General features: G+C 39.3%; 1 protein-coding gene across 1 annotated transcript; it reads right to left on the reverse strand.

Moving 5' to 3' along the window:
- Window positions 1-13,954: 13,954 nt before the first annotated feature.
- Window positions 13,955-56,318, reverse strand: LMO7 (LIM domain 7). Its single transcript, XM_010291678.1, has 30 exons — window positions 56,290-56,318; window positions 55,768-55,881; window positions 55,203-55,401; window positions 53,817-54,069; window positions 53,000-53,299; window positions 52,362-52,652; window positions 51,943-52,143; window positions 50,764-51,480; window positions 49,217-49,246; window positions 46,735-46,852; window positions 45,445-45,587; window positions 43,700-44,141; window positions 42,600-42,923; window positions 39,537-39,651; window positions 33,749-33,910; window positions 32,186-32,370; window positions 31,481-31,541; window positions 30,372-30,428; window positions 28,228-28,253; window positions 27,809-27,913; window positions 26,674-26,766; window positions 24,913-25,283; window positions 23,094-23,159; window positions 22,709-22,774; window positions 20,775-20,827; window positions 19,017-19,236; window positions 17,826-18,098; window positions 16,354-16,462; window positions 14,512-14,614; window positions 13,955-13,998 (listed from the first exon to the last, which is right to left on the reverse strand). The coding sequence occupies exons 4-30, from the start codon at window positions 54,029-54,031 to the stop codon at window positions 13,955-13,957; spliced, it is 4,890 nt and encodes a 1,629-aa protein (XP_010289980.1). The 5' UTR covers window positions 54,032-54,069; window positions 55,203-55,401; window positions 55,768-55,881; window positions 56,290-56,318.
- Between the last annotated feature and the right edge of the window lie 11,537 nt (window positions 56,319-67,855).

Raw genomic sequence — 67,855 nt, forward strand, 5'->3', positions numbered from 1 at the left:
CCCCCCCCCCCCCCCAGATGTCAACATATCAGACACAAAGGGATTTGGGCCACAAGTTTATTTTTTAATATACCCAGGAAATGATCTATTTTCTGCCATACACACTCCTCCATATATCTCTAAAAGTCCATCTTGCCTCTACTGTCATGTTTGGAAGACTAGCTCAGACCTCATTCTTCAAATGGTCAGAAATCTTGTTCTAATTTCCAGTCTAAATTTATGACCAGTGTACAACACTTTGATCTCATGCCAGTACTTCCTCTTAACTTGAAAAGATTTTGTCTTCTTTTTACTACCTTCCCTTTCCTGAATACATTTATACATGAATCATCATATTCTCTTTCAACCCTTTCCTAGGCCAAACTAATCTAGAAGCAATGGGACAGAGTCATGCACAGGGCATTTTGAATGATTTTAAAAAATTCATGTGAGGGTCAGATAGCCTCACATGGCATCTACACGTATTATAACAACCACCTAAGATCTATAACAAGTTGCATTTTGACTATAATTTAAAAGACTTAGTCTACTCCTCTTTAATTTATTAGGATTCTATGTGTATGCAAAGGAAATGCAATTTATTATTATCTGAATTCAATCTAAAAGCAAAACAGGACTCAATCTTAGCAAATTAGACTGGTTGCAAATAAAATAGAAACTGGTATGTTCACTTAACTGAATATTAATCTAAGTTATGAAAGCAGTTCATTAACTCCAATAAAGTTTCTCAGCAATTAAGTATAATGTCATTTTAAAGAAAGATCTTTAAACTCATTCACTAAATATATTTAAATGGCATTCATGGAAAAAAACATAACCTTTTATTAAATGGTCTTAATGCATTTAACCTGAGCAGATGAGATTCACGTTGGCTGACAAGATTTTTGAGTGGAAAGAAGAGGTGAAAAGAAGGTAATCACATTGTGCCAAAAAATGTATAGCAGTTTGTGTTAATGGATGCAATCTTGTAAAATTATTTTAATATTAAATGTTTCCATACGTGGCCAGTATGGCTCTGTGAGACTCTTTGGGCCTGGATTTGTGATCCATAGCTTCTGAGTTTAGAAATGGACCAGAGCACTTGGGGACAACAGGGAACTCAAAGTTTGGATGCATTTTGCAAAAAAACGTCCATGTACGCTAGCCAGTTGTTAACCAAACTAGAAAGACTGAATCAGTTGTAGTTCTCAAACATAACAACAGCTGAAGCCAGCTCAGAGCAGAACAAAGATATCAGTTTTTTAGGACTCCCTCCTTTTTTCTTCTCCACTTCCTCCATTTTAATTAAAAATTAATTAAAAGGCATATCTAACTCTTTAATCATTGTATGGGTCTGCAAAGCCAGAGGCATTGCCTCAAATGCCACAAGGGAAGCAAGGTCAAACCTACAAAGAGCTTGGATGTGAAACCTGAGAGAAAATCTACCTCCCAGGCAAGAAAGTGCCAATTATAGATGGTTTAAAGCCAACATTGTTTTCATGAAACATAGAAAAACTGCTCAGTATTTTTCAGATAAAAATCTCCATAATTCAGGTCTTTCATTGCTCTACTGCCAGTGGATCAGCCACGCTTGTCACTGAGTCAGTCCCAACTAAACTCTTCAGAGAAAGGCCTGTCAAAATGGTTTCTTTGATTGAAATACAAAAAGAGGGGTTTATCACAGCCTAAAAAATAAGAAATTAAACATATGATACCCTCTGTTGATGTAAATAGTTTTGCATCCCGTTGTCCACCATGTCATGCAAGCCATATTTCCATCACATAGTCCTCCAATAGAGTGAGGTTTTCACTGAACTGTTTGCAACCTCTTAGAAAGAGGAATTAAATGCATCTGTCAGAAAATGCCAAAAAAATTGTTTAACATCATGTCATTATCCCTTTAAGTTCTAATTTTTTTTTCTTTAATGATCAAAGGCACAGCTCAAGATATGATAAGGGAAACAGTTTTTAATGACTGCAACCAGTGAATTTGAAAGCTGCCTTTCTCTATTCCGGTCCAGCCCCTTCCTGTTGTGACCTGCCTTCATTCAAATGCCTGCAGTCAGCATGTACCATCACACTTATCATAGTCTCATCTAAACCAACATGCTCATCACAGTACCACCTAAAACAGGAGGCAACCCTTCGTACAGTTCCCCGTATTTTTGCTCTTCTTGGGGATGGGATACGAGTGATGAATAGCTCCCTTGCTAAACAGCTCAGTCTTGTACTCCCTTTACTCTAAATTTATACTGTTCCTCCAGTACCTGATTTAGACAGTCAAATGGGCAAAAGTACTGCTCCCTGGGAGCCTCCTGACAGCAGAGGTAGCTTCTGCTAAAAATACACAACTTCCATTGCGTGGTGGCAGCCAGATATACAGCTGATGGAAATTGGGAAACTCCAAAAATGCTTCGCATTTAAAGGAGGTGATTTATGAAACCTACAACTTGACGAAGTTCCCCTCAGCATACTGAATGCAGAAAAGGAACCCGATCCCTGGGTGAATCTGTAAAGCGCTGCTGAAGCAGGGCTGAAGGAACGAAATAATAACTTAGGTACCAAGTCACGCATGGGCTAGCTGCCAAAGAGACGTCACTCCTGCCCGCAACACAACTGTCAGGAGATAATTGCTGAGCCAACCTGACAGTGCAGCAGGGAAGTGAGGAGACTGCCACATTTCACACTGCAGCACGGCTGTGAGAACCCCAAGGCTTGCTGCTTGGTGAGCAAAACGCTAATTACTGATATTAGAGGGAGAGGCTGATAGAGGCTGAACATCAGGTTTCTTCCTGTTTCAGCTGTCAGGAATGCAAAAATCTGACTTCAGTGCTGCAACGTGAGCATGGAGAAGAAAAAAACAGCAGCCACAGTATGGGAGTGCGTCCAACCCTCTTGGCCAGAGCCACCAGTGAGGAAAACGCACTGGAAAGTGCTGTTCTGCTCAGAAAGGTGACCACATAAACACACGAAATTCTGCCCAATGCAACCCACAGGGCAAATCTCTACTGGCAGAAAGAAGAGTCCATACTCCAGCACTGGAGGAAGTGGGACAGCAGAACTTCCCCAGCATTTATCTGTCCTCGCTGATATCTGCCCAGTCCTGTATTGAAGGGTAGATGAAAGCCCTTTCTACCCACTACAGTTTGTGTTGAATCAGGTCTCAGAGGTTCAGGCTTTAATATCTGGGCAGAAAAAAGAAACAAACACTACTCCTTCTAATCTGACCCAACACATTAGAGAAGGATTTGTCTGGCAAGAGATTTGAGTTTCAAAACCTTCTACCACTGCTGGAGATGATACATTACAGTGCAATTTCCCATCCTCACTGTGAGTGTCCTCACAGCGAAACAGTGTGCCCAAGAGGAAAAAGTTTAGATCTTGGCTGAACTTAGATCTAAGATTAAACAGAAAAATTTATCATCCTTCTAAGCTTTCTCCTCACAGGTTGGTTAAATGAATACTGAAGCTTACTAGCAGCTGGTGGGTGCTACAAATATGTCTGGAAAATTTAAAACTTAAGTCCTTGTGTGCAAAATAATGATCAGTACAGCTACACAGACCTATGTTACAAACATCTAACTAGAAAAGTGAGAAAATACTACCCACAGACTGCTTTTAAAAGTAGTGGGGGGATCACAAACCCATCACTTGATTGTCCAGGATGAGCAGATTGTCTGAGATTCATTTTGTAACTTAAGAAAGAATTCAACCTTAGCATTTCTTTTGGTGAAGCAATCATCCATCAAGGGCTCTTCACACTCTATTTCCTGAAGAAATGCCAACAGAAGTTAATTTTTTATTGAACTATCTAGTTTGCTATCATTGTCGTCTTCATTTAAGGAGAAAAAAGGTCTCCTGGCTTATAAAAATTACCATTTAATTAGCTTGAAATCAGAGGCTTCATGAACATCACAAAGGAGATTTCTAGTCCAACAAAATAGGTGAGCACTCAACATCTTTACAGAATCATAGCATATTGTTTTTATCACTCAAATCTCCAGCTACTCTCTCAAGCTTCCAAAAAAACCCACTCCTGTACATCTGTACAAGATCTTTACAGCACCTATAGAAAAACTAAAAGCAAAGATAAGAATTACAAGGTAGTTGTATGCACGGTGCAGATGAATTTACATGCCCAGCTGAGGCAAACCAGTGCAGTTCTGCTCACATCAACAGAGCTAATTTTCCTCACACTGTGTTGCTACACAGCCTTTAGTAGTTAGCTTGGTCAAGGTTATCACTCCACAGCTTCACTAATGGGCCTTGCTGATCCGAGTCGTATTCCTCTTCTGCCTGGCCAGCAGAGAAGTGTATCTCCAGTGGTGCAGGCTCTCCTTTCACTGAAGCCACTGGAGTTCATTGTACAGCAGAACACAGCCACAGGTAGATGGGGGAAATCTTTTTCTCAGGCTAGAGAATGACAGTGCTGTTACAAAGAGCCTGTTCCGTCACGGGAGGCAAGATTCGGGCAGGCAACTCCCAGGCTTGCTTTCCTTGAGTGCTCTGCTTAAAACCAATCAGGCACTGTGGGAATCAGAGAGTTGCAATCGATCTACGTGCATGAGAACAGCATTATAAACGCAACTGTTTTGCTGCCTCAGCATGAAGCCAGATCAGAAGATAAACATATTTGCTGAACAGCACAAGCATTGTTGTTATCATGGAAAAAAACAGCGAAGCAGGACTGATGAGAGAAAAAAATACTACTTTGACTACGAAAATCAGTGAGTGTAAATATCTGCTGCTTGGGGGACTGACTCAGGAACATTTTTGCCCTTGTCTATTGATACTTCTATGGACCTAATTCCAAGGTCACAGCCTTGAGACACTGAAGGGAGTAACTCAAATGCTCTCTAGTGCTAGGTGAAGGGATGCTTTGGTTTTACAACCTTAATGAAGTTAGAACCGTCAGTATTTTATACACAATTCAGTCTTAAGAACAATTCATGATCTGGCAAGGAGATTAGGATTAAAAAAATATGAAAACAGCATTTCTGAATAGGCAGGTTTCTTTGTTTTGAGTCCAAGATGTTAGAGAAATAGGATTTCAGAGAATAGAAGTGCATATGATACTAAGAACACACTATGTGATAACAGTGTATCTTCAAAGTGCTATAGGGAATAATCAAAGAGAGCATTAGCATAATAAGGGTAAATGGGTTGTGTAACCTGTATATCCCCTCTTGTTTAGCATCTACTCATCTTTCCAGTATCAAACCGCTGTTTATCTGCTCGCTTTTTTACTTCCATTTAGCACTACTTCATGAGAAGAAGCAGATGAAATGAAAAGATTACATGATGGAGAAACCAAGGTGGCTGGTGTAATACAGAATGTTCTGGACCACCCAATCACCTTTGTACATTGACAAGGATGACCCTCAGACCAGAACTGCCTTTCTTTTATTGCTGAGTTGACACAGCACTGAGGGAGAGGGAACACAAAATCCTGAGGTTTGCAGGTGTTAGACATGTTATGAACTATCATGGGCAACAGAAAACTCCAAAGAATACTGAGTCCGCCAGTCATAAGCAGGAAACATCCAATTATCCCAATAGCAAAGGGCAAAGAAGTAATTTGTCACATTTTTATTTGCTGAGGTCCAAAAGTACTTGTAAGCATTCAAATTCTTTATAGAAATGCATGCTCATTTGTACCACTAATTTTGAGTAAAATATTCCGACTAGCATAGCTTGGGACTGCCACTCCGCAGTGTGCTGTGCTGTATGGCCACGGTTTATTAAGACAGTAGCTGTATCTAGCTGAAGGCTGCTTGTTTACTTACTTGCTCCATTGCAAACAGTGATTTTCCTAAACCATTTTAAGATTCTCCTCTGATCTGTGCAGACAGGAGTTCACTGGTACAACCACCGGCATTAGTAATGAGATGCCGCACATACACGTCTCATAAATGCAGTAGGTTACCTCGGTAGGAATGAAGGCTATTTAAAATGAAGTATCACTTGCAAGTAAAATGGATGTTTCCCTGCAGGAGTCTTGCTTACATGGGCATCAAAAAGACAGTAATTGTTATCTTTGCAGAGCTGGAGTTGGATGAAAGGTTGCAAGCTGGACCCTCCCTTATCAATACCTGCCAAACATAGCAGGAACTAACTGTATATTTGCAGCTGACACTTCATGCTGAGAAATAAAAATAGAATGTTATCTTGTACCCTTGTCAACTGAGACATGTCAGCATGGGAATCTCTTACAGGTGCCTCCCTAAGACAGGAAAATTAGCAGAGCAACACCGGAATTCAGGCATAGTCATTCCCACAAAGACGGTTCAACACCTTACTAAATATGCCAGAAGATTTATGCAGCATAATTCTCTTCTGGACATAAGCTCTTACTTCAGATCTATGCATTACACAAAGAAATTCTTGTAGAGCTTCAGGTTTTTTTGATGCTCTTAAAGGTTATTTCCCCTCTGTGTTAGATATTGTCCCGAGAGAGTTCTGTGTTGCAATTCATTGGGTGAGGACCAGTCTGTCCACAGTATCCTCTCATGGAGGTAATCTTGCATTTCCTGACTGATGTGAGCAATAAGGCTTTATGTACAGGTATAAGAAATAAAACTGGAAAAAATGGGGATTGTATCAAAGTCATATGTACAATCTAGGAGAGAAGAGGAAAAAAAGAGTTAATCCAATGCCAAGAGCCTAAACCAAGTTAAAGGAATGAAAATAAAATCATAAGCTAGAAAGCTCATTAAAATAAAATAGCTAAAAATAAAATTAACAAGAGCACTAATTAACCACTGGAACAATTTATGTTGACATGTGGTAGATTTTCCATCATTTGCATTCTTCAGATCTACAACAGGGCTTCTTTCCAACAGAGAACACTGCTGTTCACACAGAAGTTATGTGTTCAATACAGGAATTATTGGGTGAGAGGTTCTGATCTTTGTAGGGATATAGTCGGATCAAATGATCGCAGGAGCCTGATCTGACCCTGAAATCTGTGCATTTCCATCCCAGAAGGGCCATATGCAATCGATGCACCAATAAATGGCACAGCTGATGGACTGCCTAGGGGCAAAAGTAAATTCCAGCTCAGGGAATCAGAAACACTCGCTCTGGCACAGTTACTTGTAGAACATGGCATGTTGTGCCTGCTCTCGGTGGCTTATGTTTATGAACTGTCCAGTCAATTGCCCTAGCTTTTTCTTTCTTTCTATTATGATTAATCAAGAGAAACTGTATGTACACACACATTTTTTTTTTCTTTCGTTCTTTGTACAATATTGACTGTTAAGGCAAACCTATAGAAGCCAGTAATTCCCATTGAATGACGCATCTCTTTTGAGTGTTTGTTGCCTACGGCAGCTACTTAATTGGCAAGCTTTTTTCCAGTAGGTTGAACCAATTAAAAAAATTCTTCAGCTTTAATAAACTGATACCCTACTACTCACCCTAGAGTATTCCTTTTGTGAGCAAGTACTCTACATCATCCTCCAATGTTGTTTTATGTCAGTGCCCTTAGCTCCCAAGAAGCATGGAGCTAAAATGAAAATGCTGAAGAGCTTCCAGCATGAAGCTGCTCTTTAATGTAATTACACCCGCTGCTAATAGCCTCCCATTACAGCCACAGCACAGGTTTTGCTAATCCATTACAAATGGTTGGTTGGAATTGAGAACACCACTGCAAGTGCACCGGTTTTCATGTTGAGCTCAAATTGTCAGTTTTCAAACCTTTTTACCCTCTGTAAGTGACAAGGTGGGCCATGTTACAACAGCTATTACCTAAGGGAAATGTTGAACTTATCACTTGGACCCTCTTCAGGGTTCAGCTGTGAGGTGCCTTCCTGTAAATAATGAGACTGGCTCTGCCCATTTCTGTTATCAGCGTGAGCGCTGAGTTCAGACACCAGGCTCTAACAAAGGGCTTGCTGCATAAATCTCGTCACTAACCAGCATTGCCTGCGGTGCTGCAGCCTGTGTGGAGATGAATGCCTAGGTAATTGAGCTTGAAACTTCTGAAAAATATTCTATAAAAAAATTCTTCAAGAAGTCTCAACAAAACAAAGAGCATATGCAATACCTTGAATTTCACTCCAAGATGCTTGTTTGTTCTTACGTATTAGAAAAATCCTGCAGTAAGCTCACACTGAAAGTTACAGAAAACATTTTCCAATTTTGAAGTGACATTTTATTTAAACATTGCCCTCTACCAGAGCCGCTATCCGCAGACCACTCAGTTCCAAAGCCATATTCAAATATACATCGCAATTAATCAGCTGATAGCCTGTAAACCTAAATATAGGGTAGATGAAGGATTTATCTGAATCAAAGTTTCTCAGGTATTTTTGGAAGAATTCAGTCAGCATTAAGATAGGTAAACACAGGGATGAAAAAAGGCAGGTGCCTATGTGTGAGTTAGGGTCCACGTGCCTGTTAAAATCAGTGAAGCTTAGACAGCCAAGCACCTCACCCGACAGGAGATACTGTTCACTGGTCCATGAAATCATACCTTTGTCTGTAGGGAGTTGAGCTTGATTCAGATGCTTGCTCGTAAATCTCTGCTGCCCTTTCAGATGCTCTAAAGCACCTCACGAGACCTGCACCAGCAGCTGCATGAGTGTCTCCCAGACTTGCACCATATCCCGCGCCCCAGCCCTGGGCAGATGTCCTAGACACTCAACAACATCCCAAGCAGCACCAGACGTCCAAGAGCAAAGAACAGAGCTGAGCCCTAAATCCAGCCAGATTTTAACACCAGTGCAGAGGCCTAGCTCACCTGTAGATACCTGCATTTAAGGGTTTTAACCTTAAACAGAGTGTCTAAAGCTGATGAATGGAGGGAGAGCAGTTTGTTCTTCTTCCTTGAACAGCATCTTAAAAAAATATAAAGAATCCAGGAAAATACACCAAAACTCTCCACTAGAAATCATCTAATTTATTTTTCTTCCTAGGAAGTGTTTTCTTTACTTCTTTCCCTACTCACTATAGGTTTAAGGAGCAGTTAATTGACCAACCATCAGCCAAAAATCAAATGAGATCTCTGCAACTCTCATTACATTGCAACTTCAGTATCACTTAGCAAATGTGACCCTTTTTACACAAGATTACATCCACAGAAAGAGCTTTTTATTGCGTGAGTTGCACTTACACACTGCCATCTTGTGTTGCTAGCGGATAATCGGTTTCCCTGAACTTCAGAGCCCAACAGGCTCCAAATACTTGAGCAAGGATCAAAATACAGATACAACATTTGTAAGGTGGGTTTCTCTGCCTGTTCCCCCCCAGGGAAGGGAGAGGAGGAAGCAGTTTTCTTTGCTCACATCTGCTAACTCAAATTAGCAGATGCAGCTTTGAAGGAGCCCAGTTAAACCAGGCCTTTAACAAGGGTGAGAAACTCAGCGTCAACTCTGTACGTTTCAACTTCAGTCCTTTGAGCCCCATTAATCAAAAATCCCACTCGCTGTTTGCTCACAGGCAAGCAATTTGATACAAGCCAACAAAGTAACCCAATTCTTTTTTTCAGCTATTTTGTGGGAAAATGAACTTGAAGCCTGCACGGAAATACTTGACACCACATAGGAAAAGCCAGCCCAGCTCAGAGTGCATCACTCCAGGCTGCAGGACACCAGTTGGGCAGCTCTAGCCATGCAGCAGACCGCAGGTTGCTGAGCTTTCTTCTCCCCTTGCGTTCTCCACTCCCAGCCAATTTCCAGGCCTAAATGATTCCCAGCAACAGGGCAACAACTGGGCTCAAGATGCAGAAGATGGCATGGCCATCCCTGACTTTTCCCACAGGTTTGCTCCATAACACAACACTGCGAAAGGGGAAATCATGGATAGGCTGGGATATATTCACTGATGCCTTAGAGGTTGAGAAACTTTGAACTGTGACAAAAAATTTTGTCTCTCAGTGTATTTCAGGGCTGGTGATGGGGATTGTGGGGATACCCATCCTAGCCTACACACCACACTACCATAAAAGAAGGCTGAAAACCACAGTGCAGAGAGGCATCTGCACCATCTCCGTTAGGTATGGGTCTTAACTGAGGGCCAGATCTGCACAGCACCTGCTGTGGGTTCCTACTGTAAATAGCTCTCAGGGAAGCGGTCTTCTTCCACAAGCAGCAGGGAGGACCCCAGGCTCTTGAGGGCTGTGAGAGCAGGCAGTGTGAATATCCCTCTATAGTCTGGATTTGGGCACTTCATACCCCAGAGTTCTCACTTGTGGTACTGTGTCATTACTTGCCACAGCAGTGGAAACCAAAGCAAATATCTTTATCAGTCCACTTCATAGGAGACACTTTAACTGAATACCAAAGCCAAGGCCAAGTCACAAAGGTGGCTGAACAAGGAGCTTGGCAACTTCGTGTTGATGAGGCATTTTAGATTTTTTTTTTTTTTAAAACAGAATCTGAAAATATTTTTTTGCGCTTTGTAATTCAGCATTTATTAGCAGGGAATTCCCTGGCGCAAGGCAGGACCCATCTGCTCAGGGGATCAATAAAGCAAAGTAAAACAGGAGACAGGCAGAGGAGTTACAAGCAGGAGGAGTTACAGGAGCCCCATGCTGGTGAAGTTCTCCCACTACACCGAAACAGCATGATCTTCCCTTGCTGCCCCCAGCTATCACGGCCATGTCCCCTCTCCCCAGCCTGCTAGCTCTCCTTATGCATCCCTGAGATCCGCTGAGAGGAATCAGCACCCTAAGCTGCTTTGGCACCCTCACTGCAGCTCCTCATGGTGCCATGTACCAGCTCAAAGTCAGAGCCCCACCACCCCCTTCTACACATCCCAGCTGTCCTCTTCTTCTTGTTTCATCCGCAAAATGGTCCCCCAAATTCCTGTGATCCCCTGTTTTCTTCACTGCTTCCAATGATGCAGGCACAGAAGAGTACCTAACTGGGGATGAAAGGGTTAGGGGAAGCCACTGACCAAAGCAATTTGGGAGCCATCGCTGAAAAACACATAGTGCACATTCCAGCTGCGTTTTCAGAAGGAGCAGAACCTAAGCCAAAATATTTTCAGCACCTCATTTCTAGCCACAGCAGAGAAGTTTCGGGGAACTTCCACCTCTTCCAATTGTTGTGCTTCAGGGATGAGCATACAGGACAAAGCATCAGTCTTGCCATTTGTGTTGAATGCTGAAGAGAAAGAGCATGAGGAGCTCAATGGGAGAACTATATACAAAACCTGAAGTCTTCTGTGCAGGAAAAGAAAAAAGCAAGGTTCTTACATATATTTAGGTGAAGATTTTAATCCTTTCATAAAAATAATTTCGCAAGATGAAATGCAAACAATTTTATATTTCAGCAAATCACATTAGACACAGTTAGCTGGATAGAAAGAAAAAACCCCACCTTCTAATAATGCAACATCAGAAATTTTATTTACAAATATACTGTAATTCGACAACCATTCTCCACTCAGTTTGTGGAGGAAAAAGTGACAGTTACATTCTCCAAATGGGAAGAGAGAACTCTTCCTCTTAAATGGATTCCACAGAATATTATGCCAACACCACTGAGCAAACAGATTATTCTTTGTATTTAAGTTTCAAAAAAGCACATATTTTTAGAAACCAGCATGTGGAAAGCAAACATATTTGTGTGCATTTAAATGCAGCTTCATATTAATCTAGAGAATTCACTTTCAGTATATGTCAAAAATAAAGACAGCAATTGCAAATATATATTTATATTAACTATTCCTCTAATGCTCATTTCAAGAGCTTAGAAACAAAATACCCTCTTCATATACCATTGGAAAGTCAACTAGCTGATTATAAGCCTCAAAAATATTTTGAAGTTATTACTGAAAATATACTTATTCTCCCTTGTGCTCTCAGTACTTGAAGCTGGAAAAGTGAAAGTATTTCCCCAGATATTTCCTTACTGCAATTACTTTCTTATAAATAAAAATAGTTGTATGAAGAATACAATGCATTACTATGAAGACTAGACAAGCAAGAGTTACTCTTAGAAAAAACACACATACACACAATATATATATTTATAGATCTACATCAGCAGCAATCACCTCTTCTTTTATCTGCAACAGTGGTTTCATATCTTCATTTGCTTCACATGGAGGTTGGTTGTCCAGCTGTTAGAGACAGAAGAAACTGTAATTAAAGTCTAGCTACTGAAGTATCTTAGTAACAGAAATTAAAATTTCCAAGTTTAAAAAGTTTCCAATACCTATTGAAAATGGTAATGCAAACTAAGGTATACATTCCAAATCTAGCAATCCAAGTTTAATGAGCAATACAAATTTGAGTTTAATCCAATTATAGCACTGCAGGTTATTTCAGGCCAAATAATATTCCACAGAACATGCACCTTACCAAGTTTTTAAGAATTACTTTTAGTATTGGCACAGAGTGGCAGTTTTTCTAAATTTACCCTTCACTAATCTAATTAAAACTTGCTAAATAAGTGTAGCAATATTAAAAAAAAAAAATCTTTTTTATCCTCTCTCTACATGTATTTCTGAGCATCTGCCAATACACTGGTGTTTCGCTACAATGCTACAAGCTTAAACCACAAAATTAACCTAAAAATGTGAAAAAATATCACACCACAAAATTACACAGTGAATATTAACAGTTCTACATTTTATCAAATCTTTTAGCCAGTAAGTTCACCATCCCAAACTAACGAATAATTAGCCAGGCTGATGTCAAATGCCAACTGCAAACAAAGTAATCTGCATTACAGACCAGTGCTGTGCTATCAGTATGTTTTCACTGCAGTAATCACATAGCTGGTTTTTGTATTATTCAAATAACTAATTTACATTTCTAATCACTAATTTCAATGCTTTATTCTGTACCTTACAGTACAATAACTTAGTTCTTACAGTTCCTGATTCACTCGTATATCATAAAATTATGTTTTGAGGTGCCCACTGGCCCAATAAGATGCAGTCTGAAGGGAAGGGAATAGAACCATTTCTCACAGATAACTCTGCTTCTGAAAGGCACTACTGTGACTTTATGGGCTGTAATGTCAAAGAGAGACTAAATAGCAATTTATCCACGATAAAATTTTTGCTTACTTTCATCACCAAATTCCTGAATACTGTCTTGCCAGGAAATAATTAAAAACAGGGTGTTTTTTTTCAGTACCAAACTTTAACAACTCATCCAGCAACTTTGCCCACTAAAAGAAAAGATAAAGCAAAAATAACATCAGTGGGCTCACACTGAATCTCCCACACATTTGGGTGCTTCAAATATGAACATGGTCACTTCGGTGTAGTCTCATCATCGAGCAGGAGATAAATTCTCCAAACGTTAACTCGGAGAGTTACGACCCAGTGCTCTGGATCACCTCCAGACGGAAGGGAGTGATTCTTTTCCTCCTTCCACTGAACACAGCGGCACCCTTACACCTAACATTAGCCTCTGTGAATTCACTGTTATCATCAAGGAGAAGTGTGGGGTTCTCTGTTTTTAGCACAGGCACCACACAACTATTTCACAGAATCACGGAATCTTTAAGGTTGGAAAAGACCTTTAAGATCATCAAGTCCAACCATCAGCCCAACAAATTCTGTGTGGTGCAGGTAGCTCTTCCTAGAAGCCAAAGAGAGCCTGAAAACAGAAACAGCACCAGACACAGAGCTTCTGTTTTTCTGGGCTAAGCTTCTCAGCCAGCAGATGCCCAAGTCCTGCTGATGTGTTGTAGCATGAGTATCACCTTCCCTTCACTGCCTTCTGTTCCACCATGATAAAAACGTGCTCGGCTCATGAAGAAACGTGGACATGTTTCCCACAAGTAATTCAGAAATGTTTTCCCTTAGCTGAAATTTATCATCCTAGAGATTCCATATTTGCTATATAAAGCTCCTGAAACTTGTCAAAATTAGGAGGTTGTCTACCATCATCTATGACAGCAGAAAAAAACCCCTCAAAACTCAACACCATTATTCAAAGCCTTAACATCATGCTCCAGTAAATCAGAATTCTGCAAACCATAATAAAAGAAAAAAAATTATACTGCACCTTTTAATTAAGATCTGTAAGTAAATCAATTCCTCCTGAACTTGTACCTAAATGAATAACCAATCACAGACCTATAATTCAAATAATAATAGCATTGCAAAAAGAAACCAGCATTTGTGCCACCTGCACAGGATAAACTACTAGCTTTCCAGGTATGTGTTAGGATTGAGTACATACATATTCAGACTACTTTATTAAAAAATATAGACAAGTTTTCAAAAAGACTTCTCTCTTATCAAGACAAGCCTGTTCAGCAACTGACAACTCCTAGACACCACTTGCTCAGATTTATGAAGAAAGCAGGATGACTATACCACATTGTCTGCTTGAAGGTGCTTAATAACAAGTTGGTAAGATCAGCTACCAGCAAGTTAAAAGTTAGGAATGAGTACCCTACAAAAGACAGAAACTGTCAATCAGACCTTGCTGAACCTATTCACTAATGAACCAACTTAAAGCTAAACATGAAAGCTATCGAGTGGCCCAGCTGAGCAAACACTTGAAGTTGTACAGCACAGACAAGAACTATGGTCATGCACACTGCAGTTGGATTGCCTTACTTTTAAATCTGATATAGCAGTCATTGCAGAAGAGTTTGTTGTTTCGGATCCTAACTTCAGCTCCAGAGCGGGATCCCCCAAGGTCGCATCCACAGGCAACACACTGTATGATAGGTGAATAATTAGCAACTCCTTACAAAATACTGAGAAACAAAAATGCTGTTCAAAAGCAGCTTGGATTAAGCTCAACAAAGCTTGAACCATAAACCCACAATCACTAGAAGCAAATGTGTAACGATTAGTAGACCAAAATGCAACCAACCCTGAGAAAGTATTTTAAGGCAACGACTGAACAACAAATAGCAGAGATACACCAACTAAGCAAACATAAAGCAGATGGTTTTTAGAGCTTAGTTCATTAAATCTAACTTGAACTTCAGTTTCTCTGAAAATTAAAACTGGCTCAACACAAAAAAAAATTCGGTCGCTAGATGGCAACAGCAATTTTGGCACAGAACACCTGGGTGTGCTACTTGCATATTTCCAGGCAGCACTATACACTGCTGGTGTCCTCAGCCCTTTGGCACTCAAAGCAGCAAATACTCAGGCACCCCAAATGTCCTGGGCTTGCATCATAGAAAAAACTTCTTATTTGGAGAGGAGCCGATTTCATTTTTCTTGAATAAACACATGAATAAGGGGCTTGGTAGTTTTCATGCTAACATTAAACTATTTAACTATGGTGGCTGAACACATCTTTGCTGTCAATATAAACCACCTCTGGAAGGAATGTAACCCAAAACATAACACTCTCCTTACTGAATTTACAAAGCAAAGCTGACTACAGGAGGACAGATAGTTTGCCTGCTTAAATGAGTAATCAATCTTTTGGATGGCAGTCTGTTCAACAGCTCATTAGTCTTCAGAAATTCGAAAAACAGAAATCTGGTATTTTATTCTGTAGGTTAGGAGCTACAGGTGGACTCCCTCACACAGAATACATGTTCTGCAAGAAAAGGAATGATGACCAGTTCCCACGGATTACTCCTGTCCCTCCTGCTCAGGCAGGCAGGACCAGGAAGACCTTTGAGTCAATCCCTTGTAATAGTCCAGGTAATGAATTTGAGCTGGGCACATAAGACAAGTGTTCTGAACCAGACTCAAAAGTCTCTTTCTGAAAGCCATGGAAGAAGTAAGGTCCAACGGCACCTCCAAATCAGAGTCTAATTCCTCATCTGGTGTTAGGGCAGGGAAACTAGGAGTGCTTTTACATCTTTTGCAGGCAGGCGTTTATTCTTTCAGCTCTGTGTACGGCCCAAGCTGACTGGAAATCATGTAACTATGTCTCAGTGCTGAGCATGAGCTAATATACCTAGCTTCTCACCAGGGTTGAGTAGCACTAAAGACAGCTTCTGGTTTGGTGCTGGGTTTTATCCTGCTAGGTTGAACACTGACAACATGCCTTTGCCTGGAAAGCACCACACAAATGCTGTCTGCTATGATTAGTTTAGAAGTGATGGGTCATCTTAGATGATTCAATTGCCAGGGTCCAGGCTGAGATTTCAGTTTTTTAAGGAGCTCGTTTCTCTGGGAGAAGTGGCTCAGCACCTTCTGATTTTTTGCTGCCTATTTGAAGAAGGAAGAACTTAGATCTCACAGTCAACGGGCCCATCTTACTTGTCAAAGTTCTACTTGTTAGCTCTGGCATTTAAGAAATACTTCTAGAGTTGAGGGCTAAATGCCTGCAGATAGTACTGCCTCACGGAAATATGCATGCACCACGCTGTCAAGAGTAGAAGGCAAAGCAAGTGATTAGTAGAGCCCCAGTGAGCATAACACTGAGTAGCCATGCGTGCTCCTGATTAGTTCCTGTTCCTTCACGATGTGACTCCCAGCTCTCACCTTAAAGCACTGTAAATGATAACAAAGACCAAGAGACTCAATGATCATGGCTGCTCCTTTGCCCAGAACGTTATTACAGTATGAACAGATTTTCTTCCCACTGACTGACCTAAATATAGAATGAAAATCCTTAAAACCAGCTTGAAAAGGTTTAAAAGACAAAGAAAAGTTATCAAAGACTTTTTGAGACTAAAAATAAAAACACACTGGTAGAAAGTGGACTATTACACTGCTTGGGGAAAATAAACTGAAAATTAGTACTATTTACAGTAGATCTGAAAGCTGAAGTGTTATACTTTAGATCAAAGTTACATAGGAACAAATGAAGAAGTTCTGTCACATTCTTGGGAGATACTTCCTTGTACAAAATACCTTCTACAAATAAACATAAAAAGTATATTGTTAAGTTTGGAGAGTAAGAACACAGGTTTTGTGCTCCTGCCTTATTTCTTACTTGTGGGGAATCATCCTGAAGGCTAAGTTTTAGCAAGCACCCCTGCCAAGTCCCACCATCTGCACCTTGTTAGATAACAGAAGGCTAGTCCTGGACACATAATATTATGTTAACTCTTCTAACATAAGCCATACAGAGGTCAGTTTCCATGTATCTACCAAGACGTTAGCAAATGGAAGTGAGAACAAGATAAGCAAACATGCTTAAGAAGGTAATTTTCTTACATTATAAAGAATGTGATAAATTGACCCTTTTTTTTTTTAAAAAAAAGCTAGGTCCCTACAAAGTGCCTGAGAGTGTAAGAGCTAGTGAAGCCGTGTTCACACTGTTGTTATATATAATAGAAGTAATTGTATGGGGATGATTCTCTATAGTCTTATCCCAAAGTATTTTTTAAATGTTTCAAGTACATAAAACAGCACACTTATCTACCCTACCAGAACTGAATTCCATTTTTGTTTCAAAATATGTTGCAATTCTTTCTTTCTCCTCCTAGATTAAAACCAACATCCTATTCTGTAATTCTCCAAGGTCACAGGTTATGAGCATTCCTGAGTGCTCCTTGAGATGATATTGACCACATGCCAGGAAGGGGGGAGGAGAGACCAAGATGAGGGCCATAAAGTGTGGGTTTCAGGAATCTTTTATTAAAACAAACCTAAGAAAATAAATGTCAGAAATGCCATCTGGAGTAGGCTTTTACTAATCATCCTGGTAACCAACATACGGCTTGGAGACGGGAGATTTATTATTCCAGTTCCTTTGTTTTTTTAACCAATGTCAAGCAGTGATGACAAACCTGGGGCATTTTCTGAGTGACTGGAGTAGGGAGGCCCATATACCAGATATACCAGACCATATTTCCACTGTCCTGTCCAGCCAGAAAACTCCAGGTACTTTTCAGACTTGTTAATCAATGTTATGGGCAAGACCACTGCTGTAGACCACCACATATAAAAAGTCTGCTCCTACTGCAGCCTGACATTTATACATTCCCAGCAGAAGGGCACCCACTCACCTGCTGCGTGTCTGAGACCCTGGCTGGGAAGCAGAGAGGGGAGACTGAGCCCGGGGGGCTGCCTGGGACATGGAGGGGGCTCTCGCAGAGGTGGCCGCAGGAGGTGCTTTGCTGGAGGAAGGAGTGCACATGTAGGCTCGGTTTGAAGTGGACACTGGGCGACTGAAATCTTGACTAGAGGACAGAGATGAAGAGGAGGCAGACTGGTTCAGCCATGAATGGTGCCTCCAAGAGCTTGTTCTTGAAGAATCGAGATTGTCCAAAGACTCCCCCCTGCAATATAGGTACACATACAAATGTAAATGGCAGTACAGCCGGAGCAGAAGAGCTACTACTTTCTTATTTTTTAAAAAAGGAAACCATTATTCTAGCATTTTTAAAATTTTCTAGCATGAATATGTTTGTCTGATCACCCTGAGCAATATTCTTCATATACCGATTTAAAATGTTTGAGCCACAAATTATGCTTTGTGTCCAGTCCTAGTCTCATGGGAGAAAAACAGGCGAAGCAAATGAGAGGTGGCACTTAACCACTACAGTGAATAAAGGCAAAACACTCTTCACTCCCGCCTTATCAGGGTGAACCATATCAAAATCCGCTGTACTGCAACGGACAGCAGATACCAGGTTTGTTTTTGTTTTCTCCAAGGGATACCAGAAGGAAATAGCAATCCACCCAGACTGGATAGTATCATCTAGGTGCAAGGTGTTGGCCCAATAGCCAAACACTCTCCTGACTGATAACTCAGCTGTTTCCTAAGTGACAAATCCAACATTCATACACTACTTAAAGCAAGAAAACTCCAGACTTCCTGATGTATTTCTATGTTAAAAAAAGAGTATACTCTTTAGCCATAATAATCCATTTCCACAACAAATTGTCATGCTGAAATTCTTAAGCACATCTGTCAGTGACATGGCACACTTACTGATTTCCATTGCTGGTATACTGACCAAGAAATAAGCAGCTCGAGTTATTTACAGCTCACAACCACATTCTTTATTTGCAAAAAAAATATAATCCCAGGCTTAATACTGCTAGTTTCTTCTATCTGTGCTGCTATTCAGTTTACCTTACAGTATTTCACAGACTCAACTCGTTTCTGTGCTTTGTAATACAAGCTGAAGTTTAGAATAACCAAACAAAAATATTTGACAAGAGACAAAGTTAATTTTTAACGTGATTCCTACCTCCTCATGCTATTGCTGTACAGATTAATAGGCTCTTTATGTATACTGGAACTGCGCTGCCTAATCCAGCTGCTGTCCGTGTGTAGAGATGTTTTCTTCCTCATTTCCTGAAGGATTTGCTGTCTCTCCAACTCTGCTGCAGAAAGGTTGTGCTCCTTCTGAGACTTCTTCTGCGAGTCACCCGTGTTCCAGGACCTCTCTGAACACTTGCTCTGAGTACCTGTTTGGACAACATGCGCAAACTTCAGCTAGACACCTTAAGCCACAAAAGCAGTTATCACACATCCAGTACTCTGGCTGTAACTCCAAAAGCAGTCATTCATCATCACATTCACAAGTTTCTCTAGTTCCTTTTTACAGTGGAATGACCAGTATCAAACTTGGCAATACATCATTATTACAGTTTTTTCATTTGCGTTTCCATTTAATGTGGCCTTTTACATGATGTTTAACTTAAATATTAGGTATTTAACTTAAATAAGTAGGTATTTTCCTTCATTTCCCAAGTGTATATGCATATTGCTGTAATATTGACTATTGACTATGTTGACTATTCCTGCAATACAAACCAAAGCATATACGGATTATATAATTGAATGGTTGGATACTTTCTTTCCCTTTAGGAGTTCATACTCTCTTTTTCTATAAATTGTCCTTGTTTTCAAGAATTCTTTCCTTATTCAAGGCACTAAACACATTGCTTTACATGAACATGGGGGGGATGGGAGATGACGACAAGAGTGTGTAATCTTACAGCCTTTGAAATTTTGGAAGGGGAAACAAAGAAGCCATCCTTCTCTGATGTGTTGACATGTCAGAAAGCAACATTTTCTTCTTTATTTCCTAGATCCAGCAACTATTTTTTATAGTAAGACTAATTAAGAAAATTACTCAGTGATAAGTCATTCAGTTGAAATTTCAATCCCTTTAAATGCTGCTCTGACTACAGATTTGCTCTTGGTTTTATTGTTACAGATTACCATTATAAACTATTATGGAAGTTTACTTGCTCATTAGTTTCAATGATCAAGCTTTAGTGTGTGAAAGCAGTGTTGTCAATCTGCAATATTTCCTCTAATACACCATTTACTTTTCTATGACTACTTATGATTACTTTTCTTAACCATGATTTAGACAGACAAATAGCTTTCGGGCATTTTCTACTCTAACATATTTATAAATATGGTTGGTTTGTTTGTTTTACACACATTCCTCTAAAAATGCAGTAATGTAACTGAACAACAATTCAAGAAAGGCAGCAATGAAGTAGAGTCCAGGATACAAGCCACTGTGATGGTATCAAGAGCAGCTTCTAGCTGTGTTATTCCTACACTAACAGAAGTTAAAAAGAGTGAACAGTTGTATTAAATAAATTAGCATCTTGGTATGTGCAGCTTTTTTTACTGACAGTCAACCTATCAAGGGCACATACATCTTTGATGATATACCTACATGATTGGTTTAATCTCATATAAACATCAGTCATCTAAAATATAAGCATCTAAGATTTGTTTGTAATCACTGCTATGGCACTTCAAGACAGCAGTTAATCATATTTGTCCTAGGCTTATATGTTACTGTATGAATTTCCTCTTGTTGTTAAAGCTTCATAAAATCATGGCATGGTATGAATTTGAATTACAATGCAGCTATCAAAAAGCACTTTGACAATTAATTTTCTTAGGATGGCTATGTCCTATACACCTTTTTTAAAAAAAAGAACATTTTAAAAAAAAATGGAAATTAAACAGTACTTACCATTTCTGATTGTGTTGAATTCATTCAGTTCTGAAGTTGACTTGGACTTATTCCTAAGGATACAAAAAACATTCATTTCTCTGTCTAAACTAGGAGGCCTTGTCACACACAAAGATATTATTATTGCAGATCAGCGATACACAGCCCTTTTTCACCATCCCTCCCATCAACAACTTACGCTGTACTTAAAACAAGAGGCAAAAATACACAAAGACCAACAGGATATAAAGGGGAAAAAAGATGTCAATATTTAGATGTCAATAGGTAATCACAGATTAAAAGTTAAAATTTTGTATTGAAGGTTCCCAGTACTTCAGGTATAAGGGACCAATCATTCTATTTGCTTCAACAAAATCATGTAAAAACCAAAGTCCTTCCCTGCAGAGGCTGTGTGAAGACTACAGTCAGACAGTCAAAGAAGTGGTAACTTTCAAAGCAGGTTTATAAATTATTTAACTTCATGAGAAACTTAAATCATACTTCAGCACCGTTACTAGACCATAAGCAAAACACCTCCTCAAACACTGCATGTAGATTGCTCTTGGGAAAATTTATTATTCACTGATTATACCCAGCAGCATAATTTTTTAATGAGTTTTAGCCAAGAAATGTCATTCAATATATAGGAAGACAAATGGCAAAAAGCTGGTTTTCTGACAGTACAGAGCAGGAGCTTCAGCAACACCTCTGTGCTGTATTATTAGTTTCAAGTAATACAGCCAAGTTTTTTGCTTAAAATACTTTGTTAAAGAAGAGAAATCCTTTGCTGGGTCACAACTCAAAGCTACTACAGCAATGTGTTTACACGTACAGCACTGGCTGCACAACAGTGCTTTGAGGGAGCTTTGGCCTTTGTCTGTAAATAAATGATGCATAAACTGCATCACATTTCTTGCTCCTCCAAGTTCTGATTATCTGTCCTACAGTGTGGACCTATTTTATTATCTGTTTGAGAAGATGCAACAATTTCAACAGTTACCTGTATTAAACAGGAGCTCCAAAGAGCAGGTCAGCCTTGCCTGGGGTGCTTTTAGCACCTGAGTGTCCTCACACATATATCCAAGATGTAACTATTTAGTACAGGCACTTTCTGAAGTTAGATTTAGACCTTCCATTAGTAACAGACCCATTAATTGCACCCTGTAAATTTTGGCGTTCCTCTTAAGAAAAAAAAAAAATGATGCTCACACCAACTAAAAGAACTGATTAAATACACAGCAGAGGTGATCTTTCAGAACTACTGTGGGATGCCACCTAAGACAAAGGCTTGATACAAACCTTCTGGATTTAGGTTACTTCAGCATTTTTTAACCACAGCCCAGTTATGGGAGGGAGAAGAAAAAGCTGTCTATTCAAAAAGCCCAAATCTGCAGTGGCTAATATATTGTATTGAAATAACAAAGCAAAACAGAAACAATAATAAAGCCCCTAAACAACCACTAAGCAAAACAAAATAGAAAATAGCCAAGGTAAGAGAGCATAACTTAATGGCACATCAACCATCTTCCTGATAAATATGCTGCTGCTGCCTCTTACCTCCCTCCCTGTTTACTTTCTCTTAAATTGCACAATCCTGATTGGAATGACTGCACCTTAGTTTGTATAGCACGTTATGACACAACCACAGTATTATCTGAAATTGTTTTCCAGCCAGATAAGTCTAGTACCACCCACATGTTTACCTCCTTATAATTCTGCTTCTCCCAGTAAAATCCTACTGACTAACTGTTGTTTACAGCACAGCGTATAATTTGCCAAAAGTTTGGTTGCTTGTTTTCTCAATATTAAAACATGCCCATAAAAACTGCAAAACACAGCAGAAACACAAAGTATACGCTTAACTGCCATGGCTAAAGTTTATTGGAATTTTCAAAGCTTTCTGACACAGAAATGGTGATGTTACAGTCTATGCTAAGATTCAGTATCACACATACCTGTCAGCAAATGACTGGCCAGGTTGCTCCTCAATGGTTTTAGAAACTTCGTAACGCTCATAATGCCTATAAAAAAATAATGATGTTCATATACAGAAAGAGACATACATAGACATAAGTATTTTCTACTAAAAATATTCAAAACAGATCCTTAAAGGAAAAAAAAAGGAAAAAAACCCCAAACAGTTAAAGTTCTAAGGAGGCTTAATTTTGTCAGTTGAAATACAATTAAGAAAAGGAGGCAGAAAAAGAAAGGTTGTTCAGAAAAACTGCCTGCAATTACGTTTTCATAAGTCACAAGGAATCCAAACCTGAGCATGCCAAAATGGTTAATACTTACTGCTAATGATGTTTCAACCTATCAATCAATTCAGTTTCTTATTACCTGTCAATGAGAGGATGGCCAGCTCGATCCTCCACTGTTTTAGATACTTCGTAACGCTCATAATGTCTAGAAGCAAAATACAGATAGAAGAAAATATGTATTAAACAAAAAAACATTTTCTACAAATTGAACAAACAATAAGTGCACATAGAGAAAAAGGAGAAAGTTCAAATGTGTTAGTTAGAAACAGGAAAATACATGAGAGAAAAACCCTGAAGACTTTTTAAGATGCTGCAAAAATTACAAGTATCAGTATATGACAGTCATTATCTCATCCCTTTTAAAGGCAGGAGGCAAGCTTTGTCCAAACACAGCAGTTCTCTGAAAGCTACATGCATTTTCTAGCAAATTGTATAGGTGTAGTTTGTCACCCATTGAGAGACGCTAACTTCCACCAGCAAAGCTCTTCCAGCTGCCTGTCTCCAACTTCAGCACTCTTTGCAGCAAGTATCATGCCTTCACAGATGTTCATATAACTTTTCAGTTTTCAAGTCATATCTTTGGATAGCATCGTAAACCAAACACTTAATGGGAAGTATTTTAAACCCCAGTTTCACTGAACTTGCTCCTTTACTATTAAGCAAAGCCATCCTTGTTTAGCAAAACGCATCCTTTGGCACCAACCTCAGAAGCAATGAAATCCCTTGAGACTAAAGCATATATCAAGGATTTAGATATGCAGGTATTACAGCAGCTTAATAAGTTACCATACAAAGTCCTATTATCTTGCAATTGGGGCAAGCTAAAACTGTAGAGATACCCTGGCTCAGCTGCCAAGAAGAACCTGTTTAGCCATGTAACTGTGCCTCTGCTTTGCTCAGCCGGGATCTCAAGCAGCAGTCATTTACAACAAGCTAAAGTAACTCCAGGTCTCAATCTGCCCTGCAAAAATATGCAATTTTATAACCATATTTTTTTCTCCTAAGACTTAACTTGATACCATGCGTTATCTTCAGTCATCTCTTATTACTTATATAAGAAGAGGGGAAAATCCTCAAGGGAAAAAGCAAAGCTAGTCATACACAAGGCAATAAGCTAAATGCACAAGAAATAAGGAAAAGTTACTGTTTTAATCTGTTTCAGACAGACTACTCTCCCATGATGCCTGTAATAGTAGTCTGAACATTTCTGGGCAAGAACATGGACTTGTAAACTAATAGTTGGGGGAGTGTTGTTCTTTCCCCCCCCTTTTTTTGTTTGTTTGTGTTTGTTTTTGTTTTTAAACCAGCTGCTGAAGGAGGTAATGGAAGAAAGTATTTCATGCTCTAGAATAAATATATCCACTGCGGGTATTTCTAACAGTCCATGATATCTAAGCCAGTATCTGTTCACTCATACACCATGATCCCCCTCATCAATAAATTAACCCAATGGTGCAATTAAACTTCATTGTTGCACTGTCGAACTAACACGAGAGAGGAGTCTGCAAAATCAGTCACGCATTTGTTGGAAGAGAGTTGACTTGGTAGTTCTTCTGAAAGCACTGTATGTTGAGCCACCGGCTCTCAATTTACAAGCTTATGCAGGATCCTTACAAAATCTTCACACTAAGTGCTTCAGGCCCTCTTTGATTTGGCTATAGTTACTGTATTTATACTTGCTATTTAAAAAATGAGCAGAGGTGGGTTAACAGAGCACTTAGTTCACAGGGAAAGACTGATTCTTCTACCTTTAGAAAGAAAGGCTATCCTGCTTACTCTACAGTACCTACCTTACATGAATACACTTATACATTCAGGACATGCATGCTCCCTTTAGAAATGTATTTGAATTTTTGATGCAGAAGGAAGAGGGAGTACATCCCATCACAAGCGCACACCTTTGGTACTGAGGCATCTCCACTGACGCCTCCCTCTGCCTTTCAGCCTGCCGCCTCTGCTCCTCCATCTCTGCCCGCCGCCTCTGCTCCTCAGCATACTGCTGTTCTCTCTCTTTACGTTGTCTCTCAAGCTCCAGCTCTTGGAGTTCCCTTTCTTGCGCAAAACGCAGGGCTACTTCTTCCTGGATCCTCTGTTCCTCCTGAAGCCTCCTCGTTTCTTCTTCCTCATCCAGCAAGCGCGCTGCCAGCTCGCTTCCTCCATCTCCTTCTGGCTCCTCAGGAATATTTGATTCAGGGCTTGCCCTCCAGCTGGACACAGATGGAGCCCGTGCAGGGACAGATGTTCTGTTTAAGGTTAGAACAGTCTGCTCCTGTGGTAAAAAAAAAAACCAAAAAACCTGTTTTAAGGCAAGAGAGCTGTTTTTTAAGCAGGTTGCTCACTCAGAAAAAAGTTAATTTATTCTATGAGGGAAGACTGCAAAAAGCATCCCAAACACTTTCAACGCAAGACCCACAGCGTACTTTGGTTTCATGTTTTGAGTGCCTGCTAGCACGTTCTCCTAATGCAAGAGCTTCATTCCACACGGCAGCCTTAGCGAGCCCCACGGGTAGCATGGCCACAACTATGTGAAACATTCTGCTTTCTAAAGTATCACTTACATTTCAAGCCATCCCATCCCCACTTAAATACCCATGGAAAACAAACTCTGCCACGATACCCAGCATTTCTCCCTATTGTTTTGACTTAGAAACCTGAGGCCTACCTAAGTGCATATACACCAAGATATACACTGCAAGTGTGTATCAGACGAATAAATTTCACATGAATCCTGATGTGGAGCAAACCCCCACCCTCCTCCATTCTCCTACCATTTGAAAGTCAAACCTCAGACCTACCACTCTATGACTCTTCTCTCAAACATGAGAAAAGGTCTTTCAGTGGTCAAGGGATGTTTTAGTTGTAGGGAACAAATACTGTTTATGGGTCCCTCCAAACCTCTAATGATAGTAAAAATATGAAATGGTTTACATTCTTGAACAGCAAAGTCTTCTAACAGCTCAAAGAGCTTCCTTACTGAACTCCTCAGCTTTAACTTACAGTCTACTTATTCGTGACTGTACAAACACAACTGATCTAGCTAGGATGCCTGAAGCAGCACCCACATAGCCATAAAGAGATATCTCAGACACCTCCTACACTCAGGAGAAAACCCGTTCAACTTCCCATAATCAACAGCCACAAAAGTCAGCATCTACAGAAACTACACACATTCAATGTTTTGAAACATATGACGGCAAGTCATGAAGTTGATTTGACATGTAAATTTATCAGAGACAGGATGAACTGGTTGCCAGTAAAAGCCAGGCACATAAGAACATGCCTCATGATGAAGTACTGAAGCAGAATTCCAACAAGTAGCATCAGGAGGTGCATATACAGCAAAGGTGATGATTTCATTCTGATCACAGTAATTAATACATGCTGTAACTTTCTTCCAACATATTTCTGGTGTTAGTTACCTAACCAATCCGTAAGGAAAAAAGTCATATTCAACAAGTCTCAAAGCATCCCATTTACTCTTTCCTTCCCATTTTTGCAACCTCTTTCTACCAAGTCATAGACAATAATTTATTTTCCAAAATGAGAAGATAAATGGCATGGCAAAATAAATTATCTATCTGCTTGCATGCACCGACTGTAAGGAAAAAAAGCCATCATGAAATTAAACAGTCAAAGGTGAAGCCATGTTCACAGCCTACCTCATCAAAATACTTGGAGCTCTCTTTTTCTGCTTCCTGCTTAGCTCGTAGCCATTCTTCCCTCAGTTTTTCTTGTTCCCGTTGGTATTTCTCCTGTTAGGTTAGATTGAAGTTAAACACACAAATAATAAACATAGTATGTTTTATTTGCTGTTACTTAATGTGTTTTGTAACAGACCAAGGTGTCAAAAACATGCTCGACCTTCACTAGGACATCAGGTCTGTCATGAGTGAATGAAATCCTAACTCAGGTACCATCAAAAGGAATTCTGCAACTGATTTCAGAGAATCCAGGCTTATTACACTAAGTCTTCTAACAACTGATCTCACATCTGTTTATATTCCCCATCTTAAAGTTTAGTTCCCATTTGAACAAAAATCAGCTACCTAAGGTATTTCTTGAAAGATGGAGTGATTGTATTTAACTTGGAATTGGGCACATAAATACGGTAAATATAAAGTGATCACTAAGTAAAGTATGAGGCAGTATTTAGGTTTAAGCAAGAGCTCTTAGTCTTTTGGAACGTTATCTAAACAAAAACCAACTTCTGGGCCTCCAAATTTGTCCTATGACTGGATTTGGTATGAAATCAGTGTAAGGTCTTAAGGCATTACTCAAGGTGCAAAATAAATACATTGGTGGTTTTGTCAGTCACCACTTAGACCTTGAGAAAAGCAAAATATTTAATGATGTCAGAAGTAGGCCTTCTAAGACGTTGGAAATAAGCAAAGAAAGAGTTTGTTTCCTTTATTATTTGAAAATTCATCACTGGGATCATAGGGAAGAGAAAGAACGTTATCACTCTGGCCAAATTTTATACTTCAGGACTAAAAAAGGAGAAGCAAAGAACAAAAAAATGATGGCAGAGGGCTGACACTGCTCTCAAGAAAGGGGAGCCAAGGCTTACATTCTTTAAAACCATCTCTTCAGGCATCAAATAGAGCACCCAAACCATAACAGAGACCACAAATATGTTTAGGAAGGCACAGCTCTTGCCTTGCAGAGTTTGTAAGCTAAAAGGAATGACAAAAGATATACCATCCAGAAAGCAACAGCGTTGCTAAGCTGTACTTTGACATCACACTTGCTGCACCCAAGGGATTGCCAGCCTATGATTATGAAGATTAATTATACCTGCAATAAACGGTCCTGCTCCTTCTGCCATTTTTCCTGTCGTTTTCGTTCTTCCTCTTGATCCCAAACCCGACGACTAGGAGCACTAATCGATGGGACTGGGAGCTAATATAGCACAGAATGAAATAATATGATCTTCTTCCATGTAATCAACACTCTACCTTTTAAAACATGTTTTTTTAAAGCAAGAAATAAAGGCCATTACAAACACTACAGCTTTATAGTGACAACGACCTAAATTAGCCTTTTCTTCAAACAGACATAAAGCAACCATTCCATCACACATTAGAAAAATCTTAGTCATTACTCTCAGATTCGATAATCAATTTTAAAGCAGTATAAAATGCAACAGAAAGCAGTGGACTTCTTGAAAAGACCAGGATTATACCACTAATTAGTAGTTTGTAAATAGTACTTACATCAGGCATTGCAGGCTCTGGGCCTCCTGTAAGATTTGGAAGATAACAAACAGAAATTATTAGAACCATATATACTCACTACTGCAAGACTTGTGTAAAAGTGGGAAGCCCGAGCTTCAGACTAACTTTTGCTTCCTTAGTAAGCCATGCTTGCATTTTGCCCTACTGAACTTACTTGACATCAGAATTCACTAGGTGCTTTTAACTAGTGTGCGCCATTGTTTAAAAGCTTTACATGCTTACAAGTGCCATCAGCAATTGCTTGAATTAGCAGTACATCTCCCACTGTGGCAATACAGAGGCTCTTTGCTACACCTCTCCTATTATTATTCTGAAACCCAACTGTTTAGCATGACCAACAACCAGAACGCTGCTGCAGGGTAAAGCAGCTACTCACCTGCTGCCCTTGACGTGAATTAAGAGCAACAGACATCCATAGGCAACTTCTCTACCACAAAGCCATGTGTTTTCCCCTTTCCAACTGTCCTCCTTTCCTACTCCCAAAAGCACACTTGAATTGTGTGAACTTATCACCATTCATCACAAGCCTTATGGTATTTGAGGCTATCGTGCTTGGTCTTAGCTTGTGCCAAGATCCTTATTACAGAGATATATTAAAAGTTGAGAAAAATGTGGAGAAGCACAAGTATAGTCCTTTCCCAAGCATCACCTCTATTTTTGTTTGTTGCTAGTGTACTTGTTACTTAGCTGTCCACATTTCAGTTAAAAAAAAAAAAATGCATAAATGCAACAAGCTGCAACAGTTTTCTGAAGTATGACCACATGAAGTGGAAAAAAGGTCAAATTTAGGATACAAAAGATATCTAAGGAGTCACAGACTAGCGTCCAATCTATAAATGCACAATTTTGTCTCCATTATCAGATTGCAACAGCCACAGTGATAATAGGACAAACAGGTTTCATCTCCTGCAATTGCACCAGGAGATGTTAAAGTGAGGCATAGGCAGCACCGATCTTTGTTCCGCTCTTGTCTTGCCCCTGTAAGCTTATGCTGGCTTGTACAGGCTTTAAAAAAAGAAACTCTTTCATATCATTGTAAAGCTAAAGTGTCAAAAGTTTTAAATGAAGAAAACTGTACTGAGCGTACACTCTAGAACTACGCCCTTCTCTTCCTCCTCAAGCACAACTGGAATATTGCTATAAAATTTATTAAAATAAGAACCAAACTTCACAGCCAGCCTTTAAAAAAAAAAAAACAAACAAAAAAAACAAAACAAAAAAACCCCAACCAACAACAAAATACCATCATATTGCAGATATAATGCAGCAGAAGTATTTAAAAGCAAACAGAACCACAAACGCAGATTGATGCTGTGGCACTTCACATATCACTTCTGGAAAAAACAGAAGCCATCACCAGTGAAGGTAAAGTCCTGGCTCCACTGAAGTCATTGGCAAAATTCACACTGAACTTCCAGTGGGCCAGAATTTCACTCTTTCAAGCTACAGCAAAACAGCAAGGCATACATAGTCTGACAACAGCATTAGACGTACAACATTAGTGGAAGTATGTGAGTTGTGACATGCAAAACATCAAAAAGCAACCTACAAAACCAAAATTGAGTGCCTCATTTTTTGCCTTTAAAAGCTAGCATATTCAATTCAAAATTTATATTGGTCTTCGGATCTTGTGACATCACCACATAGTGGAAAGCCAGCACCTGTCTTTTTCCACCAATTTACATGAAAGCACAGAGCTGCAACTGAAGACAAACTCAAATCCAGAGTGAAGTATTTTATCAACAGCTCTGAGATCTGTGCTAAGCCTCTTCTGGAATATTCAACATTATTCTTGTTTTGTAGGTAGTAGCAAACCTTAACAGAGAGTGCTATCCTTCATTCCTACCCAGTGAAAAAAAAAAAGTATAAAGAACATAGAAGAGATTTAAACAGCTATAGATACAAGAGAACACGCAAAGACCCATTACCACAAAGGTAGACCCATGAATTGTAAGAATAACCTGATGACCCTGGGGAAAGAAGGGAAATTAATTATGTTGCTCCGTCATAACTGCAACAAACAATGCTGAAGAGGTATAGCACCCAGCACCAGACTTGTTAGGAGGAGTGTGCAGCAGGAACAATTTCATGGAAGTACATGAAATGTTAGCTCTTTGGTTTACCTTGTTCAAAAAATTGTGACCGTCTTTTTAAGTTTTTCAAAGAAATAGGTTCAGATGCTATTTGGAAAATACAGAGAATACAAACAAGTCAATGAGGTGCTGTCTTTTTTTTTTTTTTTTTTTTTTTAATGACTATCACCACTGGATAAGAAACGTTTGTTACACCTCCAATCTACAGTAAAGTCACTTCAGAAAAATAAAAAGCTCCTGAAACACAAAGGAAATCTGATCTTTCATAATAACAAATACAGTTTTTAGTAGGTTACATCATATACCGATTAGTATTTCATTTTATCACTAACAATGTCCAACTATAACAACAATACGAGTGTCAAGCTTGGACTCAGATTCTCCCCATCTAATTTAAGCCTCCACGACTGAGATGCCAAATTGGATTGAGGAGCCTAATCACCATTTAAGGTCATCAGAAAGGCATCTCCAGAGAGAGAGCAACTGATCTCACAGGGGAATTCTTTTATAAATTGCCATATGCCTTCAAGATAAAACAAAACACAAAGTTCCCATTTAAGGATTATCATTCCATTAGGAAGTATACGTACCTGGTTTCTCTCACTGTCATCAAGTAAGGCTATTACTGTTCATAGCATTGTAAGGAATTATTATTCATACCATAATAATCAATATTGTTCTCCAGGAATAAAAGTGTAATAATTATAGTAAAACAACCACTACCCCCAAAACCTCACAATTGAGGGGAGGGGAGAAAAAAAAAATAATTGAACTTTACTCTTCCTAGGTAGTGAAATAAATCAATACTCATACTGACTCAGTCTCCACAAAATGCAATAGCAATTACAATAAATTTTGTACCTCCCCTTCTCTTTCACCCCTACCACACAGTAAATTTACAACCACTAATGCAGAGATGAGGGGGGTTGTCATTGCTTTATTGCCAGTTCTTCAACTGCCTACCACATTGTGGAAGCAAACTACACCCAGTTTGGGTGCAACTGGATCCCTGTGATACCTGTCTACCTTTCAGTTCATTAAGGTCTCGCTTCACTCAAAGCTTGCAATGATTACAGGTTTAGTGTCCGTGCTTGTTGCAAAACCACACGATTAGCAGATGAAAAGCAACAGTGGTTTACCTCTTTGTTCATTAGAGCCAAGGTCTCCTTGCATTCCATTTATCAATTTTGTTTCTGTATCCTAAAAAAATAAAAAATAAAGGGCCCAGGTTCATCAGATTTGTGGAAGTTTATCCAATTACACATCTACCCTGACAGGAACTGTATATCATGAAACACTTCAGAACAGTTTCCACAGAAAGATACAAAACTGTCTAAAAATTCCTGAGTGTATTATATGATAAAACAACTGCGGACATTTGAGGGGATCAATAACCAGCTGTGAATTGCTGGCTGAAATAAAAAAACATTAGTTTGCAAGAAAATGCCAGAAGCCAAGATCTTCTTACTTCAGCTCCTTGGCAGGCAAGGTGTTATTTGCAAGTAATTTGAAAGCAACTATACACTTGTTCTTTGGGGCTGCAACTTTCATTTACGCTAATGATGGAGGTAAAAGTCTTTTCTAAAGAATAAACACTCCATACATTCTCGTTAAAACATAAGTGTCCACTTATGAATACACAGTAGCAGGTCTTTAAACATCTTATTTACCTTAATAAGTACATAACTACGTTTCCATATTTGCAATATCCTATATGTGTCTTAAGTAAATACAAGTAAAAATAAGATTTCCAAGGTCTTTTCGCCATCTTCCCCCTATCAAGGTGTTACATTTTTACTTTCTTCCTCCCCCCAAATCCTAGGACCCTTCAAAAACATACTCACAGAACTTCGAAGGCTGCTGGAAAAATCTCTTTTTGTTGATATGGTGGAAACATTTGAAATGTGTTCTCCAGAAGTTGCATCAATCCATTTATTTTCAGATGTACCTATAATGTTGGTAGCCATACTGGTGAGATTGAGGATTTTATGCCTTACATGTAGCAGGGAAGGCTGGTCTTTGCCCCAATCTTTTTGGTATGTGGAGGATCAAGAATTTAATGTAGACAGTAATGTCAAAGAACAGAACAAAAGTTAGTGAAAACATGTTAAAATAACACAAAAAACAACACATAACAGAAGAGGGAGAGACACAAATCAGGTGGAATTTGTGAAGACAGGAAAAAGGGCTTTTATGAGCAGACCGCCTTCCCCAAATATGCAAGTGTTAGTCATAAGCAAGGTAAAAGTTTACCACGTTTTGCTAATATGGACTACAGCAGCTTCACATTACAGAGCAATTAGTATTCATTGGAAACTATTTAATTAGCATTAGTAAGGATCAAGAAAATTCTTCCAACTTTACTCACACAAGGTACAATTTGAGTCATACACTAACCAGGGAAGGGTCATTTTCATGTCTGTGCTCGTCAGAAAGCACAGAGGGAAAAAAACAGGCAGTCTAAACTAAACTAGCAAAACTGATGAGGCGAAGACAAATGATAATCTTCTCTCAGACTCCATCATTTCTCCCCTCCCACTACCTAAAATTTATTAAGTGTGTTCTTCTCCATTAATCTCACTCTTCGTTTGTGTGAGGTCCTGTAGAAGTTGTGATTTGTTTCTTGTCTTTCCCTCACCCCAGTACTTTTTTCCCCACTTGTTGGTAACTTACTCTACCTAGCTTCCCACTAGAAGAATGTTTTGTATTTATACAGCGCAAGAAGTCATTGGTCACGCTTACAACTCTGGAGAAATTCTTTTTGGACTTTGAAAGGGTATCCTGATTAAACCCATGGCAAGTCTAGACATACTACCAGGCCTTCAGCCAGGATGGAAACCTTCACTAGCCAGAACAGGTAGTACCATTCCAGAAAGACAGCATCACAGTATTCGGGTCAATGGCCAAAACCATAGCACAGCAGTGCTACATCATCCACAAGCTCATATGCCACCTGAAACACTCCCTGAAGAAAGGAACACAAGATCATCCTTCCCTGAAGAAAGGGAATTGCTGATGGAGGGAGAGAGGCTCTAATAATATTATTATCCTCTAGATACTAGCCCCTCTTCATTTTTGTGGTATGGCAGGAAAGAAAATGTAACATTTTCTTGTGTGGTGGTTGCACACTTTTTTACCTGTGCATCCTTTCAGAAACAGGCCAGAGCACAAGAGAGATGTCAGTAGTTCAATGCTTTGTAGACTTGCTTGTCAAGACATTTCTAATGCATGAGTAGTTAAAAAAAGCCAAGTTGTGTTAAAATGCAACAGACATGGTAGCAAACTACTTAGCTTAGATACATATTACTACTGTAAGGGTAATAAGGACTCTCAGCTGTCAGGTACAGCAGAGACAAAGCTTATTTGCCTTACAGAGCATAGTGTATCTGCCTGATGAAACAACTCACCATTCTTTCCATATCGTCTGACATCCATGAGAAGGTTTCCAGTTTCTAGTGCTCTGCTGATGGCTTCTTCCCACTGACTGTAGTCCATACGTGAAACCTTTGTGCCATTGACAGCAATGATCTCATCATCTACATGCAGCTGACAAAGTGCTGCAGGGCTACCTGTAAAAAACAGAAGAAAAATAAAATTATTTTGTCTCCATTCACAACTTTTTTTTAACCGTAGTCGTGACTGGGAGATGGGAGCAGGGGAATCATTCAAGGAAATGCTTATTGGTGGATATTCAGAAAGTCTTCCAAAAAAATCTACTACACTGCAATATAAGGTCAGTAAACTCAGTATCAAAGTAGTGTTTCAATTTGAAACTTACGAAAATGACAAAGAACATCAGCCTTTTGGACTTGTAAGTGTTCACATTCTGGTTAGCCCATTTAACAAACAACCTCTGCGCCCACTCTTGCCTTCACTAACTCACCTTTATAAACTGGAATAGGGAGAGAGAGGCAGGCAGCACCACAGCGTCTGTAGCCAATGATTAGCTGAAATTCAGCCAATGTTTGGGTAATCCTCTAATTTGCCCTAAAAAATAGCCTCCACTTCATTAATTTCAGTAGAAGCTGGCTTTCTCATATTCTTATTTACATTTTCTGGACTCTACTGACAAGACCATGCTGCTTTACTGCTTTGCTAAAACACGTTTGTTAGTTCTGAATTGACTAGTAATTGGACTCAAGATATTGCTGGGTGCTGTCCCATCAGCCTTCTTTGCATTCTACTTATTTTGTCTATTAAGGGCAAATTTTATTGCAGCTTGGACTTTGAATTCTACTGATATTTTGCAAGACAGGCTGCACTTTATACTCTTTTTCATCTACTACACATTGGCAGGTGATCTCACTAGCCTAAGGACAGAGAACATACAGTGCCAGTTAATAAATTTTTTATATTTAATTCAGAAAATGGGTGAGCTGAGAAATTCAAACTTCCCTAAGTAAGATTTTTATGAATTATATCTGAATGGTTCTTCCATTAACAATTATTCCCTTAGCAGAATAGAAAATGGAAAAGTGAAAACGTAGTTAAAGATTGCACAATAAATCCTCATGTTAATAAAATAAACCAAATTTGAATTACACAATGGAAGCATTTTCCAAAGTAAATAGTGAAATCTACACTTCTTATTTAAAATACACCAAGAACAATGCTGTATTACATTATCAGAAACAAATGTGGACAAGCATGACAGAAGAATTTAGACACCATATGCTTCATCCTGACCATCTCTGACTCACTAGGAAAATGCTGCTATAAGTCTGGATCATCCACGAAGGATTCAGAGAGCTTTTAATATTCCTGGCACCTGAGGAAGTTAAGAAATGAAGAAATGCTATGCTTCCTAATATTGCACCAGTGATTCACCATAGTTCACTAAAAAAAAACCCAAACCACTAACTACTATGTTAGAAGAGTGTAGCTCCATACTCTATTTTTATGCATTCTTCTTAAAGTATGGACTAAAAACTCCATTAGCAGTTATCAGTAAAATTTCCAAAATATAGCAATTACTTTTAAGTAATATTATACAAGAAAAGGTGGGGGTTTTATTTGGAGGAAGCAAACATGGGTGATAGTTAAACTGGGAAAAATACGCGTCTCCTTTGAGCCAGGAAGATACTAAAGAATTAATGGATTTTCAAGTCTATTAATGGAAGGTACTACTAAGGATACTGTTGAAGATACTATCACTGAAGTTACTATTTTCAGCAACATCATACAACATTTGGAATTGTGTCTGATTTCAAAATCTAAGATCTTTAGTACCATATAATTTGACCACATGGAGACTGAACTTTATGCTCATGGTACAGAGAATGCTACAGGCTCAAGGAGAGTCATCAGAACTGGTAATTTCTCCGTTTTGTGTTGGGAAAGAATGAGCTCTAGGAACCAAAAGAAGTGGTGTTCATTTTACTCAAGTAATTCAACAGAGATGAGACCCAGCTCAGAGGTGAAAGCAGTATACTTCAGCTCAGTTTTAAGAAAGGAAGGGAGTTTAAGATTGCGTGTTCCTCCTGTATCACTAGAAACACATATCCAGACCATAACCCAACCATACAAATTTGAATGAATAGCAACAGTCTCTAGATTGCACAGGTAGACCTAACACAGCCAGAACAACTTACACCGCTCAATTTTTGGCAAGTAACTTTGCCAGCTGCTCTTCCTCCACTGCCTCTACAGTCTTTGAATAAAAGTGCTTCTCAGGAGTGCAAACCAGGGTGCCTATACTGGGCTTCTGCTCTGATTCACCTCCAGAGAAGCCTACAGAGACCAGTTAGCAATTCAGGTGCCACAAGTTGTATGGTGCCAGTTGTCTTTCTCAGTCCAGCTCCTCCAAGACTATAGGAGTTACTGATAGTTTCTTTATACTGCTGTAGAGGATTTAGTTTACATTACATGAAACAGACACTGCTATTTTTCATAAGTTTGCCTGAAGGTAAAAATTTTCTCTTTCTTGCTACTCCCCAGTGAAAACAAAACCAACCAAATACTCATTTTCCATATGTATTTAGTTATCTCTAACCTATCCCCATCTGTTGTTACTACAACAGATAAATACTAGCTCAGTCTCATAAAAAAAAAAAATTAAAACTTGAAGGAAGTGGGTCAAAGTTACTTTGTCCTACATGCTTGCAAGTGTTTGATTGCAGATGTGTGCACTCCTACATCAACAAAACCTCAAAAAATTATTGCAAATATGGTGGGTGAAAGGGAAAGGACTGAAACAATAAAGATTATATGGCACTGGGGAAGCTGGCAGAACACTGTCTAGATTAATGACTTTAAGGCTTTCTGTCTACCTAATTTTTAGTGTAAAGGTTGAAAATTCCTGTAAAAAATGAGCACTATCTACTCTTGTGGTAAATGTAGTAAATGGGTCTCACTGAAACATGTGTTACAAGCTTAACTCTTAGTAAGCTTTTTGAGAACACTTATAAGAAATTAATTTTGCTTGCCAAGTAGTTTTCCTACCAAGTTTTTTGAAGGAAAAGCATATATAGAATACAGTCATTTATAAGTAGTGAAAAGCTAAATGCGGATTATCGCCTGAAGAAAATCATATAGCTAGTTAGGATGACAAGTATGTCAAGACAATCAAAGAAATTCTTCCTGGAAGCTATTTCTGGGCTCACAAAAGAGAAAAAGGTGACAGGGAACAGTTTGGATTTGCCAAGCCTAAATCATGCTTGAGCAACCTGGTTGTCTTCAATGATGAAATAACTACATCCGTGGATGAAGGGAGAGTTGTGGATAACATCTACCTTGTCTTTAGTAAGGCTTTTTACATGATCTTCCACAGTATCCTGGTATCAAAGTTGGGATGGTATTCTCTACAGGGCAGAAGCAGCAGATGGGTGACAGCTGGGCTGTCTGGCTCTATGGGTAGCGGTTAATGGTTCATACTCAGCCTGGAGGCTGGTTACAAGTGGAGCTCCCCAGGGATGTATCCTGGGACCTGTCCTCTCTAACATGTTCACCAATAACAAGGGGGAGGAGGAGGAGAAACACACCTTCATCAAGTTTGCAAACCATGCCAAAAGGGAGAGCTGGCTGATACGCTGGAGGGCAGGGCTGCCATTCAGGGCAGGAACCTGACGTTCAGCACGGACAAATGCAGAGTCCTGCTCCTGGAATGGACTAACCCCAGTGATGGTACAGGCTGGGGGTTGATGGGCTGGAGAGCAGGGCTTGGGGGACCCTGGCAGTGGTGGGACTATATGAACACTAGCATGACTAGCAGATCGAGGGAAATGACTATCCCATTCACTCAGCACTTGCTACACCACATCGACAATACTGTGTCCAAATTTGGTGTGCCACTGCAAGAGAAACTGGGGCAAGTTTCATGGGAGGCCACTGGGATGGTCAGGGCTGGAGCACTTACCCTGTGAAGGGAGGCTGAGGGCTATGGGCTTGTTCAGCCTGGAGAAGAGAAGCTGCAGGGGGACATAATAGCAGTCCCCCCAATACCTACCAAGAGGTCATGGAGAAGGGAAAGCCTGCTGTTCATTGAAATTTATGGCAGCAGAACACAGCACAGTGGTTATAAACTGAGACAAAGGTCAGTCTGACTGGATATGTGGGGAAAATTTTCTCTGAGAGGATAATTATGCAATGCCCAGAGAAACTGTGCAGTTTCCATCCTTGGAGTGTCTCAAACCCATCTGACAAGGCCCTAGGCAACCTGGTCTGAATTTAGTCTTAACACCTTTTTGAGCAGGGGTTTGCTCTAGATGATCTTCCAAGGTCCCTTTCAACCTGAATTATCCTCTGACTTATCCTTAAAAATAGGAAACGCAACATTCAAAAGTGCCTAGCTGAAAGCACATCTTGCTCTTTCAACGGGCTGTGCACCTCTTCCATACTTCATTCCTTTAAAGGAAGCTACAGCTATTGAATAAGGGTAGAACAGGAGCCAGTTGTTGAAAAAAAAGTTAAACACAGGCTATAAACAAGAATACCAAAATACACTCCATTCTCCATTCAATCTTTATACTTTGTGCCCCTCCTTACGAGAATGGTAATAAAGCATAACCAAGGTAACAGCTACAAGACCTTCACCTTCTCCTCCTTGCCTACAGAGTTGGGGATATGGCGCACATGGACCTTTGTGAATGACCAGCAGGAACATTCACTATCCTCAGGTTTCTCATTTACAGCTGGCAGCACAAAAAGACAGTCCCTATGCCTCCAAGTACCAAAATTAAAGCAGAAGCCTAGCAGCAGGGAAAGCAAATGGAAAGTCACTCTTCACGCAAAGCGAATATTAGCGGTTACAATCTAATTATGAGAAGTACCCAGCCATAGTGAAGAGAGGTCTAAAAAGTGACTTTGAAATTTAAAAAAATAAATAAATCAAAGCTGCTCAGTAAGTGCTGTTAAATGGTATTTTTTCCTCTCTGGAAAGTCTAATGAAAGACTAACGAAATGAGAAGTTTCCAGTTATTTCTGCTTTCTCAGGAGGATCTTGTGTTAGCTGGAAGAAAGGGCACAATTAAATATTCCTCAAGTATTACCAGCAATGGGAAAGATCACTGTTCAGAAAACAAGCATTACATGTGATTTGCTTGTTTTTTTGTTGTGTTTTGGTGTGGGCTTTTTTTTAAATTAAGAAAACTGAGCTTATCTTCTGCAGAAGACTACTAAAGCTTAGAAATAAACTTTATGTATGTTTCATTTCAAGACAAAAACGTTTGCTGTTTCTCAGTATTAACACATCTGAGAAAAAACTGCACTGGTAATCAATTTAGAAGTAGCAACTGCTTAAAAATATTAACTGCCTCCAAAATTCAACTTGACTAAGAAAGGAAAAATTGAGATAAAAATACTAACTCCTAAGTTCCCTATGCATGCATTTACAAACCATACAAAGTGAAATCTTTTAAAATTAGCTGAACGGAAAAATCTGTATATTGAAAATCTATATGTGCCCCTTACTACTGTTCCGTAAGAGGCTTAGTGAATGTTTGAGTAATCATGATTATGCCTTTTTCAGTGGTTATTGAAATGTCCTAGGAAAATGGTTTTTAGCATTTCTGAATTCAACCTGTTTGAATAGATGAGGATTCACAGAAATACATTAGCAAACTACGTATTGATTTTTCAATTCTCTACTTGATTTTTTTTTTAAATACTTGCAACATTCTTAACAGCAAATGCCTTAATTTAGAAGCCCCTGCAAACCAAACGTAAGAACAAAAATTTGTACATTTAATACCCATTTACCTTCTTCCACTGTCTGTACAAAGGCCCCTGAAGAACTCCAATTTGTTGTAAACCCAAAGCTGCGACTGTGGCCAGGTCTCTGGTTTATACTGATTCTCATTTCACTGTACTGTTCCTGAAAAATAAAACATGACACTACTGTATCTGGTATCACAGGAATCTAAATGAGGGAAAGTTTATCCTCTAAATGAGTAAGGATGCTCACAATGTGCACTTCAATCATCTATTATTAGCATCACAGACAAAGGAAACAGCATTAAGCCAGTTAAGTAACTAATATGGTTTTTATTCAAACAGGTATGTTTTCAGTTTACATTTATATTTTCTCCATATATATATTTAGCTGTGTGTTTCTCTTATTTTAAATGTTTCCTAACATGAAGCTACAAAATATGAAATTTGAGGAAATTAAAACCCTAGAGGGGTCTTCATGGATAGTCTTGTGAATTTGTGGAATGCACTGACTCTTGAGAGAGCATTAGTCAAATACAGATGTGAAAAAACTAGATAAAAAAATATGATGAATTAATGTTTTCTTGCACATCCTACAGTAGGCATCATCAGTTTCTTTTAAGCTCAATGCTGCAACGAGATTTACTTGATTGAACAGTCATCTGTTTAATTTTATATGACATACTACTAGGTCGCTATGAATTTTTTAATGGCAGCCTTAGATAATAAAACTAATCCCAGAATTAGCTAGAATCCAGATCTTCCATTCTACTGGACTTTCAAGACACTTTCAAAATCTGAATGAAAACACAGTATTAACTTTTTAAACTACATAAATTTTTGACTGGGAAAACATTTTGGAACATGTGCTTTCAGTCCCACAATATATTATGAACATGTGTTAAATACATTAACATTTTAGTGTGAACTCATTAAAAAAACAATTAAAATACCCAAATGCATGCTATTCACTTCATTATTATGGAACTGACATTGTTCTGAGAGGGGGAAAAAAAAATTTAGACTTCTGTCAAACACTGTTAAAACAGATATATTCCAGCAACACATGCATGGGGGAGATACACACACACGTACTAAATTTGGTGTCCTAAATGTACACCTGCAATTTAGTTGCCTAGCAAACCAGCTTTCCTGAAGGGTTGGATTCATTTTCCCTAACTTAAAATATTCATAAGTCTAAGTGTCTAAGCCAATTCCTCAAAGCTCCTATGTTGGTAGGACGCAAGAGGCAGCTGCAGAGAGCACTGCACAAGCAGATGTCATTAGCCAGGGTCTCCGGGCAGACGCAGCCAGAGGAGGCTGCGGCAGCACCCGAGCGCTGGGTGCAGAAGACAGCAACATCGCAAGGCAACATCCTGAGGTTTCAACTCCTGTTACAGGAATATTCCTGACAAAACACTCCCAGCTACAGCCCAGGGTAGAAATTAAGTTCTTTCGTCAAAAGACAGCTACTAGCTTGCAAATGCTCCCGTGCAACCCAAGTCCTCTGGTGAGTAACAGCACATTAAAAGTGAATTTACTAACAGACAGGTTAGGATGCTGGGCTAGAACAAATATAAAACTTTTGAATTTTGAGTGTGTTCCTGGAGATTACTGTTGTTATTATTTTTATTTCCACCACCCCAACCTGGCTCTTCTTCAAACCTACCTCTTGTCAGAGGAGTAATGCAACTTTGTACACTGAACTTCATCATTTGGACAGGTCATCTCCAAAACACTTGGTACTCCACACAGCTGGTGTTATTGCCCTGATGACTAGTGAACTATATCAAGTGCTCAACTCTGGCAATGATTTACAAACATGCCAAACAGAACTTGCATTCCTTAAATCACAGCTTGTTTAAGGAACCACACAAGATTTCAAATTTTTTTAAAATTTTTGTTTGTTTGTTTGTTTAAAAAACCCACTTTACTCATCTGCAAGGAAGACAATTTATAATCTTGCAGCTAGTGACAGAGGAAACAAAAAAACCAAACATGGACCTAGCACATTTTGTTCTCATTTGGGTCACCTGAAGTGGTACAAAGAACCCATATCTAATCTATGTTTTCACTTACTAGAATAACAATTCTTGTGCCTGTTTTTGCTACAACAAAGAAGAAAGTGATCATGATCTCTTTGCTTATAGAACAATCACAGTTTCAAAAAATTATGATAATGTCATTGCAACGGCCAAGGGATATCAGGAGTATTAAACTGAAATGCGTTCCTCTTCCAGAAGTGATTAGGAAGAATGGTTCAAAGTGACTGAATTTATAAAAAGCTGGTGTGGGAAGTGATTTCATAAATGAGCATCCAAGGTCTTATGATCCTCACCCAAGCAACTGGCACAATTAACTTTTACAGCAGCATCAGGAATGCAAAGAATTCATCTCTAATCTGGAACCACATCATTAGATATTACAGAAACGTACTGACAGTTAAAGCTATTGCTGGTTATTATTTACATGTGATCAATTGGAGGAAACAGGACTTGAAGATATTTATTACAAAAAAACCACTGAAGGACCCAACTCCTGGATAAGCACATACACAAGGAGATGGTGCTTTATCTTAAAATTAATTAATGTAAGTATTAATTAGATTAATTTCAAGTAAATAACTATTTTTAAAAAGGAAGGTGGGGAAGCCACAACAGATGGGAAAAAGGATAGCATGATTTAAGGCTGTCCTTTGACAAACTGATCTTTATTTTCCACCACCAGTTTAAATGTGCAAATGAACACTACAGCAGCTCAGATCATTCATCTAACTGACATACCTGCTTGTGCGCACAATGTGCTAATTTGCAGAATAACAAAAACTTTGCAAACATCAAACAGTATTTAGAATACCTATTTTGAATTAGAACTAGAAATAAAATTAAGCACAGGACATACAAAGGGTAGGGAAAAAATGCAGCAAAACAACCAATTATTTTCTTTCAAATATTCTCTTTCCCCTGAACTAAATCAAAGGAAATAGTAGTTCTCTGAGCTGTTTTCTTCTTACCAAAAAATATTTGGATTAGGTGTAATTTCATTTATTTTTTGTTTTACTCTGCTATAGCATACAGTTACACTAAGTAACCACATTATTTCCACACTTACCAGGGATTTTGAATCCTCAGGCTCTGGAAGACTCACATTTTCTGCAGAAGATGCAAGTGAAAGAGAATCAGGAGGAGAGCAATACTCTGGTTTAAGAATACTGCTTCCAGCATCTTGGTCTTGGGATTTTACAGGTAATGCCAAACTAGGAGGAGGTGTCGACTGAACACCTTCTTTTTCCTCCTCCTCCTCACCTCTGCTTCCGAATGCACTAGTGGAGAGAGGGTGTGCAGAGTCTGGTTGTGAAAATGAACTGCTCGTGAACAAAGTTTGAGTTCTTTTAGCTTTTTCTACTTCTCCATTGTATTTCTGGGTATCATCCATCTAGGACAAAAATGACAGTTTGGTAAATATGTGCTTTCAAAAAAAATCCCTAATCTTTCAGCAATCTTTCAGCAAATTATTTAACAAAAGCCCCTTTCCCTTTCATGCAAATTCTGGTTACTGTACCCATTACTAATTACCCACTTTAAAGAAGAGCAACATATCTTTTCCTCGTGAAATGCTTGCAGAATAAACAGTCCAGACCTTTTTAAGAAAAACTTGTTAAAATCACCTGCTTATAATGATTTGCATTCTTATCATTTTTTAAATTGAGACAAATAGGGATTTAGGAGAGAGCTATGAAAATCAACACAGTAATTGGAGGGGAGGAATCAATTTCTGTGTTTCAGTGCTTCACTGTGCAGGCAAATTTTAGGCTAGCATAAAATTTCAATTTCAACAAAGTCAGCAGAGCAGAGGAAACTTACATCACCTGAAAAATTTGTCTTCAACACTTAATTATGTTAACTTAGCTTCAGACAACTGCATCCGAGGAAGGCAAGTTTTTTGATAAGGAACACTAAGAAGACTTACTACAAGTAATAAAATGATTATTCTACCAAATATATTTATCAGCCTTATTTCTAGGAGTGCCTTTAAGCACAGAAACAGGAGTAAACATCCAAAGCCACAACGGAATTGCCTGCTCTATTAACACAGCCTTCATCAAACAGCAGACGATTTTTTAAAAAACACTGAATGTTAAAACTCTACTGTTTCCCCCGCTATCCAATACCCCAACATTTACAAACTTTGGGATTGAAGCAGAATTTTACCGTGAACGACCGTGGAAGTGACGAGATTCCTCTTGAATGGACACCAAAAGGTCTTGGTGTAACCACAGATGTTAACCTAGAGGTATCAGTTTTCTGGTAACTTCTCGGGAAAGAAGCTGAAACCTGAGCTGACCCAGTTTGAGCATTCACCGAGTAGCGCGTAGACAAAAGAGCCGAGCTCTGCTCCTCTGCCAGGCTCTTTGGCAGGGCAGGAGCTTCATGAGCGGCTGAGCTCTCTGGCAGGTTCTCTTCGCACGGTTGTGCGGCATATGCACTTTTGCTGTCCTTAGTGCTGCAGGAGGTATCTTCTTCCAAAAGGTAATCTTTTGCTGCTGACCGTGTGGAAGGTGCTTTTTCTTCACTAAACACATCATCATTCAGAGAATACGTCCATCTGCATTCATGTTTTCGCTGCCTGTAGGAATCTTGATCTCTGTCTTCCCTATGGGGACAGAGCACGTTAAAATACCAGACATAGTGACCTGACAAATAGGCTAAGTCTGTCAACAACTGAATGTTCAAGACAGAGCATAAACCGAGAAACACATCTCCAGTAAACGAAAATGAATGGCATAATTTAAAAATATTAGTATATTAATATATTTTTATACCTACCTTCTTCCTCCTCCTCCCCATTTCAACACTCCCATAACACTCGAGCATACTACTGTCACATTATCAGGTTGCCACCATGACAGAAATCTCTCTTCCAAGAAAATGATATAGCTGTACAAGTTACATATCCTCAGAAACTCAGATTTTATTGAGGAAAGAATGGGAAGAAGGTAGTCCCATAACACTGCCTGAGTGGTATAGCTCTCTACTCTAGGAAAATACTATACTGAACTTTAGAAAACAAAGTAAGGTGGTGTCCTGAAGTTCGAGGGGTTTTTTTTCTGCTATTCATTCCTTTGTCATAAAGGAACAACCAGCACAGAGATAACCTTTACCACATCATTTTTAAGATTCTGACAATAGTGGACATTCAGTACAATTACCATCTGTATTTTTATTGAAGAGACAAATTTTTGTCCTCAAAACTAAGTAAAAAAAAAATGCAGAAACTCAAAACATTCTGTTTTAAGACTTATTTAAATTTCTTTTATGAATACATGTCATGCATATATTCCCTTCATCTCAGTCATACATGCCTTTAAAAAAACCCAACAAAACCAACAGAAAAAAGAAATGTCACCAGTAGAAACGGTACTGTGCTACTCAGTTTATAGTTTTTACTCTTCAGAGAGAATCTTGTTATGTATATACCCAGAGGAACAATTGGGGATAGAAGGGAAATCAAGTAAAAGTTTACAGCTCTGTGATATACATTAAAATCCTGGCTGTATTTATCCACAGTGGCTGAAAGAATAGCATATGCAATGATAGAGGCAAGAGAAATAGTTAAGCTGATCCGAGAATAAAAAAGGCAATTATCCAGTCCAACATTATTGTTTTAACCTCTTTAAAGTGGATGCTAATACTGACTTCTCAATACATTTATGGATAACAGAGTAAAACAACATTTAGAGAGCAAAACTGTTTAACTTTCTGTGAAAACAATGCATTAGCGGACCATATTCTGCCTTTCAATTGTCTAGATTTCTACACTGTAATTTGCAACTAAAATTGTTGAGATCTCTGCAGAATCAATTGCAACTTGCCAGTAAAAGCTGCTCAAGAATTTAAGGGAATAAGAATGCTCAGATTTAAGTTCTTCAACACAATACTCCCATTAGGGTCATTACCTCTCCTGCTGCATTTCTTTCAGTGACTTGGTACTCCTTTCAGACACCTCAGAGGCTCTCCTTTCTATTTCTTCTCTCTCTTCCTTTTTCTTTTGCAATTCTGAAGTAAAGCTCTTTCTACGATTCTTCCATTTTGCTAGATCCTATAAGAATAACATGAACATATATAATCATTTTTTCTCAAGACCTTGGAGGCATCCCATCACATGCCACCTACTGCCCTGATCTTATCTGCACGTAATCATGGCGGCCACATTTTCATGCACCTTCCCCCTAAACGATAAAAGGGTTCTCCCATTTCCGTTAGGGTTACAGGCTCACTGCCTGTTAAAGTTAACTTGTAATTACTGGACTACAAGTGGAAAGTACATGTTTTGCCCTTCTTCCCCCCCTTAACATTTTCAATTTTATTCTATAATACTTCAGCCAATGACACATAGTTAAAAACTAATGCAAATGCCATCTGTATTTCTTTGTTGTAGGCTTTGCAGTTTGGGATATTTTTTTTTTCCCAAATCATTGCTATGTTAGACCAATACATTAGCTTGAGAATAAACATGTTTTAAATTCTAAATTGAAAACAGATCCTTCTGTATTTTTTTCATTTCCCTAAAACCACAACTGGCAATATTCTCCATGAAATACCAGAGATTATCAGAATATCAGAACTGATATGGCTGAGATGCATTAATCAAACAGCTATGAACTTCTTGCTTGGTACTCTGTTCTTAATTTCAGCTTCTTGTTGGTAATCATCGTCAAGCAGAGATTTTAATAAAAAAGAAAATGTCTCCAGATACCCTTATGATACTGTGCAAAGCTACCACATCGGTTTACAAGCCGTATTTAAGACAGAATTATTAGGGGATAGGAGCCTCAAGAATTTGCACAAGGAAATATTATCTCGCTGCCTTCTCCAAAAGGATCAAATACTCAGACATTCCAATTGTTTCACAAAAAAAGCATTCACAAATTTCAGATAACACATGAAAACGTGCCCCAACTTTTCTTTATGTCCACAGAAATCAAGCCTGAAGGCTTTATTATGATACATACAAGTCTTATCCTGAAACATTAATCAAATACTTGTGCTGATATTTAAAGTAATTTCATTTCTGCATTAAACAGACATCCCCAAAACCACTAGATATGCATGAGATGGATCATTTTAGAAGACAGCCCTATAAATTGCTGCACATGTGCCAAAGCCTGTCTTCTAGGGACACTGAAAGTAGATGGCACCCAGCCCTTCAACAGGACATGTGAAGAAGGGTGAAAAAGGGTACTTACTTCCTGCCACTTTAGATCTTGTTCTTGTAACTGTTCTTTTATCCTTTGTAGCTCTTCATAACGGATTTTGCGCAATGACTGCAGCTCCTCTGCGCTGACATCATTCAAAGATTTACTCCTAGAAAGAAAAAGTGTGCTAGGCTTTATCACATCCTAGTCATCATTTATGCAAGTGAAACCTTCGAGAGAGAGACTTATATTAGTACAATTGAGCGTTCTCGAGTGTTATTTCGAATAGGGCAGGAAACACACGGGCAGCTGAATGAGCAAGGCTTGGACATGCTCTAGTGTGAGCACTCAAGTCAGTAGTTGCGTATTTGAGTAAATAAAATCAGGTTAAGGGAATAAGCAGCTCTGTAGCAGCTCCACACTCACATTGAGCTCCTCATACCCGACTGCTACTTCTGTTTAAACTTATTACTCTCTTTAATGACCCTTCTCCTTTCTTTGACCTAAAAGGCGTCCCCGCTCCTTGAGTCCAAATTCCCATCCTTTCACTTCTTTTCTCCAGGAACAGCCCCAAAATTGCTCCTGTTCTTTTCTTACTTAGGCTAATCATAAAATCAAGTCAGTTATTGATGCATGTTTCTAAAAGATGAAAGTAATTTACTGCTAAACGCTCAGTTCATGCATGTCACGGGCCCCACTAGCCTACGTTACTCCTCCCCAAGCCTCCCTCATGCTTTCCATCTGAGTCAGGATGACTAACACAGCATCTTCTCACTAACTTCTTCAACACTGCTACGACTTTCCCCCATGAAATCCTACTGGCTAGTTCGCTTTAATCTAAATTCCTCAAAGCTCACCTTTTATGCCTTTTTTCCTTCTCTCCCTAACCGCTAACCCAATTTTTTTTAAACTTTATTTATTAGCGTTAATAAAGTTATTAAAGAATAACTTTATTCTTTCACACTGCAGTGATAAACGTAACAGGACTTTTCATTTAGGTATAAGAAAAAGACTCCTGCTCAGAGCTGACCACAAGCTCCTGAGACACCAGGCAAAATGCAGGTGTTTCATCATAAGGCTCAATGATGTAATATAAAAGGAAAGCTAGGCTTCTGTTTTTTGTTTGGCTTTTGTTTTGTTTTTTCAAAAATACTTTTGTTTGCATTTATCCAAACAAAATCTGAATGACCGGGGGGATATGGAGCGGGGGGGTGGGGGGCAGGTAATCAAGTTCTAACAAGACTTAAAAATGCAGCACTTCTCTGATACAATTGAAAATCAGGTTAAAACCAAAACTGATTCAGCACAGGGCCTCGCTCTAATCTGTTACATACCAAAAGAGCTCTGAACTAACAAACCAGACTCTTTCACTTCCTCCCAAGAGGCCCAACTCACTCTTGTTGGTAACATTAAGACTTTGGAATTTGGCCTCTAGAAATAAAGGCTAAGGCATTAGCTCATTATACCTGTTTGCTTGTCTATTTTCTGAATGGGGGAATGCCAAATTTAGCAAAAATATCCTTTTCTTGTACAGTTCTTTTCCTCACTTTTTTTATGGTTAAGTTATATCACATATAAGAATAGTTTTGGGTAACCGAACTGTACATAAGTATCAAAATTGTTCCAGATGAGTTCAAGAAAACTTACATGACTAGGCTTTCCTTTTCCTTCTCTCCAGTTTCTATATCTGCCTGCAACAAAATAGGAATATCTAAACCTAAATACAATATATGCTAAGTACAGGTATATTCATACCAAGGATGTTAGTTTCAATTCTAGTCTTGACTTCAAAATCTAACTAGTGACTTGAGCCTTTTGAGTCTCCCTCCCCCAACATCTAGCTTCTGTTGGAACATTTCTTGCTTTTTCTGGAGCTGTTTACTCACTTACCAGTTTTTGCCTCAGGGTAAAAATAAGTAAGTAAATAAATAAATGTACATATTAAAAAAAAAAATAGAACACCATGCATAACCAAATAGTTAACATGCCATCACACAGTAAGTGGGAAAAAATATTTCGCTTTGAGTCACAGTGCATCATAAACAACACCTAAGTTCACATGGCACTAACCAGTAAGTTTACCACAGAGGATTCAATAACTTGGAGCATATAAAATAACGACAGAACATTCACCAACCCCATGACACATACCATGTCATTAATTATTTTCAGATTCAAGCTGTACAGCCTTTGAAATAAAATATTTACTAATCTTCCTTTACATTTCTGAATGTTTTAAAACCTAATTTAAATACAGAACACCAAGTACTTCACTCAAGCAGGAATAAAATATTAGAGCTGATTTTCAAAGTGCCTGATAACTATAACTTGGATACCCTAGATGCCAGAGAGAGCTTTTGCCAGGCGTGTAGCTTTTAGTCTCTTACATTCGTTATGTAACTTGCCCAAGCACAGAACAACAAAGCAGCATGCACAAGTTGTTTTCAGCATGAGTTTTTAGCTACTGTGCATGCACAAAAATGTAAAGAGGCAAAAATAGCGTTATGATCTTTCAAGCTTTTATAAAACTTACCCTTGCTCATCAGAAAGCTTTTGAAACAGTCTGAGAAATCAGAAATCAAAAAAGAAAAGATTCAGTATCTTCATATTCGTAACAACATTAACACCACGAGTACACCAACACTCTCACTAAGTGAAGGGGAAACAGAAAGCTTGAGGATCAGCCAGCATGGAATAACACATTGGAGATCTGACACTAGTCAAAAAACACACCAGGATTTGCATAATGTGCAAGTTGGGTGGAAAACTAACAGAACAAGGCTGCCTGAAAGTTTCCAACACTTCCAATTTAGCAATACTGCATGAATAGAGCCCTGTATTAATTCTACATCACTTATTCCAGCACTGCTGAACAGCATGATGCTCAAAAGATACTCATTTCAAGAAACTATAATGCCAACTTGAGCCCCAATAACAAGCCTAGCTTAAAGAGGCTGTTTTCTTGTTAGTTCAACCATCTCTGATGCTAAATGAAAGTAATACTTAGAATGGATAAGAATAAAAGGCCATATACAGAAGTTTAGCACATTAAGTGGAGACCAAATTCATCCAGTGTGATTCAAGAGGATTTTTAGTATTGAATATGAGTGTTTTCTTCTATTGAATGAATTCTTAAAAGGTGAAATATTTTCAAGCATTTCAGAAATAGTCCTCAGTGAAGCTCGCACTCTGTTAACAGTATTAAGCTTAAAAATTAAATGCAGCAACATCAAAGTATCAACTGGAACATGGAAGTGTCTTAGTCACAAAGTAATAATGCACAGCTGGGAGAACTGCAACTTGCAATGCCGTATTTTCAGAGCTAAGGAAACATTTGAAATCCCACTCTTCCCCAATAAGTACAAAACCCAAAGGAGAGCTAGGAGATAGTTAAAAACAGTATGCAGACAGAGAAGAGAAATTTTGAGTATACCAGGAAAGGATTATGGGAAAGTATTAATCAGAACTGTATGAAAGCAGGAAGAAAATACTGGCAGAATAAAATATGTCACAGTGGAATTTAATATTATATGGACACGCATCTTGCATGCACCGTGACTTCGGGCGGGCAAAACAACACTATTTTTGTTCACCTCATCTAATCATCTCAAAATTGTGGAAGGACAGTTTACAAGCATTTTCAAGCTTAGGTGCACGCAAGAATATCAGAATGCCCATTTCCAGAATCTGTCGTTAAAACATTCATGTAATTCAGAAATATTTTTACCAATTACATTGGGGAAAAAAAGAAAAATATTTCTAGCCTCCACAGCCTTTTGAATAACCACTTTTCCTGTTCAACCATGGAAAGAAACTTATGCGGATCTTTGAGCCTGAAGGAATGATAATATATTTTTACTAAAATAGCAGCCTAAAACTAGAAAACATTGTAATTTTTTTGTTGAAAATATGGTATTGCAGTCATGAGTTTCTATTCAAAGCAAATAAAAAGCTTGTCCAGGATGCCACAAACAAATAGCAGATTGGCAATCTATGAATGGTTCAGCACAAGATGATGCTTTTCTGAACGGAAAGGGTTCAGCTGCACTCAAGCACAATCCGTGCAGGACACAACCTGACCTCTCCACCATCTGCCGTTTCTTGTGTCTAACTTTGCTGGCCTCCCTGATTGCTTCCCACTTCTTCCAGTCTTCTTCACTGCATGGACCCGGGATGAAATTTACTGGCTGGACATTGCTTCCAACCTTCCAAGATGCAATCTTGCGGGTCAGCATATCATCCTTCTTATGGTGGGAAGATGGTGACAGCACTCTGCCATTGCTCTTCCTTTCCTCCAGTGTCGTGGTTTTTTCAAGTAAACATAGAAATTTGGACCGTATCTCCTCTGGAAGACTCCACGGGTCAGGCAAGAGTGCTGGGTGATACTTGTCTGGAGCGCCTGATAAAGGCACCTCTTTTTTCTGAGAGAGGATTTTACGGAAAATCATGTCATCCTTTTCCAAATCTGGAATCACAGGTTGGCCATCTCTGGGTTGCAGAATTATTTCACCCTCTAGGGGAGGCTCCTGCTCAGAGAATTTTTTTAAATACCGGGGGTCCTGGAGAACAACTTGATTCACATGGTAAGCCCCGGTTTTCCGAACAAACAAGTCATCATTTTCTAAATCTGGATACAGATATCCATTTTCCATGTCTCCTTGCTTGCATCCTGGTACAAAGGAAATATTCTTTCTACATTTTATGAGCCTAGGGCCAGAAGTAGGATCAATTTTGGTCTTCGTTTCAGAAGACAAGTAGTCAGAGTATTTTTGCAGGGCCTGAAGTAACGAAAACTGACTGAAGCATATAAAACAAAAGGAAGGAAGTAAAAATATCATTAACTAGCAAGAGACAAGCAGATCACAATGTATTGCGATATACATTTGGTTTAGACTTGCAGCATCCCACACCACTTGGCATTCACCACCACTAACCGTAGCACAGCATATGTCAAATCAATGTAAAGGTATCACGGCATACTAACCTGCTCAGAAACCACACGCTTACATGCTCACACACAAAGCCAGTAATCCTACACGGCATGTTATGCTTTTGCATTTACATGTTTCAGAAGACCAGCAACTTACAGCTACATTTAAAAAAAAAAAAGAAAAAAAATCACACGACAAAACAAACTCAAAATAGTAATAACCAAAAAAGCATGACATCACAGGACGTGGTTTAAACTCATTTAGCTGTCGCATATCCAGCCATTTCTTTTTGATGCAGCAAGAGTACAGCTCATGCAGGAATATCAACCTGGGCTGATCAGAAGCCTCCAAGATTTTTCCTTCTGCAATCTGTGACAATGAGCTTCCCACATATTCAGCAGTTGGCTTATAGCTCTGATCCCTTCTGCAACTGCTGTTCCAGTCAAAACTTGGTCTTGGTTGATTAGCAAGAATGGAAGAGCTTTGTTTATAAGCAAATTCCTCATCCTCAGAATCTGATTTCTTTCTGCTGTGCAGCAGCACAAAGAATGAGCAGAGGGAAAGAAAAAAAACACGAAGTGTACTCATTGAGTAACATGTACAGTGGCAACAGTAATGAAAATAATATTTCAATTATTTTCAGGGAAAAAGTAAACACTGGCAATAAAAAAAAAAAAGTCATATAACTACACCTTATTTAGAGGTTTTGCACACAGGAGAAAAACAGGCGCATGCATGAAAACGCACCTGAACCCTTGAATCTCTTTATACCAGGGTTTGAAAGAGGATTTCCTGATTTTTTTCCATAGCAATTCTTCTTCTGGAGTCCAAAATTTAGGAAGAAATTTGTCAAAAGCAACAACTGTATTTGCCGCTGAAGAATTTAGCTTGCGAAAATAGAGATCATCTTTTTCAATGTTTGGGATGCCTATTTCTTCTTCCTCATCCTCATCAAAACAGCCAGATAATTCTGAAGGAATGTTAACTCTTGGTTTGTTTTCCTCTTTAGTATCCAACTGCCTCTGCCTCCTCTGGTTACTGTTCAAAATACCCAATCAGTTAAGATATTTTAGGAGCAACTTGACATAAAGAATGCAAAAAGACATGCTTTTTGGCTCAGGAGTTCAACCTTGTGAATGAAGCAAATTAGTTCTCAATTCCATCACTGCAGCACCAGAAATAATAATATATTAAAAAAAAAAAAAGTTAAATGGTTATATCAGCATTCTATCACCTCTGACAAAAATATGAAGGTTGACAGAAAAGGCACAACAATTTATCAGCTGTGTTAAAATGCCGATTAGAAGACTGACTTTATGTAGTTATTTATGGATTGCAATTTAGGTAATACAATAGTTACTGGATCTTGGATTAGTATCTCTGACCTCAGTGGTTCAAGCACTGCAGCTAGTGGCCCAGCTGGATAACTTTCTTGTGAGCAAGATTTAGGAGAGTCATTGCGCAACATGAAATGATGTCCAGGTGCAGCAGAGCTTACAGGGCTCTTTTTGACTAGAAATCTACGTTTTGCTAAGTCATCCATGACCACATCGGGCAGCCTTCTTTCATCTTCTGAATCAGAGCCACTGGCATACTCATAGATCATCTGGAGGGAAGCTGGATTTGTGAGCCCACACTCTGCTCTGCTATTTTGGCAGGAAGCTACGGGATTCTTTTCACGTCCACTGAGGTTGACCAAAACAGGAACAGAAATGAAGACAGTGAAGTTGTGAAGGTAGTGATGAAACCCAAGAACTACCCACTAATCTCACGTGTACGCACTGAGAAGCCGGATGACTGAAATTCATCACCATAGATTTTGGAAAGCTTTAATGAGAAACTAAAACTGTACGTCTAGCTATCTTGAACCTGCATTCCGGATCATTTAAATACCCTCTTTCTGGAGTCTGACCAGCCTCAAAACATTACTCAAACATCAGAAAACTAGCTACGGGGAGCAAAGTTAAAAAAAAAAAAACCCAAAAAAACCCAAAAAACAAACCACCAAACAAAACCACAACCAAATAACCCCAAAAACAAACCCCCAAAAAACCCAACCACACAACCATACCAACACATCCCTCTCGTTAAAATATGAAATACAAATACTTTACTTTGTATTGCAGCAACAGTAGCTTTTCTTTAACTAATAAAGAAATCATTTATTTAAGAAGTCCTAAACCAAAGTCTGCACACCAGTACCTTGAAAACGTTCCATCTGACTCAGTGAAGACAGGACTTGCCCAGCTTCTCCTGTTGTCCTCATTCTTCTCTGTCCTCTTCTTCCTTAAGGGCGCCGGCACATACGCTGCCTGCTTGTTTTTGTTGGGTAAGAAGCGATTGAAGTCAGCAGTAGGTTTCGGTTCAATCACAGAAATCCTACGGTAAGACCTGTCATCTTTATGTGAGTCATGCATTTTGAAAGGCAGTTCTGAGTCTGTGTCACTGTCGCAACCTTAGAAGAAAGGGGAGAAAAGGGATGGCACAAACATTATTCTCTAGACACAAGCTTCTAGTTAAAACTTGCACCAAAATCATCTACAATCAATTTAACTCCATATTCAAGATGTTATGGCTGCAAACTCGCTGAGCTACTGACAGGATAGTAGTAGAGGTATTTTTAGAAGTTTGTTTTGAAATTGAGGTAAGATCCAATTAGCTGAGTTTGGTTTGCATGCCCCTGCTACATTTGTTCCTTTCTTTCACTATCACTGCTCCCTGCAGGAAACAAAGCACTAACCTCTAGATGGAGGATGTAAAACAGCATCAAAGGTTCTAATTAAAAACATACTTGCTACTCAAATTTACTAGCAAAGCCAAGTTACCAGCAAATAGCACAACAACATGCTCATCTCACCAGATTAACACCCAGTAGGGTACATCACATGTAGCATGGCTACATGTTGCTTTGCTCAGATCAGAAATGCTCCATGTGGTCTTAGCTCAATGCTTTTGTTATTCACGTGGTACAAAATAAAAAAATCTCACTATTTTTATAACTTGAAGTTATATGACAAGTTAGTATTGCTTTTTAAAACTGGGAAAGAAACACAGGTTAGAGTACAGCTGTAGGGATTCAATTTCAAAAACTTTCTTTCCACGACAAATTATCAAAAATAACAACTACTATGCAGTTTTTAATCTAGGTGGGAAAAACCCTATTGAATATTGAATGTTCACAAATGGAATGAAGACATAGATGTTTGACATATCCACACTAAGTACAAGGGAGGGGACTTTTGCAACTGTTTATTTTTAGATGATCCCATCAGGATCTGAATTCTAGCAATTTCCCTTCCTGATCTATGGGAAAATACCCTGCATATGCACACACCCTAACATGGCTGTGGGAGCAAGAGTCCCAGCAACACTTCCTAGGAAAATTTATGTGAGCATTGCTTTGTTTCTACCAACTGTTAAAGGTCAATATTTGCTTAAGCAAAACGCAACTGCAGGAGTTGCAAAACAAATTGGCTTGAAAGGCAACTCTAAAGTACTGGGCACCCGAAGTACTAGGTCCAAACATTGTCTTCTCTCACACTCATAAGACGTATGTTAACAAAAGATTTAAAAAAGGAAAAAACATACCTTCACTGCCACCTTTCAAGGTTATATCTGATGAAAAGCTTGTGGACGATCTTGAACCAAGAGAGTCCAAGCTATCGAAGGAATCGTCTCTCTTATGGCTAGCTGAAGATGAAAAGGACTCTCCCCGGTCAACGTACCAAATGTCACCGTACCCACTATCCCTGCCACTTCTGTTCAGGTGGCTGGACTCTTCAAGTGCCTATGAGAATAAGCTTTGAAAGGACTTTTGCAATAATTTAAGGTGCAAGTGCTTGTATAGGAGATTAAACACAAGGTCTTAAACTTCTCCTATCTTAGCCAAAGGGAATCAAGACAAGGCGTTTCACAATCTACCACATCAGTAACAGCAGGTGGATTCTGAATTTCGTGATTGTATGGGTAGCAGAACCACCAGTGTAATCTAAAAATCACTCCTTTCACGTGGACTTTGATAGCAAGCAAAACAAATAAAACCAAACTAAGGCTAAAATTAATCCCCCAACAGATTATTTAGAGTTGATGCTGTAATGTACAGCAAGCTATAAAATTCAGACTATTTGTTTAACATTCTTTTTGGGTTCCTTACCTTAGTCAATGCTTGTCCTAACAACTTCTCAAATGCTTTAAGATTGAGGTAAGGACCATTATAATGAGGGTTACTTTGAGCTTTTCTCCCAAGCCAGTATAATGTAATCAAAACCTAAAAACAAACAAACAACAAAAACAAAACTTCATTACCTTCTCCTCATACCATGTACCAGTATAAAAGAATCTCAGCATGCTGTTAGAGATGTTTTCCACAATGAATCGTAAAATCTTGTTTACAGTATTAGCTATGATCTCCATCAAAACCAATTAAAGAGTGTTATGATGCATATCATGTATCTCAAGTAAGCAGATATAAGTACTGTTTCTAATTATTACTTTCCCAAATAAACGTAAGCTGCATAGAGATCATCGCAAGATGGCACTAATTTGCATCAGATAACATTTATCATCAGATAAATGAACAGCTAAAGACTAAGATAAACATGATAGTGCCATAAACAGAAGTGTTTTGAAAATATTTAATCAGAATTAGTGTGACATTGAAGTAAGTGTGTCTTACATTTTTCACTCTTCTGTTGGTCTCCTCCGGTCTGAAGCAGGGCAGCGAGTGAGAAAAACAAAACAAACCAAAAATTTTTAAAATATTTGACTTAAAATTTAATTGTTATTCAAGATTTAAAAGGTTTCAAGACAAATTAGAGGCCAATATAAAGTATGCAACTATGACTGTTCCAAAAGGAATAAAGCAATACATTTTGAATTCAGAGGCATAACTCTGTACTATGATAATTATTACATATAAAGCAAGAAAGTAGCTGATCTCTTATAGTTTCTGACTTGAGAGGTACTCTTAACAGCTCTAGGCTTTTTAAATTAGCTAAGGTTTTTAGTTGCCAACAAAATAAAAGTGGGAAAAAAGCTAATGACTTTGGGAAATAGAGTCTCTATTAGCCAGGAAGATCTTCAGTTCCGTATGAAAGCAGATTCAGTTGTTACTTTTTCCCTGCATTTACTATGTTTTCAAAAATATTTGTGTCAGACACAGAGGACGCTTCAGTCCAGAAGAATTTTTCAGACAAAAACATGTGCAACTGAAACTGGGACATCTGGAGACAAGATGTAGGGCTGTAAGGACAGGTTTGGTTTGCTTTTATGCAAGATGTGCGTTTCTAAAAAATATTAAATAAATATGCAATCATTAACATTAGTAAACTTTTAATATATAGTCAATTTGTGGCACACCTTGGAAGCGCACCAACGCACGCTCACAGCGGTCCTATTCTTAAGAGCGGTCCTCATCTTAAGAGCAAGAAGAAGAAACTTTTTGGATGGGAGCCTCTCAAACACGGGGTACCACAGACTCAGTTCCTCAGGTGTAGACGTCCACAGCTGGACTGCAGACAGCAGCTGCACAACACTCCGGTCCGCACTGCCAGCAGTTAAGGAAAGGCGAATGGCTTGAATACACTGAAACCACTTTTCATGTGCCCCCAGATGCTGTTGGTTTGGGGTGGCTCAGCAGCAAGCTTCACACACAGCACGGTGAAGGGGTTCAAGCAAAAAAAGCCATGAATTAACATACGGCGGCAGAAAGACCCACGCAGAGCCCCGTAACAGGTCCAACCAACGATGGGTGCATCAGGTCACCTACCCTGTTTATGGCCACCTAGGAACAAGTTAGTCAAAGGTTGCAGGGAAAAGGTAAAATAAACCGTTTGGGGACAGTTACGAGGTAGCAAAATGATGACAGGGCCTGGTCCTCGTAGATGGCACTCTTGACAGAAATACAATATTCAAAGCAACGTGGCAACCAGCAGGAACTGAGACCATCCCTCCTTCTCTTTCTTTCTAGTTCGAGCGCACCTTGCCCGTCCCCCGCACCGTAAAGAAATCAGGCTGCCAGGAACACAAAGCCCTGAGGTGGATCAGACCTGCGCAATCCCCACCTGCAGCTCCCTTAACATCATGTGCCAGAGATGCTACTGGCTTTTTAGTCAGTGACCTCTTCCTCACAGGTAACGAGGAACCCTTCTCCTTTAAGGTGAAATATTTACACTTTTTTTTTTAACCCCTTCCAAAACACATTGTTCTTTTTTCACTGGAGGCTATTTTTTAAAAAAATTTTCCCCTTCCTTTTCTTTAGCACGTGCATTTCCTTTCCAATGTCCATGCTGCAGGACACACCATGGCCGTGACTTAATGTGCTGACTAGGGACAGGTTGGTTTCCCAAACAGAGGATGGAAAATTACTCTTGTAGTGGTGTGCATCAGCATTACGCCTCACACCTGACAGAACATTTTAAAGGTTTACATTCTTCAGTTTCAAGGACTAAGAGCCTGTCGTTAGGGCTGAATTTCTTCCGCTACTTGCAATTATAAAAGCAGAGGCCATGCATGCCCTTGGTAAGGGTGCCTTAAAATTCGCTTCCAAACTTTAGCAGTCTACCAAGCAGCGAAAAACTCTGCCCTTAGTTAGCTGCAGCCTGTATTCAAGAGGTTGCCAACACTCATATGGAGCAAAGCTATATGATTGAACACGATGGTGTCCACTTCTGCTTTCCACGAGGTCTCTGGGGTCATTCAGGTCAACCATTTGCAACGGGAGGAACATTCAGCTGTTTTTTGTATTTTAATGTATTTTCTATACTTGAATAACCATAAATACACTAGGCCTCTGTACCTGGGCTATAAACAATGCAATACATAAGACATTCACGTAAACTAACGAGCATAGTTGAGACCCAAAACGCAGGTAGGGAAATACTCCACACACTTGAATGAGAGACCACGCTCCGTTCATGTGCTTGCTTGGCTTACAACAGAAGCAAATGGACAAGTTGTTTACTCTTCGTGAGCAAGGTTTCTTCACTTGTATTACTCTCTCCTTCTCTTAACTACACCTATTGGTCTTTAAACCCTTTAAGCAACTTTTCATGCCTCATCTAGTCTAACCAGAAGAAAAAACAAAGTAAGAAGACATCTGCTAATCTAGAGTAATCAGTTCCTCGTTTATACAGGCATATATTAATTCTTTGATGGCCCTTAAGTAAGGGAAAAAAAGGAGGATTCTGGATGACTAAGGTATTGTCCTAGAATTTCTGTGAAACAAAAGGTATATAATTTTTTGCCAAAAGAAAATCCTGAATGAAGAAGCAATGCTGCTATCTTACTGGACGGACTTTGTCACCTACAAATTTCACAGCTGCTTTTCCTCTAAGGAATGGAACTTGTAGAAGATGCAGTTTGGATCCACTTGTTACCATTCTCCGTGTGAAATCAGAGCCTTTTATATATACAACCTGGCCAAGCTCACCATGCACATTCTGAGCTTACATGCACAAGCCATTGTCCAGTTACCTTCCAGTATATTGCATTTAAAGTATCTTGGCAAATATCTATTGGATAGAAGTGTGATACAAACTGAAGAGCTTTTAAGAGGAATGATTTTTTGCTGCAAGTATCAAAATAAGAAAAAGTAAGATTTTAACTCAACTGCAGTAAATGAAAACACAAAATGAAATAATTATATTAAAATAGAATTTTGCCTTCATAAAGTGTTATCAAAATGTAAATACTATGCAGTACTATGCACAGAATTCAACTGGGGTCTTCTGTATAGCTCTGAACAACTACAGTTCATAGCAGGGAACGAGACAGAGGCACCAACTTCAAGCATAGCAAGTTCTTTGCTGCTGTGAGAGGAGACACGAACGTACCTTCTCTGACAACCTGTTGCTACCCAAAAGCAAGCTCCTGCTCTGGCCTTTGCTCCCCTTCTCAAGCCTGGTTCTAAACACACAGGGCTGAAACACTCAGTTCCTCACACTGTAGTTGAAGAAATCAGTTAGAAGATGGAGTGCACGAACTTCAGCAATGTAGCCTTTAAGTTTTTTAAACACTCCTGGACAATTATAACCTTGTTTTGAACATAAGTCTATAGCATTAAAGTGCACACACAAAACTGCTTGTAGAGATGTTTGTCCTACAGAAGCTATTGTAGGAACTGAAAGGGTAACCCACTTGCTGAAGTATCTTCATCGATGCAAATAAACACTAATCCTGCATTGGGCAACTATGAAAGATGTCTGCTTTTTGCTATTTTCATCCAAAATTGTCATAAAGCCCACTCAGTTCAGACTATATTCTTCATGAAAATATTATTCTGTGTAACCTAATTTCTGTTTTGAATCAATGAATGCCATTATGCTGAAAGTTATAGCAGGCTGCTGCTTTGCTCAGGAGGGTGCAGTCAAGGCTGCATCTTAAAAACAATCTGTTGCAAGAAGTGAGTTCCTGTCCAAATGACAATGCCATACCGCTTACTAAACCACTTCATGTAATTTCCAAATTACCTTCTCAGTCTTCCCACAAGTTTTCATATCTCCTTCCACTAACAATGCAACTTCTCTAAAGGTGTCTGAACTAAGCAAAGGAAGCTGCTAAGGAGAGTGGGTTAAGATCTTGAAGAAAGAATTTTATTCTAAATGCTTCATCTGCTCCTGCCAGTTTCAGCCTTCTAGCATTCATTCTGAAGTTTAAAAGAAAAGCAACGCCGGTGCTCTGCATTACCTAACCTAAACCCTATGTCAAACCCCAGATAACAAAGGGGTCTCAAAATTTTAAAAGTACAAGTTTTAATTCACAAATTTAATTGTTGGCAGTAGTTTCAACAAAAGCTTATGTACAAGATAATCAAGATTATCCATCCTGGAAAACAGCTACCAAACACAACCTGAAAGCCTTGAGATAACAATATGTGAGAGTTGTTATTATAATTATGAAACAAACTGCACAATTCCAAGTTGAAAACTGATGCAAAAAGATGTGAAATAACCACCTGTGGAGAAATAATACCTTCTGTATAAATCATCTCATCTACATCAATCCTTTAGCAAACAGAAAAAAGACAAATGAGACAGAAATAGCTCTCACTTGTTAGCAGGTGATATGCTTAGAAACCAAATACCTCCATTATGTTTGAACACAACGCATGTTCACAAACATCACTTACAGAGAGCCAGCACAGACCGACGGATGTTTCTCTGATGAGGACCACCCTACAAGAATAAAAGTGAAGTGACACGGCAGATCAGCAGGCTGAGCCACAGCTCAAGGAACTTATCCTCAGCTCTGCTGTTTGCTCAAGGTTAAATAGCAAAATTAGTCACCAAGGCCCCAGCCTGACAATACAAAGGCTCTGGCAGCAGCTCTAGCTTAAAGATTTCCTGGTCTCCCTTTCCCTTCCAGCTTCTCCCGTTTGCTGTCCCCGTGGTTATGCCAACACAACTCTGAATCACGCTGCGGTTCCACGCCGTGCACCCCGACCAGCAGGCTGTGCCCATTGCTCTGTCTGGGTTTTTCCTAACACGCATTTTCAAACCCCAAACTCACTCACTCATCTGTTTCATAGCATGCTCATACAAGCCGCGGCGGCAGCACTGCGGCAGGGGCAATGCGCTGCCGCGGGGGAGAGGGCAGGGGGATTGGTGGGGGACCCTGCTACACGCGCCAGTACTGTGGGAGTCCCCGCGTGACGAAAGTCCCAGCCAGAGCCACCCTGTGCTTCCCCTTCATCTACTGACGCTTAGCTCCGATGAGCAAGGAAAGCTTGCTAGTATTATTTCAATGCACTTTGTGGTATTTAAAAATTGACGGGAAAAAAAAAAATGGTACAAGATAGTCATATACCTTACAGCAGCCAGCAGACTGCAGTACTTTAAGAAATCATGAACTAGACTTTAACCAGTTATAAAATATATTGGCAATGCTGACACCTACACATACACCTCTCCAGAGCCTCCTTACAAAAGCACAGTGCATTTTAAGTACCTACTTTGAAAATTTTAACAAATACAGTCCATAGTTTGGATTATGTTTTTCTAACACATTCTATGGTTTGGTTCCCCCACATCCAAATATGTATTAAATTCCAGCAACTAGCAACTCATGAAGTCAAATCTACTTTGACACTTCACTACGTCATTTTCCAGGGAGAACATCAACATGGAGCTCAAGACCAAATCTAAGATACCAAAAGTCTGAGCAAAATTTTGGAAGATGGTTTTACAGCACCCCATTCAGAAAGTGTGGCTTTCTGAAGCTCTGTTTCTCATATAGAAACATATTTAAAATACAGATATCTATCTACGATTAAAAAAAAAAACAAACAAACAACCAGATCAGCATAACCCTCATTTAGGGGAAGAGGATATCTGCCGAGAAGAGGCCCTGTGGTCGTGCCAAAAGAGATAAGAAAAATCTGAACCCATTTACAGGGAGAGAGAAGGGACAAAGACACTCCCACTGATAGAAAGGAATGTGCCAGTGACAAATGCACCCTGCCCAGTGCCAAACCCTTCCCTTGGTGACGAATACTCCAGAAACCCCAACAGCTGCCAAAGCTATCTGTTTTCCATCCCTTCCTCTGTACTATAGATCTCATGAACAGAGGACTTGAATGAATCTCTGTTTAAAAAGAAGTATCAGTGCTCTCCTTCTGAACTTCTATCCACCAAGGCAGCGGTTCCACCTCCCATATGCCTTTTTGAAGGACTTGGAAGAGCCTTGTACCAGCCTGGGAGCCAGAGTGGACCAGCAGGCTGCAGAACAAGCCCTCTCCCGAGCCCCTCACCAAGCTCCAGGAGATCTAGGCTGACACCGACCAGCTTCACTTACACTTCTGACAAGGATGTCGGCGGGTTTGAAGGATTCTCCACCCCCGTTGAGGTATGCTGCGCAGGAGACAAACACCGGCTGTCCAACTAGCAGCAGGCTTGTGCTAAATTTCAAGCTCTTTGGCCACCTACTCAACTGCTATTAATATTGCAGTTATCAGATCTCACTGAATTCCCACGTGCTGCTGAGAATAGAAAGGCTCCAGTGGAAGATGGGGCTGCCGCATGGGTACAGAAACATGAGGACATTGCTCCACGACTTGGATTCTTACCGGACTGATATTCAACCCGAAGAGCCACAGTTCACTGCTGAGATTGCTGGAAATAAAACAGTCAGGTTATGGCCACAATGTTCAAGAACAGCTTTTGGAAATGCACCTTTCTACCTGACTATAAAAAGCACATGTATTTTCCATAGCAACATATTCACCAGACCCAGTGCCACTTACAGTGTAACAGCACAGAGTCAGGTATAAAATAAGGCAGAAAGCGTTTCTCCATGCCTCTACAAAACCTCTGCTGGCAGCAAGAAGCTCTGTGGACCATGATGACCGTGCAGCCTGTCCCCACCCTGCACCCTCGCCTACTAATGAATGGGCTGAAGGGTGGAGAAGGGATGCCCAAGAGGGGAAAGGCGGAGAGGGAACGCAGCCGGCCAACACCCTCCGTGGGAATGCGTCCCCGTCCATCGCCTCAGAGCACGTCCTTTCATACTGCCTCTTGAGCATGGGGTTCCTTGCTGATCTCGCCCATTATGCTTTCACGCTATTCTTATACCCTTTATCAAAACAAAAACAGGCACTTCTAGAAACCTGCATCAGCCCTGGCAAGTTACTGGACACTCATATCCACTTCCTCACGGTCTTTTCTGACCCCTCCCTGAGTGGTCCATCTCTGCCAGCTACCTCGTATCGCAGTCTAATCGACAGGTTCTCCCAAAGAGAAAACTAATATTCAGGATAGTGTAAGGTAAAAGGCATACCTGTCAAATAAAAAAACAAAACTAACACCCCCAAACAACCCCCAAAGCCATCCCCAGAAGAACAAGCCTGTGCAGAGGAGCCTGGCCGATAACCTGAGCACTCCTCACAGCACTGGCTCGGGGTGGGCAGGGGAACAGCAACGGAGCATTGCTGCAGCAACAGCTTGCAGAAAAAGAGGACACCGATAGGATCCTGCAGCTTCCTACTCAAATTTTAAGGTATATAAAAGAAAATTAAATTATTTGTAATACTTAGTGTAGCTTTGTTGACTGATCCCTTTTTGTGTCTTTTTCTTAATTACTCCATTCCTAAACCTCCCTAAAAATCAGTAGCTTCACTAATTAAAGGTAATTAAATTGCGTATTTCTTCGATTGTTTTGTTTGGTTTTTTCCCCAGGGCAAATCTAGAATTTTTCTCCAATCTGTATTGGTTACTTTAAATTCCAGGTCTAGACTGGTATCTAGGCAAAAATAAATAGCGGACATTTTATTTCTGAAAGTCACCAGTCACGTGCCCTATCTATTGGCCAACAAGGATGAGAACATACATTGACTTTTATAAGAAATGATGGAAAGGCTGAGAGAGTTGGGGTTGTTCAGCCTGGAGAAGAGAAGGCTCCAGGGAGACCTTACTGCAGCCTTCCAATACTTAAAGGTGGCTTATAAGAAAGATGGGGACAGACTTTTAGCAGGGCCTGTAGCAACAGGACAAGGGGTAATGGTTTTAAACTAAAAGAGGGCAGATTTAGACTAGATCCGAGGAAGAAATTTTTCACAATGAGGGTGGTGAAACCCTGGCACAGGTTTCACAGAGAGGTGGTAGATGCCCCCTCCCTGGAAACATTCCAAGACAGGTTGGATGGGGCTTTGAGCAACGTGCTGTAGTTGAAGATGTCCCTACCCATTGCAGGAGGGTTGGACAAGATGACCTTTAAAGGTCCCTTCCAACCCAAACTATTCTATGATTCTGTGACTCTCTGCACAAAGATTCAGAAGCTGTGGAGTTGACTTCAAGTTCACATGGAGTGTTAGGAGTTCTCAAAGGAAATAAAAGTTTTTTCATGCTCAAGAAGATGTTTGAATTTCAGAGGTGAGATTAATTGCTTTTCAAGAAAAACAAAAACTTAAACACAGCAATTTAGATAGATAGATAGAAAGCTATCATATCATTATTTATGCACTCAATAGATTTTTATAACTTCTAAAGCATATTTATCTTTATAAGATAAAGCATATCACTTTGTTGGATCACTCCAACTCTCCTCCTTTTACCTCCCTGTTGCCCCCCTCCACTTTTTTTTATTTTTTTTTTGACTCGTACATAATTCAGTTGACCCTGGCACCAGGGTTATACTATATGTTACCACTTCTACCTTTTTTCTTCTTTGTACCTCCTATAAATGTTGAGAATTTACACTCCCTCCTCCCCAAAATCAACAGACTAGAGCTCATCCTGTTGATCGTCAGGGTCGCCGTCTATGTTAACTTCTCCTGCACAAACTCATGTAGTTTTGAAGATCTTTTCTCTTCAGTCCCCCCACCAACAAACTAGACCATCTTGTGTAAATTTTGTAGGTTAATTTGAAAAGAAATCCGTACGAGGAACACACACTTGTGCTACCATTCTTTCCAAAAGGAACAGTTGGTCTATCTGGGGAATCACTCTGAAAAATAAGTATCAAAATATGTAATTAAGTGCAATGCTGTAAATTTTTAGAAATATATACAAAATATACGAAGATGCAAAGAAACAGTTCAACAGCATTTTACAAAAAATTATTAAGGCATACTATTTGATTTAGCTAAGCTTCAGCAACCATAGCAACTCGCAGTTAGCATTTTTTTCAGGACAGTACTGAAATTCACTTTGTTATTGCCTGATGCCTCTTTGCCATTATTAAATTAAGTATTCCCAAAATTGCTGTCTTTTTTACTCCTATTCTTACATCTAACTGAAGTATTTCAACATCCCCTCTCCTCGCACACAGACACAAGAGGTTATTTTGTAGACTATCCCTCAATACTGACTCATTTATTCCCTTTAAAGTATCTCTCAGACACCTCTGCACCAACTTCAGTTATGGATAAATAAGTTACTGCAAGGTAAGCTAGGGTAAAAAATTTTCCATCTACCAACTACTCCATAGCAACTGCCTGCGTGCACTCTCTTACCCTTGACCCCCAGGATTAATACAATCATTCAATTTGGATAAATCATTCAGAGCCAGTCCCTTGGGAAGAGCTAGAATTTGGCAGGTTATACAACTTTGCTTGCTCAGAGAGACAAAGAGATTTTTATAGCCTATATAATCAAAAAGGAGGGGGAAAAAAAAAAAACAACCCAAAACCCAAACCTCCCGCATTCTATCTCCTCCCTTGGTCCCTGTCCAAAAAAAGATTTGGTAAATGTAATCCTTTGTTATTTTTGTGTCAAGCAAACAGGTGATGATGTACAAGTGTCTTGTGTACAAGCAAAACAGTTTACCACAGCTTATATAACTCAATCGTGACTTCAGGAGGTTTATTTAATTTCTCGTGGTGTGCAAAAAAAAGATAAAAAAAATAACTCATGTCTCCACTGCATAATGTATACCGGATATTTGGCAACGAACATATCCGCTGATAAAGAAAAAAAGATGACTGAGAATAACTTATTCTGGGTATTGCTATGCTCACGCCTGTGCTAGCATCAAGTTTCACGAGCCCAAATAGGTATCTGCTCGGTTGCTGTTGTTCTAACGCAGACACTGAAAACAATTCAGCGCAGAGGTGACTCACTAAGAGCTCGCAGCAGAGGCTACAGACCCCCATCCATGGCCTGCGAGTGGGAAGCAGCCAGACTTTAGTCCACTCCAGTCGCCATCTAAGCAGGGGAGCCAAGACCCATAATGCCAGGTATAAGCATGGGGATGGGTATATCCTCCCGAGACTGACCCCCTGCATTTTGGGGGTACGTGGGATATGCAGCACTTGGGAGTCACTTGCACAGATTTCTGATGACTCATTTTTTTCCCCTAGAGCAATTCCAAGGTAGTGCTGGCCAAACTATAGTACAAGAGGACAGAGAATTGGGGCAGTGTCTACCCTAGCGTCTCTTAAGTCTTAACTTTTGTCATTATTATTAAAGAATAAATGCTTTAGCAGTTTAAAGGGGAATTACTAAAAGCACAGCTTTGGGGAAAGTGTCATAGAGCTAGGATTTTGGAAAGAATTTGGATTTATTTATAGAGAAGGACAGAGTGAAGATGACACAACAGAGGTACAAGGTAAGCACTGTTTGCTCCATGGTAAAGATTTTGGAAACAAGTTAAAGTGATGCTGGATTTTATTGTTAAGTAGAAATAAATCACTACTGCATAACTGCACCATATAGTTTAGTCTCTACATTTGGAATAAAAACTTGAAAGGACTACTGGGTTTTCTCAGTAATATTTTGGCAAAATATTTCACAAGCAAATAAGAAGCACTGAAAAAATTATAATGCTTCCTTTTTGAAATTTTGCTGTATTTTCTCTCTGTTTCTTTGGGTTACCCTAGCAACACAGAGGATAACATCATCACTCATCACACAGAGCACAAAAGTATGAAACACAGACTGAACCTGACTTCTCGCTACTGAAGTCAGTTCTCTGTTAACTGATGCATATATGCCCAAAAGTAGGGACATACACACATACAACTGAACTTTATTACCACCTATGTTTTATTATGTACTTATGTTATTAAAACCTGTGTTTTCTTGATCTGCCTTCATTTGTGAAGTCATATTTTGAGGCAGGAAAGAGCATTTCAGTTAACGCAGAGTCAAATGTTAATCTATTCACCCTTATCAGAAAAGAAAGCTAAAAAAAAAAAAAGATGTATTCCCTTGAATCAGATCTCCCAGAAGACATGGTGTGAAACAGCAACACAATTTAAAACAAAAACAAGATACAAAAATCCAAGTAAGATTCACACAGTGTACTACTCTTAGTAAAATGTGCCCTTTTGTTTTGGAGAACAGACAAGATCTAAGATAAGCAGATATTATTTTCCATATTTGCTACAATTCTCACCTCCTGCCCTCTGCCCCTGCAACATCCACACATAAGGGAGCTTACTTAAAGATGTAATTGTTCTTATTATTCCTCATGGCTTCAGATTGATTTCTGTAGCATTCGAAATAACCAAATTCAATTTGTTGCTATCAATATTACTGTATCAGTATTAGCTTTTTTATTTTTTTTTTTTTGGTGAAAAAGAATTTGTCTCCCCAAGCGGACAACAGTGCTTTCAGGCTACTTAGAGCAGCCAAGTCAGAGGGTATTTTTAAACATTTGCTCAAAACATTAAGCTTTTTGGGCCAGGTTTTCTGGCCAAGTTTTTAATGTTGGAAAAATGAATGCTTCTTTACTGCAAAGTGAGAGAATGGGTAAAAGTCCAAATACTTGCTTTGCCAGAATGTTAGAAAGTCTGTGTGGGAGGCAAA

Source organism: Phaethon lepturus, unplaced genomic scaffold (genome assembly GCF_000687285.1).
Source record: "Phaethon lepturus isolate BGI_N335 unplaced genomic scaffold, ASM68728v1 scaffold7947, whole genome shotgun sequence".
NCBI lineage: Eukaryota > Metazoa > Chordata > Aves > Phaethontiformes > Phaethontidae > Phaethon > Phaethon lepturus.

Excerpts from the sequence above, each read along its gene's own strand:
- LMO7 (XM_010291678.1), bottom strand. The coding sequence starts at position 54,031 with ATGCATGACTCACATAAAGATGACAGGTCTTACCGTAGGATTTCTGTG. Across the intron at positions 39,652-42,599 it reads CTGAGGATTCAAAATCCCTG|GAACAGTACAGTGAAATGAG; the intron begins GTAAGTGTGGAA and ends TTTATTTTTCAG. Across the intron at positions 13,999-14,511 it reads CTGCTATATCAGATTTAAAA|GTACAAGTTCAGGAGGAATT; the intron begins GTAAGGCAATCC and ends TTATTCATTTAG.